The 60,948-nt window shown below is 39.6% G+C and overlaps 2 protein-coding genes and 1 long non-coding RNA gene across 6 annotated transcripts; 1 reads left to right on the plus strand and 2 right to left on the minus strand.

Moving 5' to 3' along the window:
• The first annotated feature begins 16,445 nt into the window (after window positions 1-16,445).
• On the plus strand, window positions 16,446-43,640 carry LOC127420175 (beta-1,4 N-acetylgalactosaminyltransferase 1-like). Of its 3 annotated transcripts, XM_051662228.1 has the most exons (12): window positions 16,448-16,559; window positions 17,424-17,555; window positions 22,647-22,864; window positions 23,534-23,710; window positions 24,165-24,271; window positions 25,014-25,054; window positions 25,296-25,476; window positions 28,959-29,051; window positions 29,177-29,364; window positions 32,009-32,149; window positions 42,249-42,486; window positions 42,760-43,640. In XM_051662228.1, exons 3-12 carry the CDS (start codon window positions 22,653-22,655, stop codon window positions 42,975-42,977), a joined length of 1,596 nt encoding a protein of 531 aa, XP_051518188.1. In that variant the 5' UTR covers window positions 16,448-16,559; window positions 17,424-17,555; window positions 22,647-22,652; the 3' UTR covers window positions 42,978-43,640. The 3 variants fall into 3 exon arrangements, with proteins under 3 accessions (XP_051518189.1, XP_051518188.1, XP_051518190.1); XM_051662229.1 differs by lacking the exon at window positions 17,424-17,555 and having other exon boundaries at window positions 16,446-16,559; XM_051662230.1 differs by lacking the exon at window positions 23,534-23,710.
• LOC127420176 (uncharacterized) lies at window positions 21,542-23,501 on the minus strand. The gene is made up of 3 exons (XR_007893775.1): window positions 22,842-23,501; window positions 22,702-22,760; window positions 21,542-22,449 (listed from the first exon to the last, which is right to left on the minus strand). It is a non-coding gene; the product is annotated as an uncharacterized LOC127420176 (long non-coding RNA).
• A 580-nt stretch (window positions 43,641-44,220) lies between the features above and the next one.
• On the minus strand, window positions 44,221-59,240 carry LOC127420174 (solute carrier family 26 member 10-like). Of its 2 annotated transcripts, none has more exons than XM_051662227.1 (18): window positions 58,481-59,240; window positions 57,674-57,784; window positions 55,750-55,907; window positions 55,286-55,450; window positions 54,971-55,123; window positions 54,689-54,771; window positions 54,378-54,525; window positions 54,144-54,257; window positions 50,912-50,989; window positions 48,842-48,937; window positions 48,628-48,734; window positions 47,571-47,640; window positions 46,471-46,650; window positions 45,973-46,027; window positions 45,760-45,848; window positions 45,621-45,675; window positions 45,390-45,492; window positions 44,221-45,228 (listed from the first exon to the last, which is right to left on the minus strand). In XM_051662227.1, exons 1-18 carry the CDS (start codon window positions 58,743-58,745, stop codon window positions 45,186-45,188), a joined length of 2,073 nt encoding a protein of 690 aa, XP_051518187.1. In that variant the 5' UTR covers window positions 58,746-59,240; the 3' UTR covers window positions 44,221-45,185. The 2 variants fall into 2 exon arrangements, with proteins under 2 accessions (XP_051518187.1, XP_051518185.1); XM_051662225.1 differs by having other exon boundaries at window positions 45,386-45,492; window positions 58,481-59,237.
• Window positions 59,241-60,948: the final 1,708 nt, after the last annotated feature.

A 60,948-nucleotide genomic window follows, 5' to 3' on the forward strand; every position in this document is an offset into this window, starting at 1 on the left:
AGTCAGATTGGTAACTTTTTATGTGTTTCATGCTAAAATCTGAACGTTTTTTCCTGTAAAATCGCCTTTTTGGAGATACATGGTTTTTCATCCGACAGCGACGATATTTGAATATATATAAATAGTATTCACTAGTAATCTTTTTGCTGTTGCAAATATATATGTTCACCAGCCGCCATTTAGCCACCCATTGGGTAACTTATTGGATTTGATTGTCAGTATATTAGTGTGATACGATATCAACTGCACTGATAAAACATATGTACACACACTGATAACTGGCAGATCAAACAGGTATATAGATATATATAGATGTAACTTACCTTCATGAAGGTCACGATCCAGGGATAACTGGGGTGAAATGGTGAAAAGACCGGGACAGGCAGAGAAAAATCTGACGTCATTTCCACCTCGAAACGATTTCACTTCCCGAAATTTGTATGTAAACCAATCTCACACATTTTAACCAGTTAAATCTTGCTTGTTTCAGAGCTAACCATATTTAAAACAAGTTCATAAATTTTAACTGATTACATTTAATAGATTTCTGAATTATTAGTTTTATGTTGATTCTAAGGAATTATAATAAATACATTTTGAAAATAGTATTATTTAAATAAAATCAAATAGATGCAAATACTTCATAACCAGCTATGCCATGGTTAATTTCTGTGAGTGATCTGTGAAGTCCTGAAGGGGTTTGAGAGCCTTCTGGACCGCCTCTAGGACTTCTATATCCTGCCAGGTAAGGACTAGATGCCTGGATTTCTTGTCAGAGGACAAAACTTTGGCAAGGGCGCCCTGCTGCTCCAGAACCCTCTCAATCATTTGCTGCCTTGTTCCCCATCTCGTAGTGGACTCCGTTATAAGCTGGTGAGTGGGTGAGCTTCAGCCAATGCTCTCCTTCTCTTCCAGCTATAGGAAAAGCTGTTCACTATTTTCTTGTACAAGGAAATAGCCCGAGAGATGCGGTCATCTTCCATGCCTTGTCCTATGATACAAAATTTAGAAGAATCTTTTGAATATGTTTTTATTTTTCTAACTTTATTACATTTTTATTTATTTAACAGATAACAAAAACTTTAATATGTTCTGACATCACTTAAACCAATTTTATATTTCTATTATTTTATATATAATATTTATATATTTTAAAACTGTTATGCAGTCAACTCCTTCAGCATACTCACCAATTGCAAGATGAAGCCGGTGACCAAAGCACTGCATCCTCAGCCACTTAGTCAGTTGCACCGCTTTAACAACGTTGGTCCCTTTGTCAGTTGTTATTGCAACCAGTCTCCTTTCGTCAAGTTTCCAGCTTGTAAGGGCATCCTGCAAGGCTTCAGCCATATGCTCTCTGGTGTGGTCTTGGGGAAAGTAGCTTGTTTGGAGACACGCACTTTTCAACTCCCAATCTTCAATAAAATGTACAGTCAAGCTCATATATGGCTCGCATGTTCTGCTCGACCATATATCTGTTGGACAGATTTTGTCTGAGTTCACAGTACATTCTTGGTAGTGCTTCTCTTGTAAAGTAGTGACGGCTGGGCAAACCGTATCCTTGATCCATTTTTTTTCAGCAGCTTTTTAAAGCCAGCTTGTTCAACTGTTGCAACAGGGACCATATCTTTAGCAATGTGGTAGGCTACCGCCTTTGTTATAACTTGCCACTTGGCACTTTTCTTTTCATAGGGCACACCCTGAGTAAATTAAATTTGTAAAGAGGTTTGTTTTGGGGCAGAAGGCTTTCCAGTCTGGCTTGCAACAGCATGACCTCCACGAAGTTTAATACATTATTCGTACTGTAGTTTATGTCACTGCTGTAAATGATGAAAGAGGTTTGTAGTGCTTCAAACACGTGTTGCGACATGTTTATTGCACTCTCTGCATATTACCTTGCTCTGTTGCTCATCCGACCTTTTAAACCTGAACCATCTCCAAATGAGTGAGCCATTGTTTTTCTTCTTACAAACCAGCTCATTGTTGCTATCTTGCCTTGTGGCTGTGTCATTCTCTATGTTGTGCCAGAAAACGGAAGCGAGTGGGTGGGGACGGGGTTACGTGCCGAGTGTGAGAGTGGAGAGACGCAAAAACTACAGAGTTAAATAAGCTTAAATACGTTTTAATGCAACATCCATCTATCCATCTATCTATCTATATCTCAATGTTAACAATATTGTCTCATCCTCTATCGCTTTTGAAAATATATTGATTTATCGCCAAAACTCGATACATCGCCCAGTCCTATTAGTGTACATTCTGCTGCTCTTAGGGAAGGAGTATTCTATAGGTTCATATCAATGTGTTATTATTAGTGTACATTCTGCTGCTTTCAGGGCAGGAGTATTTTATAGGTTCATGTCAATGTTATTATTAGTGTACATTCTGCTGCTCTTAGGGCAGGAGTATTCTATAGGTTCATATCAATGTGTAATTATTAGTGTACATTCTGCTGCTATTAGGGCAGGGGTATTATATAGGTTCATATCAATGTGTAATTATTAGTGTACATTCTGCTGCTCTCAGGGCAGGAGTATTCTATGGGTTCATATTAATGTGTAATTATTAGTGTACATTCTGCTGCTCTTAGGTCAGAAGTATTTTATAGGTTCATATCAATGTGTTATTATTAGTGTACATTCTGCTGCTCTTAGGGCAGAAGTATTCTATAGGTTCATATCAATGTGTTATTATTACTGTTCATCTGCTGCTCTTTGGGCAGGAGTATTCTATAGGTTCATATCAATGTGTTATTATTAGTGTACATTCTGCTGCTCTTAGGGCAGGAGTATTCTATAGGTTCATGTCAATGTTATTATTAGTGTACATTCTGCTGCTCTTAGGGCAGGAGTATTCTATAGGTTCATGTCAATGTTATTATTAGTGTACATTCTGCTGCTCTTGGGGCAGGAGTATTCTATAGGTTCATGTCAATGTGTAATTATTAGTGTACATTCTGCTGCTCTTAGGGCAGGAGTATTCTATAGGTTTATATCAATGTTATTATTAGTGTACATTCTGCTGCTCTTAGGGCAGGAGTATTCTATAGGTTCATGTCAATGTTATTATTAGTGTACATTCTGCTGCTCTTGGGGCAGGAGTATTCTATAGGTTCATGTCAATGTGTAATTATTAGTGTACATTCTGCTGCTCTTAGGGCAGGAGTATTCTATAGGTTTATATCAATGTTATTATTAGTGTACATTCTGCTGCTCTTGGGGCAGATGTATTCTATAGGTTCATGTCAATGTGTAATTATTAGTGTACATTCTGCTGCTCTTAGGGCAGGAGTATTATATAGGTTCATGTCAATGTGTAATTATTAGTGTACATTCTGCTGCTCTTAGGGCAGGAGTATTATATAGGTTCATATCAATGTGTAATTATTAGTGTACATTCTGCTGCTCTTAGGGCAGGAGTAATATAGGTTCATATCAATGTGTTATTATTAGTGTACATTCTGCTGCTCTTAGGGCAGAAGTATTCTATAGGTTCATATCGATGTGTTATTATTACTGTACATCTGCTGCTCTTATGGCAGGAGTATTCTATAGGTTAATAGCAATGTGTAATTATTAGTGTACATTCTGCTGCTCTTAGGGCAGGAGTATTCTATAGGTTCATATCAGTGTGTAATTGTTTGTGTACATTCTCCTGCTCTTAGGGCAGAAGTATTCTATAGGTTCATATCAATGTGATATTATTACTGTACATCTGCTGCTCTTAGGGCAGGAGTATTCTATAGATTCATATCAATGTGTTAATATTACTGTAAATTCTGCTGCTCTTAGGGTGGGAGTATTCTATAGGTTTTTATTAATGTTTTATTATTAGTGTACATTCTGCTGCTGTAACCCTGTGTTCCCACAAAAACAACAATTTAAACAAATTTATAGCTCAAATACTTCACAAGGTTTAACGGAAGAATTCATGTAAATGCTTTTTTACATTTATAAGCTTCACATTTCTGCCTTTAAACCCTCCAGAAAATGGCCCCATTCACTTCCATTATAAGTGCCTCAACTGTAAATTTGTGTTTTTATTTAAAAAACAAAAAACAAATTAAATAATAATAATAAAAAATGGTTAATCAACATTTTGCCACAAATGCTGTCAATTGAAACAACTTGTATTAAACCCAGAATATTCCTTTAACATAACTTTACAATGTTGTGATTTTTGCTTACAGGAAGAAGAGTTTAACAATATGTCATCTAGGATGTGCAAATAGCTGGATACTAGTCTTGGTAGTTCACACATATCTACCTACTTGAAAAATCAGTGTATTTGTTTTGGAGAGTTGTGGTCCAATTTTGCCAGGTCATTCTATCATCATAACAGTGAAACCAACAACAAGGCAGAGAGGTGAACTACTTTTAGGATTACTGTTAAAATGATTATAACACCATGCCTTCTGGCAGCATTTAAAAATGTAGTGTAAATAACAAGATCACCATAACAAATGTTTATTTAAGATGTGCCAAAGTCTTATCTTTTCTACACAGTTTTTTTTTCCTTACAATGAATTACCAGTTTCTGAAGGGTAACACAAATAGCAGGATTGATGGTGGTGATTGAGGAGATTCCCCTATACTATGTAAAGTCCTAGAAAATCACTATATAAATGTAAGGAATTATTATTATTATCAGCTTCTTCGCTTTCTGTGTGGTGATGTCCAGAAATATTACTGGTAAATATGTGTTTATTGTATTACTGTTGTCTTTAACAATGACAGATTGTGGGGGCCTGGATAGCTCAGCGAGTATTGCCTCCCCTGGAGTCGTGAGTTCAAATCCAGGGTGTGCTGAGTGACTCCAGCCAGGTCTCCTAAGTAAACAAATTGGCCCGGTTGCTAGGGAGGGTAGAATCACATGGGGTAACCTCCTCATGGTTGTGATTAGGGGTTCTTGCTCTCAATGGGGTGCGTGGTAAGTTGTATGTGGATCGCGGAGAGTAGCATGAGTCTCCATGTGCTGTGAGTCTCCATGGTGTCATGCACAGCGAGCCACGTGATAAGATGTGCAGACTGATGGTCTCAGAAGTGGAGGCAACTGAGACTTGTCCTCTGCCACCTGGATTGAGGTGAGTAGCTGTGCCACCACGAGGACCTACAAAGTAGTGGGAATTGGGCATTCCAAATTGGCAGAAAAATGGGATAAAAAATTTTTTTAAAAAACAATGCCAAATTGTAATTACCAATTACAGAAATCGGTAGCACTTTAGTTAACATGAACTAACAATGAACAATACTTTTACGGCATTTATGAATCTTAGTTCATTTTAATTTCAACATATACTAATACATTTTTAAAATCAAAAGTTGTATTAGTTAACATTAGTTAATGCTCTTATGAACTAACAATGAACAATTGTATTTTTATTGACTAACAGTAACAAAGATTAATAAATGCTGTAAAAAACATTATACTGTGCATTGTTAATACCTCATCCTCTAACATTAGTTCATGTACTAATGTTAATAAACTGAACCTTACTGTAAAGTGTTACCCAGAAATCATGTGACCAAGTTTTGGTATTGTCTGATTATATGCAGCATGGAAACTACCTCTGGCAATTTAATCTTGCCATTATCAACTTGTTCTGTTACAATAACTCTGGAATAAACATTAACTATTCTCTGTAATATCACTGAATATTTTTGAGTTGATAGAGAGGTATTGAGAAATGGTGAGATAGTCAAGAGGGGTACTGATCAACAAAGGGGTAGAGATTTTCAGTCATGTTCTGTTAAGCAGAGTTAAAAGCCCCATAGAAATACTTTAATGTCTATTGTATTATTTTCCTTTTTATGTTTTATTGGCTACTGATTGTTAATTTACTTTAACAACACAATCATCAAAACAATATAATTAAAAAATGTCTGACAGCTGCTAGGGAATCTTGATCATTTGATGGGACAGTGGGACAACTCACTTTTGTTTTACAGCACAGTATACAAAATAGTGGGGGTTTGAATTTATTTAATTTTAATCTTCATTTACCTGGATGACCACACAGTCTCACAGGGTTAACTTAATAATGTACAAATGTGATTGCAAAAGATCTCAATGTGGGTCTATGTGCAAACACATCATGTTCTCAAGGACAGTTGCAGAAAGACAAGGACTTGAAATTAAAGACCTGACAGTTGCAGCAAGAAAAATTGTTCACAGTGGATCATAAATAACAGATGATGAAAACATCACCATCTGTCACTTTGATGGGAGTGTAGGAATTGTGAGTCATAAAGGAACATTTTGCACATGCATTGGAAACAGCTTTAGTGAGATATGTGTATGCATTTTAGTTTGCAACATTCTCTACACAACATCTTGTGTATATCTCTAATGAGTCTGGTCTGAGGATTCAAACTGAGTCTGGTGAGAAATACCAAAAACAAAAATACACCGCAAGGTATGCTCACAGATCTTTTTGAGTGGAGTCTTTTTTCAGACCAATTTCATGAGATTTAGTACAGAGAGCACACAAATTAATTTTTTCACAATTTTGCAAAATGTCAAGAAAAAGTAAAAATAACTGCACTTCATAATTATCACCAAAGGGTCAAATCAAAAGATTCAGTCACTGTAAATTTATCAAAAAAAAAAAAAAAAAAAAAAGGAAAACTAAAACCCTGGGTATACTTCCATTTTGACACAGTCGAACTAAGTATGTCAAAGTATACTCCATATAACTCTGAGCCCATTCACAGCAATTTGGGGCATGTGCACTAGGACTGCTATGAGACATCAGACTTATAGAAACATCATTAGAAATGTTTCACCATTATCAAATGCTTTATTTTTTGCCTAGCCAAAATGGTTTGTTTTTCCCCTGTCATGTTTATGTGTTTTGTTCTTGTTTTCATGTCTTTTATTTTCAAGTTTAGTTCCTGTTCCTGTCATGTCATGTGATTTCCTGTTCCCTCATGTGATCTTGTCATGTGTTTTCCCTGTTCAAATGTCTTGTTTTCATTAGTTCATTGTTTGATTACTTTGTTATTAGTCTTGTCTTTTCATTGGTTAAAGTTCATTTAGTCTTGTTATCTTGTTTATAGTTTAGTCTTGTGATTGGTTGTCTTGTTCACCTGTTACCCATGTCCTTGTATTTAAGCCCTCATGTTTGCCATTGTCTGTTGTCAGGTACTGTGTATGTAACTTTTTTGTATCTTGAAGTCAAGCCAAGTTAAGTTTAAGTTCAGTCAAGTCTAGTCTAGTCATTCATGTTTATGTTTTGTTTTGTTCACGTTAGTAGTCAGGGTTTTTGGATCTCATGTTTGGAAATAAACTGCACATGGGTTCATCACTTCACCATCGTATCTTCGTCTGCTTATTTCCAGCATCGTTACAGAATACCTGACCGCCCATAATGAACCCAGTAGTTCAGCTCCTTCGTCTACGCCAGGGGAGTCATCCCCTGGAGGAATATGTGGAGCAATTCTGCGCTCTGGCCTGCAGGGTGGATTTTAATGAGGTGGCCCTCAAGGACTGTTTCCATTTCGAGCTTAATGAGCCGATTTCCTCTTTAAAGCCTGACGGTCAGTGTGCTGATGGCTTTGCTCAGTATATCGACCTTGCCTTACTGATGGGTAGTTCACCATTCACCGTAGGGGAGACGGACAACAATCCAACGCCCATGCCTGCCACGGCCAACGAGCCAGTGCCCATGCCTGCCACTTCCAATGAGCCAACACCCATGCCCACCACGGCCAATGAGCTAGAAGCTTCGTCCATCTCAGAGCCTGCGTTGCCAACTTCGGCCTCCCAGAGGAGGAGGAGAAAGGCTTCCATTTCCAAGTCTCTGCCCATGTACATGACCACGGAGGTCGTTTCCAAGTCTCTGCCCATGTACACGACCATGGAGCTTGTTTCCAAGTCTCTGTCCATGTACACGACCACAGAGGTCGTACCCGAGTCTCTGTCTACACCCACGACCACAAAGGTCGTTCCCGAGTCTCAGTCCATGCCCACGACCACAGAGGTCATTCCCGAGACTCAGTCCATGCCCACTACCACAGAGGTTGCTCCCAAGACTCTGTTCATGTTCACGACCACCGAAGTCTTTTCCCAGTCATCCAGGACTCTTAGTCTCGAGCCTACCACGGCTCTGCCTTCTACAACTTCGCTACTCAAGCCTACCACGGCTCTGCCTTCTACAACTTTGCTCCTCGAGCCTACCACGGCTCTACCTTCTACAACTTTGCTCCTCAAGCCTACCACGGCTCCGCCCGTTACGGCTTTGTCCCTTGAGCCTCCCATGGCTCCACCTTCCACGACTTTGCTCCACGTCATGGCCACCAAGCCCGAGTTACACGTCATGGCCACCAAGCCAGAGTCAGCTGCAGGCCATGTCATAGCCGCACCAGAGTCAGCTGCAGGCCATGTCACAGCCGCACCAGAGTCAGCTACAGGCCATGTCACAGCCATGCCAGAGTCAGCTCCAGGCCTGGTCACAGCCACGCCAGAGTCAGCTCCAGGCCATGTCACAGCCACGCCAGAGTCAGCTCCAGGCCATGTCACAGCCGCGCCTGAGTCAGCTCCAGGCCATGTCACAGCCGGTCCAGAGTCAGCTCCAGGCCATGTCACAGCCAGGCCAGAGTCAGCTCCAGGCCATGTCACAGCCACGCCAGAGTCAGCTCCAGCCCTTGTCACAGCCACGCCAGAGTCAGCTCCAGGCCTTGTCACAGCCGCGCCAGAGTCAGCTCCAGGCCTTGTCACAGCCACGCCAGAGTCTGCTCCAGGCCATGTCACAGCCGAACCTCAGTCTGCTCCATGCCATGTCACAGCCGAACCTCAGTCTGCTCCAGGCCATGTCAAAGCCAAGCTTCAGTCTGCTCCATGTCACAAGCAAGCCTCTGCTCCACGGTCCAGGCCCACCTCTGCCCCACTGGGGACCTCCATCCCTGCGGCTCCGCCTTGGTCCTCATCCCCATCGGCTCCGCCCCTCGAGCCTCTCAGGTCCCAACTTTCCATTGGCTTTGCCCTGTTCCCACGCCCCACGCCCTGTCTCGCTAGGCCACGGCCCTCTCCCTGTCCCACCAGGCCACGTCTCAAGGACCACTTTAGTTGAGTAAACTTGGCTGCCAGGAACATTACATCACTGACCAGCTCACTGCATTCATCTGAAATGTAGCAATGTACACAAACAGAATTATTAGAAAGTCATAAAACCTTGGCTTCAAATCACATTTACCGTATATAATCTATCAAAATTTAGGGCAGAATTTGTTTGTGACAAATTATATAAGAAAATATAATTAAAAGGTTACAGTTTTATTGCTACCTCCTTTCCACTATTACCTTCAAAAGTTTAGAGCACAGTGAAGTCAATTTTGTGCACTAGAAGGGCTGCACTCCCAATTTAGTCAGCTTTTTTTCTGTTTTTGTTTTCTGTGCCTTTGCAAATAAGCAACAACAGTGTTGCAGGAATAACACTCTGGTGGTGAGCATCGCCTCTGCAATTCACTTGCACTGACCAGATGAATGTAATAGCAAATTAGAAGAGTCTTAAGTGCTTTGTAACAAAAAAACTAAAAACTAAAAAAACTTTGATGTCAAAAGCAGAGAATAATCATATGATTTCAAGTCTCATGTAGAAGCAGGTTTCTTTTATTATCATTTGAATAAGCTGATTTTTTATCAATATCAGTGTATTGGCATGCATGTAAATGCACTCACAGTTTTTAATCATGTTACATAATGTTATTATTTGGAGTGACTTTGATGAACTGAAAGTAGCAAGCAACATACTGATGTTTCATGTTTAAACTATTTTCACCTAATCTGATTAATAGTCAATTTAATCTATATTATGCAAATTAACAACTGTACAATGTTGCACAGTCAGAAAAAAAAAAGTTACATTGTAACTAATGTTCTATCACAGTGGTCGGCAACATTTATATACGGAGTGCCATTTTTCATTTTCCTGGTCAATGGCTGTTCCTGTGGTTTTTTTCTGCTGCCCTCCTTGTTCTGGGAGTTTGTCCAGAACAGAAACATACTGCTAAAATTAACAGATTAGTCTATAGTCTATAAGTCAATAAAACTAATAATAATAACACATCAGTATTAACCTATAAAATACTTCAGGAAGTACAGTAATAACAACACATAGATGTGAACCTATAGAATACTCCTGCCCTAAGAGCAGCAGAATGTACACTAATAATTATACATCGATATGAACCTACAGAATACTCCTGCCCTAAGAGCAGCAGATGTACAGTAATAACACATTGATATGAACCTATAGAATACTCCTGCCCAAAGCAGCTAAATGTACACTAATAATAACATCAACAAATCAGTGTTCCCTATCGGTCACTCACTGGATATTGTGTCAATGTAGTGTCAAAGGGGTTTAACTTGGGAGCCCCAATCACCTCTGATATTTGAGAAAAGGCCAGTGAGATTTGGCGATTGGAATTTGCATGCCACTCCCCCGGACATACGTGTATAAAAGGAGACATCTTGCATCCACTCATTCAGATTTGTTCTTCGGAGCTGATCAGTGTTGAAAGTGAATCCACTGGCGTTCCATTCACCTCTACGAGTGTTTAAATGGCTGTTGGATATACGGTGCATTTACAGCGGATTCTCCCTTCTCGCACAGATAAATGCAGAGAACGCACCTGGGCGCTTCAGCAGCCACACTAAAAGAGTTTATTTTCTCTAAAAGAGTAAGCACTGACCGAAAGCGTCTTTTTAAAGATGACTTTCAGTTTATGTGCAGTTCCTGGGTGCGGTCGTTATCTCTCTTCTTCCGATGGCCACGATTGCTGTCTCACGTGTATGGGTTGTAGTCACGCTGAGACAGCGTTCGTGGATGGCTCATGTTCTCACTGCAAGAACATGACCAAGGTGACGTTGCAATCACAGCTTTCTTTGTTTCATTGAGGGAAAGCCACTCCAGCCACTCCCCACCCTGGTACTTCTGCTTACATGCACAAGGCCGCAGCGGCTAGCGCTGGGGGCGATTTGGGGGCTTCAATGGGAGCATTTCTGCCGGGTGAATCCCAACGGACCTCCCATTCCCCAGCATGCTCGTTACCACTGGTCGAGTTCATGGATGAGTCAGGTGGCTCGCCCCAGGGCAGGCTTAATGTCTCATTCAGGGCTCAAGATGAGGATGAGGTATCGATCACAGCATCGGAGAGCGGGCTTTTGCAGTCTGACGCTGGGGACTCGACCAGGCTCCCAACATCTGGTGCGATCACCCAGTCAGAGGCCGATGTGGAGCTGATGGCCATGCTTGCCTGGGCTGCCGCGAGCATCGGGCTGGAGTGGAACCCTCCACCCTGCCCTGAGCATTTGCGGCTGGACGATTGATTGCTGGGCTCAGAGCGCCGCACACAGCCACACTCTGTCCCAGTTCCTTTCTTTCCAGAGGTGCATGAGTAACTAAGGAAGTCGTGATGGGCACCTTTTATTGCTCGGTCCTGTTTTGTGAGTTCCTCCGTTCTCACTACTCTCGATGGCGGGGCGACCAGGGGGTACAAGGAGGTTCCTTGGGTGGAGCAGGCGATTGCGGTGCACCTGTGCCCACAATGCCGCCACCTGGAGGAACCGTCCTAGGCTCCCGTCCAAGGCCTGTAAGTTCACGTCATCCTTGACGGCCATGGCTTACAGTGCTGGTGGACAGGCCGCCTCCGCCTTGCATGCCATGGCCCTTCTGCAGGTCCACCAGGCCAAGGCACTGAAAGAGCTGCACGAGGGTAGTCCTGACCCGGGAATGATGCAGGAGCTGTGCTCGGTGACCGACCTCGCCCTGCGGGGGGCGCTTTCTTGATGCCCCATCTCTCAAGGTGGCCTGTTCAGCGACACTGTTGAGGACTTTGCCCAGCAGTTCTCGGCAGTCAAGAAGCAGATGGAGGCCATCCAGCACATCCTACCCCAGCGTGATTCCTCCACCACCTACAGGTCACCGAGATCCCATACCCTGTCTGCTCATCGCTGAGGGCATCCACCTGTGGCAGCAACACGGCTCAGCCTCAGCGTAGAGCCTCCTGCAGGAAGTTGACGCCCTCCGTCCCTCGGTCTGGCGCCAAAAACCCCAGGAGGGCTTCAAAGTGCCCCTGAGATGGGCAACCCAGGGGTAAGGAGACCTGCTGTCAACAAGGAGGTGGTACACAGACCACTCCATCCCCTGGTGGAGGGCCAGGAGGAGAATCTTTCGTTCTCTTTTTATATGAGGCAGCTGTATGCCCAAGGGGCACCGGCACTTTCATTTTCAAAAAGAGAGCAGTTTCCTCATTCTCTGGGTCACACACTCAGTGTCTACATTGAACACTCGCAGCAGGGGCACCGCAGATGTGAGTCCTCCGCCTTCACACACCCAGCTGTAACACACAATCAGGCGTATGTGACGCACCACGAGGATGCCCAGCCTCCTCTCCTGTCGCAGACCGGTCCTATGGTGGTTATGTAGAGTGAGGTAAGTGCTCTAACATCTCTCTCATCACAGCCATGAGTTCGGTACGCGAGGCCTCTTGACATGGCAGCTCCTGCTTCGCCCCATCCGCAAGTATGTCAAAGACGATTGTCCCTCTGGTGCCCCTTGCACGGAGTCTGGAGGCATGGTTAGTGCTCTCCAACCTGTCGTGCTGGCTTGTCAGGATGATCCGACTCGGCTATGCGATTCAGTTCGCCAGGCACCCGCCCAGGTTCAATGGCGTCCGTTTTACCTCGGTAGCTGGCAAGGGTGCCACTGTTCTGGGTACAGAAATCGCAGTCCATCTGGAGAAGAACGTGATAGAGCCTGTCCCTCCAGCCGAGATGGTGTTTTACAGCCCCTACTTCATCATACCAAAAAAAGGTGGTAGGTTGCGGCCAATTCAAAGACCTGCGAGCTTTGAATCGGGCCATGTACAAGCTCCCGCTCAAAATGCTGACACAGAAGCGCATTTTGTCGTGCGTCCAGCATCAAGATTGGTTAGCAGCAGTAGACCTGAAGGACGCATACTTTCATGTCTCGATTTTGCCTTGACACAAACAGTTTTTTCGGTTTGCCTTCGAGGGTCAGGCATACCAGTACAAGGTCCTCCCCTTCAGTCTGTCCCTGTCACCTCGCGTCTTTACGAAAGTCGCAGAGGCAGCCCTTGCCCCGCTAAGGGAAGTGTGTGTCCACATCCTAAATTATATTGATGACTGGCTGATTCACTCACTCTCGAGATTTATTGTGCACACAGGGACCTGGTGCTCAGACACCTCAGCCAATTGGGGCTTCAGGTCAACTGGGAAAAGAGCAAGCGCTCCCCTGTGCAGAGCATCTCTTTTCTCGGGATGGAGTTGGACTCCGTCACTATGATGGCGCGCCTCATGAGCGAACGTGCTCTGTCAGTGCTGAATTGCCTGAAGTCATTCAGGGGAAGAACAGCGGTCCCACTGAAACAATTTCAGAGGCTCCTGGGGCATATGGCGTCCTCAGTGGCGGTTACGCCACTCAGGTTGATGCATATGAGACCGCTTCAGCACTGGCTTCAGACTCAAGTACCGAGATGGGCATGGCACCGCGGTACTCATTGCGTGGCTATCACGGCAATCTGTCGCAGCATGTTCGGCCCTTGGATGGACCTTGCATTTCTACGGGCAGGGGTTCCCCTAGAACAAGTGTCCAGGCATGTCGTTGTCACAACAGACACATCCAAGTCAGGCTGGGGTGCCGTTTGCAAATGGCACGCAGCCTCAGGCTCCTGGACAGGACCTCGACTGCATTGGAATATCAACTGCCTCGAGTTGCTGGCGGTATTGCTGGCTCTGCTGAGGTTTCGGCCGTTGATACAGGGCAAGCACGTGTTAGTCCGGATGGACAACACGGCGACGGTAGCATATATAAATCACCAAGGCGGTTTACACTCACGTCGCATGTCGCAACTTGCCCGCCCTCTCCTCCTTTGGAGTCAGCAGCGACTGAAGTCATTGCAGGCCACTCGCATCCCAGGCGAACCACCAGGTGGAACCACCAGGTGGTCAGCGAAGCGCAAGTAGACCTGTTTGCTTCCCAGGAATCCTCCCACTACCCGCCATGGTACTCCCTGTCCGAGGCCCCGCTCGGCACGGATGCGTTGGCACACCTAACCCTCTTATGTTAACCTCCCTTCGGGCAGGATGTGGTCTCCATGGTGTCCTTTCTCCGTGGGGGAAAAGAACACCTTCCCCAGCACAAATATATCTTGGTCCCAGCTAAGTGAATTTTCATTTTCAAAAGAGGATAAAAGAGAAAAGTTCAAAACAGCTGATGCAACCTATTCCCATTGAAAGTACGTCTTTGGCTCCCAAGTTCGACCCCTAGTGTCACTACATCGACACAACGTCTCATTCCCTCCATCAGGGAATTGAGGTTACAACAGTAACCAAGACGTTTTGTCCTGCCATATCAGCAGCAGTACTCTGTATGCATACAATAATATTTGGGTAAAATTGTAAATACATGAATACTATAGCTTAATTTTCCTGCCCTAAGAGCAGTATTGTACACTTTACATTAATTACCCATTAAAAAATGTATTGTCGCATTACTGTATTAGGAGAAGAATTAAATGCACATTTTGTATGACAACAGCATCTTTGAAAATGTCTTACACAATGTAACACATACACGAACACGCGAGTGCAGGAGATGTATAAATTTGAATGAAGAAATGCTACCATCCGCAGACTGACTTTTGGTTAGCTTATGTCTGTTTTACAAAGGGTTGTATTACTATATTACTCATATGATCAGCTTTACTGCGGTGGACATATGAAACAATCGTATCAAAAATGCACACCATGGACTATTTAGAGGCTGAATATCAGTTCTGTGCGTTGTTTGTAATAGTTCGTCAATGTATATGCTAGTTAGGTACTCTGTAAACGTTGGCTATCTAATATAACAATCTATTACTCACTAGGCTTTCTAGAGAGTTTAATTGTTGCTGTTCATTAACAAAATATCAAGTAAATGCACTTACCTTTACAGATATGTGTCGATCCACGAATTCGCAATGAGGTATTGCAAATGTTCAAATTTTTCCAATTATTTTCCTTTCTGCCCTCAGAACAAGTTTGAGTAAGGAAAACTCCCACCTGCGTTTAAAATACACTCCTATATATTTAATTTTTTTTTATTTATGCTATTGGCCCATTTATCAGTTATAATAACACTGTACGTTTGAATATCTTCGAGGAAAATGAACGATAGTGTAATTTATACAGGGATGGTGTTGAGTAATAACAGCTCAGCTGCGCTTCTATGCGCGAGCTCGTTAATGTGTCGCAGGTGATTGAGTCATAAGTGTCCCAATGTTCAGTGGATCAGTACACTTACCAGTGCTCGAATTCGTGAGCAAACAAGGTTTGAACATCAGCTGTAACAAGATAAAACTGCAATTCACTGCTTTTTTTAACACTTCTATGTACAAATTTGAAGGCTGTTTATAGGATCAATACAAGTAAACGTCAAATTATACGACTACGCATTACTTCACAGAGAGCTTAGGACCTACTAGTTAAGTCTTGCTTTAAGAACAGGTGGTGCAACCAAGTTAAGCACTGACTAAGTTACAAACTAACTAGTAGTTACTAAGCCCTTAGTGTGAACTTTACGTCCCAACTTACTTGAGACCTTACACTGTTTTCTGTGTGTGTGCAAAGCCTATACGGCTTTCACGTGACAAAAGAACGAACGACTCGGACAAGAAGATTCCAGAGGTGAACTAATCTTTCTGTTTCTCATAATTTGTCCTTGGCTGAATTATATTTTTTTCCTTATTGGGACTATAAACAAAGTTTGCGTAAGTAGACATGTTGGGGGGATTTGGCTATTTAAAATTTAACGTTTTAATTTAATTCTGCTCAAATGAACGAAATGACGAATAAAGATTAGTTCATTTTGCTGAACGAGACTCAAAGATCCAAGGCATGATCCGATCTTCCCATCACTTTTGTGTAATTAGTCGTTCCTTTTTGTACCTGCGTTCCCGCCCTCCTGCACAGAGAGAACACTCGAGATGCGATTCATTCAAATAAAGCGCCGTTGGTGAAGCATCGCATCTGAGTTGTTCCTTCTCTCATTATTCTCCTTTTTCAGGAGTACTACAATTGTACTGCACAAAAGTAGGATAACTGACTAGTGTAAAAAAAAAAAAAAAAACATATATATATATATATATATATATATATATATATATATATATATATATATATATTATTTGATTTGGCATAACTCCTCTGTACTACATTTTTACTCCTTGTTTTCATTTTATAACCTGTTATACTCCTGTATATATGTATTGTAACCTATTGTTGTGCTGTTTGCTGTTTTTCTAAATGCAATTAAAGATCAACTTGTAGAAAAATTAAAGTATTTTTGTACATATGGAATGGAATGTAGCTACTCTACAACAAAGAGCACATGAACATTGCATCCGTATTTTATTGCAGCATGTGCGCAGTTGCTGACATGCTATGGTCTGATAAAGCCAGCTGACAAGCAGTTCCCTATTCGTTCTCTACTAGCCTACGTCTTTTCACTTAATCTATATGAACTGGAATTTGGACTTTCGCAACTTTTTAGGGTAAGACAAATGTTTTTATTCCATGAATGTCTGATTTATTAAGATATCATGAAGCCGTTAAAAATGTGCATGTTTGACATGCCAAACCGATTGTAAGAAGCGATAGATGAATTTTTTTTTTTGAAACTTTAAAGTTCCTTTTAAAATAAAATCAAAAAAGTTGTAGCCTACTTTCGTAGCCTGTTATATGATCAAAAACTTGTGAATTAGCTAGTGTCTGAGATCAGAAAAACAAATTAAAAAGGGCATTGTAGGAAGGTTTAGAAACGTATAAATTATTAAGTTGCTACAGACGACTGTTTTCATTTATATAGTACCGAAACTCATATGTTTGTCTTGTTTTAACTTGTCTTTAAGCACCACATGGCCGCTGTTTCCTACCTGTCTCACTGTCCACTCCTCTGCAGCAAAAAAAAAAAAAAAAAAAAAAAAAAAAACCCTATAGGGTGATATAGCCTAAAGCTATTTACAAATCATACAACCTGTTCGTTCTTTGTTTTATTTTTTGTCTTTTAATAATGTATGCCAAATTTCTGGATGTCTATACTATTTATTGATAAAACAAGGCAGCTGTCAAGCTATACGGGCTACGAAACTTATGTTCTACTCTTTTGCTGAAGCAATTTCCATTACTCACCATGTGTGTTTGTGTGTTGCTTTTTGCATCAAAGCTTGTCGTTAAACCTAATTCTTTGACTGATAGCCTGTATGAAGTGGTTTCAGTTTGGAATAGATTTCTGTCTTGTGCTTCTCAGAAATTCACAGGTCAGGGCTTGCCTGTGGGTTGGTCATGGGGAAATCCTGGGCAAATGCTGTCTGAATCTGTGTCCTAATTTGGTAACTCATTCACTATTTCCCATATAGTGGGTGTCTGTCAGTGCACTAGACCAGGCACGGAGTGCACGAAGTGAATTAGTGAATTCCGACGCTGAGGTTTACACGAAGTGAGAGTGAGAGAGCGCTGGAGATGACAAAGAAAAATCTTAGTCACATACAGTATGTACTTTTATCTTACATGTAGGATAATAATTATAACAACAATAATACTTGCTATTCTTTTCAAATTGTATATATACAAAAATCTTCATTCTGTTTGTCGTGTTTAAAAACTGCCAACATGGAGGGGCCTTGGTAACGGGCAAAGATGCTGACTACCACCCCTAGAGCCGAGTTCGAATCCAGGGCGTGCTGAGGGACTCCAGACAGGTCTCCTAAGCAACCAAATTGGCCCGGTTGCTTGGGAGGGTAGAATCACATTATGTTCCCTATAATGTGGTTCTCGTTCTGGGTGGGGCGCGTGGTGAGTTTTGCGTGGATGCCGCGGAGAATAGCCTGATATGTGCTATGTCACTTATCCGCGTGATAAAATGCGCGAATTGACGGTCTGAATGTGGAGGCAACTGAAATTCGTCCTCCGCCACCCAGATTGAGGCAAATCACTACGCCACCATGAGGACTTGGAGCGCATTGGGAATTGGGCATGCCAAATTGGGGAGAAAAGTGGAGGAAAAAAAATAAAAAATAAAATAAAAAATACACTGGCAACATGAATTAAAACATTTGCAGTATATATATTTATTTATTTTAGCATCTTGACACTCTCCCATCCAAACTGGGTAGCATTCCTGAGCTACAAGAAGAGCTGAAGTGCGCATAGCGCTCTCATGAGACTGTAATACAACATCAAAGTTATTTCTAACAACAGACTAATATGTACATGTTATATAACCGAATATTTGTATTATTTTCACTGTGCGCAGTCACCTCAGTGAGTTAGTGAAGAATGAAATCACTAAGCATTAATGGCAAAATTTTAAAAGACTAATAACTAATATCAAATAAATTTTAATCTGTATAAAAAAATTAAATTGTTCAATTTATCTGTATGATATTGGATTGCTATTTATTTATTTATTTATTATTATTATTTTTATTTTGAATCAAGTATTGATATGGCAAATGTAAAACAATACAGCCAGCGAGAAATAAAACATTGCAGGAATGAAGGAAGCTGTAAACTATCTCTCTCTCTCTCTCTCTCTCTCTCTCTCTCTCTCTCTCTCTCTCTCTCTCTCTCTCTCTCTCGCTCTCTCACTCACCCACTCATGCTCTCTCTCCCTGCACGTCAGTCCTCCCCGCCTTGGATTATGGGCAAGATAGCGTCGGCGAGTGTACATCGGCTGTACGCTCGAAATCAGAGTGCATTGTGGGTGCAGAACATTGTAGTATTCTGTTTCTTTATGGTCTCTGATTCTATCAGAGTAAGTTCATAAACATGCCCTCTGTGCATGTGCGAGGTCTTAAAAGTTTTGAAGTTACCACATGTGCCCATACAAGTGCAGCATCGTCATAAGTAAAGATTTATTTTCTTTAAAAGAACTCCTGTCTTACCGCACGTCATTCAACAGTGGGTAAGAATGAGTGAATAAATGTAGGGAACGAATTCAGACACCACAAAAAAATTAACGACACCCAAAATAGTGCACAATATACAGGGTTGAGGAGTAATGGAATACATGTGACGGTTCCACTACAGTTACAATTAATTCAGTAAATCACTGGTGATTAGAATACCGTTACATTCAGAAATATTTTGATTACTGAAGAGATTACTTTGCATTTTATTGTCATTTGTTTCATTTAATATTTAGTCCTTTCAGATGGAAAACATTTATACATATAAATGATGTGATCCAGAGTATTTAGAATACGTTGCTGACTTTGAGTAATCTAATGGAATACGTTACAAATTACAGTTTACAGCATGTATTCTGTAATCTGTAGTGGAATACATTTCAAAAGTAACCCTCCCAACCCTGACTATATAGTGGATAGGGGGCAATTTCAGACACAGTTTGAGACTATTTGAACTTCACTCATAGGCGGGGTTACAATTTCCGATGCCATAAGTGTCCAGCCAAAGACCCACTACTGGGGGAAATTACATAAGTGATTTTACATCATTATTTTAAAATCAGCCATTTTAAACAGCCATTGTAGCAAAGAACATTCAAAATGTTAAATGAAATAAAAATCTAGATAAAGATAATGAATGCATGTTTTCCAGAGCTTTTCCATTAACACCAGGAAGAATGGTATTTAAAGGTACACTCAGTAATTTGTTCCTCATTAAAAAAGTTTATCTCCTAAAGATTAAGACCACTCACATTAAAATGAAGAATCCAGTCACATCTGTAACCTTATAAAAGCTGTGTTATTCTACATGGGTCACCACATGGGGACTGCCATGTTACAATCACATGACCAGCTGAAAACTACTGGCTTAGTTTCAGTAACTGTCCTGTAATTTGACACTTTCACTCATTGATTAAAGTAATCATGGCTGACTGTGAATACAAAATTTCCCTCAATGGCATCTGAAACTGAAAACTATTGACTTGTTTCAGTGTCATCACTTTTTTGCCATCACCATCAGCGGGAGAAAACAATGGCAGTGAATGGAAAAACACCCATAAAACGATCTCAAGAAAAACATCAAAACGTTTTTTTGATCCATGCAAAGTCCCAGGAAAGGTATATACAGGTCTGAAGTCAGCACAAATATTGCCAAATATGACTTTTGCTGACATTTTAATATATTTTATACACAAATTATCTCTGTATGCCAGCAAGTCTGATGTGTGCCTGGCAAGGGCACACGCCTACCGGTACATCCCTGTAAACATCTCTCATTCAAAAGTTACACATGTTTGTGTTATTTTCTGCTCTGATTTGGTCACAATATTACAGAACGTCTGTGATCCCATCAGTATGAATGCAAAGCGTTGCTTTTAACTCATGAAGAATACACTGAATGCAACCGATGCATATTAATGCCCAAACATACTCTACGCAAGTATGTGAACGCAGACGGATATTCTTCTATCAATCAACAACTGTCAATGCAGACTCGGGCAGCAATTTAAGTTGAATCTTTTCTAAAAATATATATGACTTTTTGTCCCCAGTCCATTCAAACAAACTTGTTTTTTCTCTGTGTATCTTCCCCACTCCTCAACTATGGACTCTACCACATCAGGGTTGCATCCGAAAACGTAGGCAGCTGACTTGCTGCCTATTAAGCAGTGCCTAATCAGTTAATGGCTTAAATGAGAGCTGTTTTGAATGAATGGAACTCTTAAGGAAACAGTTTGAAAAGCACCTTATTTTCATCCTGCCGCCGTAGACAGCCTACGAAGGTAGCATTACCTACATATATTTTTAGAAAACATTTTGTAAATGAATTGTGTGTGCAAAAACTACACTTACATTTTGGAACCCAGATTAATATTATTTTATAATGTTCAGTCAAGATTATTATTACAATAATATGAATTATTGTTCATATTGTTTTTTTTTTTTTTTTTTAGAAAATAGTAATATATTCTGTCATATTTACTTTCCCTTCACCTGGAGCTTTTATTTTGATGGAACAACAATAGCGCACTACAGTGTCGGTATGTAGTTATGTGATACTGCATTGCATTTTAAGATTTGTATAATAGCTTAAAGTGGGTTCAGATGTCTGCAATTGCTTGAGTGGGTGAACCTGCAGCACTTTGCCATCAAAATGCACATGAACTGCTCCGAGATGGCTGAAATCAGCGTCACAGCGTTTGAACATAAAACAATGCGTCACTTGAGCGCTTTGCTCAGTTTTCCTATCGGGGCCCCCCAAACGTCACCTAAATAATATTCATCTGGGTTCCAAAATATTAGTACATTTTTATTTTTTGCGCACCCTATTCATTTACAAAAAATATATGAAGGGAATTATTGCTTTTTTATTGCTGTATTGGTGCATATAACTTATATTTACTATATTAGAAATAAAATACCATTCTTCCTTGTGTTCATTTAGTGGAAAAACTAAGGAAAACAGGCATTCATTATCTTTATCTAGATTTTTATTTCATCAAACTTCTTTTTGGTGGCTACAATGGCTCTTAGAAATGATTTTACAATGACGATATAAAGCCACTTTTATGTTATTTCCCCCATTTGTATGCCGAAAGGGGGCCCACGGGCTGGACTCATCGGGCCTCAGAAATCGTAATTGCGTAGTTTGCATGGTGGTTAACACCGCTATTGAATGCACTGGTTGAACCACTTTAAATATGATTTAAAACTTCATTTATAACTCCACAACATTTGCATCTTGTAGTTTGAATTGTAACAGCCATTAGACAGATCATTTGGGAAGTCTGTTATGTTGCAGCAGCATACTTTTCCAGTTCTACAATCCCATGCAGGAAAATTCAAATTTAAAACTTGATCTCCGACAGTTTTCAAGCTAGTATTACCATCATTATTTTTAGCCAATCAATACTTCAAACAGAGCTATGGTTTTGCTCGCAGTCAAATCCATATAGTTCATAAGTCTTGAAGAAATATAGCATCACTTCATATTAAGCTTTTGACATTAAGCCACATCAGGGACATTGTATATTGGCAGTCAGATACTGTAAGGAACTCAACTTTGCTTACACTGTGCAGAAACAGAATGTGTGAGAAGTGAAATCTGCTCACACTTCACAGAAAATAACATCAGTGTTGCCGACCTGCTGATGTTCCAGACTGTTTCTGTTGCACATCCACAATCACATTTTAATGTTTAAAAGTAAGGGGTTGTTTTTTGTGTGTTGTGTAAAATAATGGCAAAAGCAGTTTTTAGGCAAATCCCTTATTTGGTAAAGCTGAATGTTAAACATGACAAAGCTCAACAAAAACAACTTTTTGCCAGATGTGTTCTTGACCTACCAGTTCCATGCCTTTCCAGAGATGCCATATTCAAATGTAAGGAAATGAGCCAGGTCCATATTTTGCATTTTTGCTCACACTGCTGTTGGATGGGTGAATTTTATTTTCTGATTTTGAGACAGGTAGAATTCTGTACAGAAGAGAACATATGGTGAATGCAAAACAGGGACCAGATTGAGTTCTTGTGTAACTGTCACTATCTTAAAAAGTGTGCTAATGATTCTGAAGATGATTTGTATCATCCTTTCAATGGTCTGCAGCTCCAAATATAGTCTTTAGAAGTTTTGTTAGCCAGTGTAACCCACCACCTTTCTATCTGTACCCTAGCTAATTATGCGTGTTATACAAAAGAAAACACTGGGAATTTTTCTGGTGGTCTTACCACTCATGGTTATACTCAAGTTCCACTGGACCTCATCGACCATCGCAACAACTGATGTGCTACAACGACAAGATTCTTTAAAAGAGCTACTAGAGATAAGGATACAACAAATGGAACATGGAAATGACAACATTCCTTACCACATCAAAGACAGCGTCTCAAGGCAAGTAAAGATTGGTCAACATACACTCAGATTTCCAGTATAGTTCTGAATAGCTACATAAAAATGACTGGCTGGTCAGAACGTCTTGTACTATGCCACCACAAAAGATCCTCAAACTCTAACTTCCATGAACCAAAGGTCTGGCTCAGTGGTCTGTTTGCATAAAAGGTTGATTGTTGTCAGTATAAATGTTTTTGTTGAAATGGTAAACACTACAAGCTCCCACATTAGGCTATTTGACTTTCAAACAGGGACCTTAAACTGCCTTATAAATCTATGTTTCATAGTGGCACTTCTGACACTTTACACATCTTTTTAAAGGGATAGTTACAGTCTCATGTTGTTCCAAATCTGTGTGGTTTTCTTCCGTGGAACACAAAACAAGTTTTTTTGGACTGATTGACTTCAGTAACCATTCTGTTTCAGTGCATCTTTGTTTTTTCCATACAATGAAAGTGAATGGTGACTGATATGGAACATTCTGCCAAATCTCCTTTTCTGTTCAATAGAAGATTTGAAAGGCATACAGGTTTGAAACAACACGAGAGTGAGTAAATTATGACAAAAATTTCATTTTGGGTGAACTGTCCCTTTAAAAATGATATGTCACTTGAATAAATGACATGATGCATGGTTGGATTTTCTAATATACCTTTTACGTCTAACCAGGAGCCTTGCCATTAACGGATGTGTTTGTGAAGGTGATAAACTAGGCATACATTTCCCATTTGCTCATTTACTGTTCCCTCAAGTATCGGCTACCCAGCTACGCAGTACCGTTCAAGACTCAGACCTGGAAAGGGCACAGAAATATAATAAAAAAGAGTACCACAGCTTCCGTAAGAGGTAGTACAGCATTTCACAACTCTTCAAAATTGCCATTTTCCAAAATGGGATCACTTTCTATGTAATTGACATTTAAATGTTGAATTGTGACACTGTAAAGACTTACAAACAGTTTGTCAGTAGATAAGATTGTTACAGTATATGTGTTATACAGATGTATGTCAGATTTTGTCATCACTCACCTTGTTGTTTCATGTCCATATGACTTTCTTTCTTCTGTGGAACACAAAAGGAGATGTTAAACCGAATGTACAGGCTGACAGTCTCAGTCTCCATTCACTCTCATTGTATTGATAAAAGAGCAGCATCAACATTCTTCGAAATGTCTCCTCGTGCTCCAGAGAACAAATTAAGTCAATGGAACAATATGAGGGGTATAAGTGGGGTTAACTCTCCCTTTAAGAAGTTGATTACCTTATCTGTTAATTTAATATGTTCAGTCTGTTCATTTAAGGACTTATACAGCTGCAGACTTACTTATCCTAGCAGAGGCCAACAGCCCTCTTCAGTACCCTACCCAGGGTGTGGAGGTCAGACCAAAAAGGACAATTCTAATCCCTGGTAAAAACTAAATCAATATGTTTTTTTTATATTTTTTTTTTATGACATTTTAGAGAGAGAAACTGTTTAGAGTTGCGCTGCCGGCTTTCTGGAACAATGGGAGTGAAGCACAAATAGCAATGTTTCCAATGAAATAAGTTAGTTTTCCATTTGTGGAGTTGAATTTGCAGATGACACTGTTCATAAGTGAATGATAACACTGTGTATGTTTTTGACATAATGAGGCAGAAGAGACATAGTTGTTTCTCTTCATAACCATGTTGTATAATCAAGTGGTTGTCAGTTTATAAAAGCTTTTAACAGTCTTTAATTGCTATCTACACAACCTCCCCAGCACTTGCCTGGGGTGCGTTGAAACTGTGAAATGGATTGACTGGTATTTTACTGTTACTAGAATAGTTGTGCAGGATTGCCTAATTGTCAGACTTGTTGCATAGCAAGTCCAGGATTTTGTAGACATTGATGTATCATTCAGAATCAGAGTTGTGTATTTGAGTCAGATTTGAGTCACAATTTTCTGGACTTGAGCTGAATAAGACCATCCAAACATTACAACCATTAAACACTAAGATGTCATTATTTCTACATGTGTGATAAATATGCATCGTCAAATATTATTATCAATTTAACTGCAAAAACATTTGCAAAGTGTACAGGTCATATCTTCATGAGTTTATTTTTTTAAAACAAAAACATTAGCAAGGTCACACAATAAGTCCATGTTTTTGTGTTCTTAATCAAGGTTTGAGTCTGAAGGACAATTCCAAGAAGAGCTCTTATTTGGTAAGTCTACCATTATTCTTTGTACTCGATAATTGGTAACTGATCCTGGGGACCCACAGCACTGCACCTTTTGGTCTACCTCATCTAATATAATAAGTAGTATCGGTATGTAACTGGTATGAAAGATTATAATTCTTCATCATTGCACAAGGATTTCCATGTACAATAGTATATAAACATGGTTCCTTTTGGCCCTCATCTGGCTCAGAAACCTGTGATCATCATACAGTATCAATTGCAGGTAAATCTTAATGCTACAATGGGAACATTCGATACAGCTGCATTGGTGGATGGAGTGCAAATAAAAGGGGACGGAGAGATGCAAATTAGTTTTGTGAGCAGATCACTGGCCGCACTGAACAGACAGCTACAGTTTGTTACCTACACAAACACACAGTTCCACCCCAACACAGCAGATGTAGGTGAGAACCCAAAACACCACAGCAGCGCTAACTTTTTGCAACGAATGGCTGTTTTTAAGCTTTTTAACCAGTTTGGACATGTATTCCAAACTTCATTATAAGATACTGCTTTCTGTTAAAACTTTCCCAAATAAAAGCAGGACATTCTAAAGCCCTAATTAGGTGTGATGACTGATGGGTGTTTGTTTTATCCAGAATTCTGACCAGTATTGCTTTTCATTGGCAGTCTAAAAATCAAATAGTGTTTGGGGCCAAAACAACACACCTAGCCCATATACAATTATGACTAACCCCAGCAATGACTGTAATACTCTTTATTAAATTAGCACTGCACAGAGAATGGTTTAGGGGGACAAGTCAAATATCCATTGTCTTGCCAACATATGTTCTCAGTCATGTCTGAAGTCTTGTAGAACAGGTTCCAGTGATAATGATGCTGTAATAAATCAGACCCTAACACAGAAAATAATTTAACAGTAGAATAAGGATGCTACTGTAAAACTTGATGTCATAATCAGGTCACACAATCCAAAGTGCACAATTCAATGGATAAGGCAAGATAACCAAAATATAATGTAATCAGATTACAGTACAATAGAACCTCATGGAATTGCAGAAACACTGTCAAGACTGTAGAGGTTGCAGCAGGGGTCTTACTTTTTTGTCATGAAGTATATTATACTGGCCTATCATGCCATATTTTATTTATACATAAGCATTTGAGTGAAATGTTTCATTGTTTCAATTTGAAACGTTTCATTGTTTCTTGTTTCACTTAAATATTTATTATTCATGTTATGTCATAATTAGAGCTGTCAGAATTAATGCGTTAACGCATTCGATTAATTAAAGTTTCACAAATTAATTTTTCTTAATCACGTTTAACACATTTACTGTTAATACAGCAAAAACCAGCATAAATACTGGTTGGAAGGGCAGAACATTTGTAATGTGTATTTCCGGAGTCAGTGATAAAATGATGGAGAAAGGACCTCTTAACGCTATTTGATGTATAAAACAAGCATGTGAAGTCTTAATTATCACAAACACAGAATGAGACATTTTTGTCTTTTCATGTGGAGTTCAAAGTAACGCATGACACTGGCATTGACGCCATGACACGAATCATGAATGCGACTTTACGATTGCTGTTGCTAAGCCGATAGCTACAGTCTACTGGCAGATTAATATTGTGGATGAGAGTTTAAGAGATTTAATGCCCATTGCAATGAAAATGCAACCATGTGGGAGACTAGTTCTTTCAATTAGCCAACCTCCCAATTAGACTTTGGGAAACGTTTAATGTTAATTGAATTGGTGCTATTTTAGTGCTTTTCTATCTTTATATTGTGGAAGGCTTTGTTTGGAAAATGTTAATGTTTTCTTTCCTAAAATTGAAATAAATGGATTTTGACAGGTAAAAAGGAATATATATTGTCAAATTTCAGCACTTTCAAAATCTATGATTAATCACGATTAAAAAAATTATCAACTGACAGCACTAGTCATATTTCTCTTTTACATTTTTTAATAACATTTGTATATTTTCAGTTTAAACTGGATTTTGAATCAAAATGGACCCCACTTTGGGCTATAAGGGTGCATGTGTGCTTGCGTGCGTGCGTGCGTGCGTGCGTTCATGCATTCTTTCAACATGATCACACATGTTGTAAATTGAAATGTTGCTTTCGAATGTACATGTACGCTGAAATTGACCTCATTCTGCCAAATTACTGACAAGCGGCATCCCCCATCAGACATTTTGCATTAATTCAAACATGTTTACTTTCCCTGTGGCACTACTGATAGCATGTCACATGATCAATCTCCAAGACATGGGTCTGGGTCCTGTGAAAAACAGGAAGTATTTTGCATTCACTCTGGGACATGGGCTAAGTTTGAAATGGCATCCTACCATACTACTCTTGCTATTACTAGCATGCATACTGTAGATATGGGAGAAGTAAGATGAGTAAGAGTATGGGTAGTATGGCATTCTGAACTCAGGCTTAGTTAGGTAACGAGGATTTAACCACATTAACAGTGTTGAGCATGATTCTACGGTTACAGTTTTGCTTTTAAATGACATTTTTACTGACAGTTAGGATTAGGGTTGGGATTTGATTTAGGGGGTAGTGTTTATAAAATATGCAATCCTGATCACTGTATTTCGGTAAAGCAAAGACCAGTTTAAGCAGCAGAACTCTTTATCTCTTGTTATGAAATTTCCATTGTGATCAGTTTGGTTCTTTTTCCTTAATTTTGTAGTTTTGGGACAGTTATTGAAGTTTGTTGGTAGAATGTTAAGAACTTTGTATGCCAATTTGAAAATGTATTTTGACAGGTGAAATGAATGATTACTGAAAACAGTTCTAATACTCCAGACAAGGGGAGCTCTTTTGGTGACAAGGAGTTGTTGCAGACATTTCAGGGAATTGTCCATTATTATTAATATTTATTATTTATCTATTGCTTTTGGGGAACAGTTTTCTTAACCTCTTAATAATACCAAAAGTGCTCTTCACACTGTTCTGCAGCTTTACAAACATGTTTTAACTCTGTTCGATATGTAAACAAAAAGTTTTTTGTATTCTATTAACCAATACATATTTACACCAGTCAGCCACAACATTAAAACCACCTGCCTAATATTGTGTAGGTCTCCCTCGTGCTGTCTAAACAGCCCCAACCCACATCTCAGAATAGCAGTCTGAGATGATATTCTCAACACAGTTGTACAGAGCGGTTATATGAGTTACCGTAGACTTTGTCAGTTCAAACCAGTCTGGCCATTCTCTGTTGACCTCTCCCATCAACAAGGTGTTTCCATCCACAGAACTGCCCCTCCCCTCAATCTGAGGAGGTCAGCAGTTACAGAAATACTCAAATCAGCCCATCTGGCACCAATAATTATGCCACACACCAAATCACTGAGATCACATTTTTTCCCCCATTCTGATGGTTGATGTGAACATTAACTGAAGCTCCTGACCCATATCTGCATGATTTTATGTACTGCACTGCTGTCACACGATTGGCTGATTAGATAATCGCATGGATGATTGTTGGTGCCAGATGGGCTGGTTTGAGTATTTCTGTAACCGCTGATCTCCTGGGATTTTAACACAACAGTCTCTAGTATTTACTCAGAATGGTGCCAAAAACATCCAGTGAGGGGCAGTTCTGCGGACGGAAATGTCTTGTTGATGAGAGAGGTCAACAGAGAATGGCCAGAGTGGTTCAAACTGACAAAGTCTACGGTAACTTAGATAACCGCTCTGTACAATTGTGGTGAGAAGAATAGCATCTCAGAATGCTATTCTGAGGTGGGGGTTGGTGCTGTTTTGGTGGCACGAGGGGGACCTACACAATATTAGGCAGGTGGTTTTAATGTTGTGGCTGATCAGTGTATATACAGCCTATTTCTTTGCCTTTCATTTTATTTATGTTCTAATATGAAATTATTCCTTTGTCTTTAACAGTACAACTGAATACTGTCGGATTTCAGGCATCCTTCACCATTAGAATCAGACATCCACCAATGCCTAAGTTCTATAATCCTGGACCCCAAAAGGGTATTACAGATAAAATTTATAATAAATTGATCATTTAAAATTCTTGATTTATTTTTTATTTTATTTTTTTTTTTTTTAATAGAAATGTCACAATGGGTAACTCACTGTTATTATTGTTCTCACAGAATACAATGTAAACACTCTGGTCACCATAGCCACAAAGACATTTTTACGCTATGATAAAGTTCAAGATTTAATCAACAGCATTCGACAGTTCTACCCAACTATAACTATAGTGATAGCAGATGACACCAAAGACCCTAAACCTGTGACCGGACCCTACATCGAACATTATATCATGCCCTTTGGCAAGGTATGGATCATACTGTATAAGTATACTATATTATACTGTATTATATTGTATAAAGTGCATTAATATAAACAGTGACTTCCAAAGTAATCAGTGGTAATACACTTAACAATGACAATTATAAGTAAGGGTTTTCTTCACTTAAGGGGTTTCTTGCAACTGGGCCCAGGCCTCAAATTGTCTTGTATGGTAATTATAGTTGTAGTGGAAAGCAGACCTTTTGATCATTATATAGTTTTTCCTATTTTATTGCTGTTTGGCCATAGCTCTTTATTGCTGCTAAATAAGGCCAGTAACCTAGAATTTCTGCTTATATTCTTACATATTAACTCCATATTGGCTTTGTGTGAGCTACACTACATGGCAAAAAGTATGTGGACTCCTATTATAGGTTTGGCTATTCCAGTTACACACATTACAATCAGGTGCATAAAATCAAGCATGCAATCATGCAATTTCCTTAGGCAAACATTTAATAGAATGGGGCATACCTTTTTTTAATTTAACCACATGACAATGCTCCTTTGCACAAAGCGAGGTCCAAAAGCAAATGGTTTGCTTAGTCTGATGTGGAAGAACTTGACTGACCTGCACAAAACCCAGACCTAAACCCCACTGAACACCGGGTTGCTCCCGGCGTGTGGCTTGAGTTTTTGTTTGTAGCCTGATAGCTTGCTAAGCCTTCAATAGTTTTTATTTCCATTAAAATAATAACTACACTTTCTATTGTTATTTGTTGAGATTTTTCTCCATGCATCCGCTTTTTGCATTTTCCACACGTTAATTTTTATTGGGATTTTTTTGCGATTTTACTGTGTGCATTAATTCCACCCCCCATTACAATTGTATTTACACAGATCACTCCATCGATGTCAAACACCTGCTGATTAGGAACTACAAAAAGCTCTATAACAAACAACTGCGTTAAGTCATGGCATCAACATTGGTTATAGTCACCTTGCACAGAATGCCACATGTTTAAAATAGCTACATCCATCAGCAATGAAGGTTTTACATGCAACAAATATGTGGAATTAGCCAGGCTGACGGAGAAGATAAATGAGTTAGAGACACGAATCTGAATGCTAGTGGAGGTCAGTGAGAAAGAGAAGCCATGAGGTACTGTTTTGAATGTGGCCAGCACAGCAGGCTATACATACATTCCGGTTCTGACAGTAGGGCACCCGCAGCAGGGCAAATGGGTAACGATTCAGGTGGCATTGGCGCAAGGCAACGCCACACCACTCTCCCATTCCTTTTAGAGTTTTCAACAAGTTCTCCCCCTCAGTGACTCACCTAATGAGAATCCTGTTGAAAGCGCACTGACTGTAGGGTATTCTAGACTTCTGCCACTTTAGTCAAATGTCTCCTGGGGGCCAGGGTGCCTGACATAAGATCAAATTTAAAAGTGCTGGCTAATGCAAAATTTAGGTTTTCTAAGATTGTAATTCACATTGGCACTTATGATGTCCGACTTTGCCAGTCACTAAAGATAACATTTAAAGAGGTGTGTGAACTTGCAACTATGATGTCAGATGCTGTAATATGCTCTGGCCCCCTCCCTGCTTATCAAGGTGATGAGAAAAATAGTAAATTATCGTCACTGAATGGCTGGATGTCTGAGTGTCCAGAGAATAGCATACGATTTATAGACAATTGGATTTGTTCTGGTGATAGACCTGACCTGCTAAGGAGAGACGGTCTCCATCCCTCTAGGGAAGTTGCCGCTTTCCTCTCTAGTAATTTGGCTCATAGTATTAATAATGTTAGTGTTTGATTAACCATGGCACAAGTCAGGAAGCAGACAGACTGGCTAAACCGACTCTCTGTTAGCTGCCTTGAGATGTGACACAGGTCACATAAACTACAACACATAGATACTGTATCACCTAGATGTCATATAGAGATTGTGTCTGTTCCCCGAACTACCAAACACAAAACCTTTATAGAGCTCTATTTTAAGAGCACTAGCGCTAAGCGCAGCGCTTTGCCACAAGTCATACACGCAAAGTTAGTGAGCATGGCCATGAAGTTTTGGTATTTTTGTGCATGCACTAAGTCTATGCGCAAGTGGGTTTGGCGAACCCGTGCGTGCAAAGCACTAATGGGCTGGGTCAAGCACAATTTAATTCTGAAAATCTTCTCCAGATATTGAATGGCTGCGTTCTATTATACATTTAATTTCCTGTTAAACGCCAGCGTTACAAACAAAGACATCACATTCATAAGAAGTTGGTAGTGTGAAGGGACTGTATGCAATGAATTGGAAGAATAGAAAAATGGACTTACTTTCTTTAGTGCATTAATTTCATCCTTGTTGAATGTCAGGCATTTTTTATATGAATCAATCCTTTTATACGCATGGAAAATGTGGTTGTTGTCAGAATTTGAATATACGGTCCGATGTGGATTTTGCATACACCCCCAAAAATGGGTAGTTGTGCCCCTGGTGGTTCTTAACATCTAGTGGTTATCCTTCTCAGGAGAATGGAAGCTGGTATTACTGTTAAGGGAGGACCAAATCCCTATTAAATGTCCAACAAGCACATTTGGGTGTGGTGTTCAGGTGTCCAAATACTTGTCATGTAGATTGCTGTGTTCCTCTCAGGACAAATTGATAATCTAAATTGCTGTCTACTCATTACAGGGCTGGTTTGCTGGCCGCAACCTGGCAGTCTCTCAGGTGACAACCAAATATGTGCTTTGGGTGGACGATGACTTCATTTTTACCTCAAACACAAAGCTGGAAAAAATGGTGGATATTTTGGAGAGAACTACTTTGGACCTGGTAAAAGAAACTTGTGGCTTATTTATCATTTACATATGCAAATTTATGTTAATGACTTATTGTAGTTTTTGCAGTTTTCCAATCTTACTCAGCTCAGATTGAAAATTGTTACATTACATTTTTAGCCTTTTAGCCACTTTTATTGATAGAGACCTGGAAATGATGGTGAGCCAGACAGACTCTAGTTTCGTGTAGCCAGACCTTTGACTAAAAAGCAACTGGGCTTGAGTATACTGCAGCTTATTCTGGCCAAGAACCACACACTTAGACAGGAAGAGCTGTCTGACTGACATAAAACAGCCCATTTTTTAATGTCAGTCACAATAACGTGGCAGTCTCCTTGAACGATTGAACAGGAAACATGCAAAAACCCAGACTGATCTCACAGTTATCACTTTTCATGGTGTGCATAAAACATATTTACACATTTGTGTCATTCCGTTCTGACAGATTTGTTAAAAGGTGTATTACAGGATGAAGAGGTTTTGGTATATTGTGGCTTCATATACAGAAGTGAGAAGCAGAATTCAGTTATTATTATGTTATGTCCCCTTTAAGAGAATGAGATTAAAAGCAGAATGCACAATACTTGTTGACACCTCTTCAAACATAGCGCTTATGGTTGTGACCACAAAGCTCTATTTTGGTTTTGTCACCACAGAAGTGAGAAGCTGAATTCACAGTTATTATTCTGTTATGTCCCCTTTAAGAGGATGAGATAAAAAGCAGAGTGTTCCTGTGTTTTGGTAAGAGAAATAAAGTTTTGGATTTCATGGTTTAACTAACCTAACATTTGCTTGATCACACAAACACTACAAGGTGACGGCTTCTTATTTGTTTGCTGTCATGTCATTGACTTTAGGATTTTACTCAGATTTAGCCAGCTGCAACAAATGTTGTCCAGTTAAGGAACACACCATTATTACACAAACATATTAGCCTTTTTGTAAGTAAATATTTGTTTCTTAATTAAAATAAATAGCATGGCAGAACTTATTGAAATATTGTTCACAATTTTTTACTTTTATTAAACAGTGCTTTTATTAAATTCATGCTAGCTAGAAAAGGACCAAGAAGGAACTTGCATTTGAATAGCTTACTTAAATTTCACACAAGGGGGGAAAAAAAAACATATGGCAACACAAAGCTTTTGTATCTGGTGGGATGTGCCAAAATAATTAGATTTCACGGTTTTATGTGACTAACACAAACAGAAATCCTTTAAAATGCAAATTAAAGACACGATAAAATATGACCAAAGGAAAAACACTATAAACAAAACACAACTACCTATACTAAAAACCTTTTATAATTATAAATATACTGTATACACACACATACTGTATACTTACATATATGTACTGTATATACAGTTGTGCTCAAAAGTTTGCATACCCTGGCAGAAATTGTGGTATTGATTTGGAAAATATGATTAATCATGTGGTTGTTTCAAGGAGCACAATACTTGTTGACCCCTCTCCAAACATAGCGCTTATGGTTGTGACACTCCAAATTACAGTGTGCCAGAAGCTGTGAGGCGTGTCAAGGTGATGTCGGGCATATTGTAACCGGGCTTTTTTGTGGCATTTGCTTCTTTCTGGCAACTCGACCATGCAGCTCATGTTTGTTCAAGTATTGTCATATTGTGCTCCTTGAAACAACCACACCATCTTTTTCCAGAGCAGCCTGTATTTCTCCTGATGTTACCTGTGGGTTTTTCTTTGTATCCTGAACAATTCTTCTGGCAGTTGTGGCTGAAATCTTTCTTGGTCTACCTGACCTTGACTTGGTATCAAGAGATCCTCAAAATTTCCACTTCTTAATAAGTGATTTAACAGTACTGACTGGCATTTTCAAGGCTTTGGATATATTTTTATATCCTTTTCCATCTTTATAAACTTCCATTACATTGTTACACAGGTCTTTTGACAGTTCTTTTCTGCTCCCCATGGCTCAGTATCTAGCCTGCTCAGTGCATCCACGTGAGAGATAACAAACTCATTGACTATTTATACACAGACACTAATTGCAATTTAAAAAGCCACAGTTGTGGGAAATTAACCTTTAATTGCCATTTAAACCTGTGTGTGTCACCTTGTGTGTCTGTAACAAGGCCAAACATTCAAGGGTATGTAAACTTTTGATCAGGACCATTTGGGTGATTTCTGTTACCATTATTATTTAAAAAGGAGCCAAACAACTATGTGATAATAAATGGCTTCATATGATCACTATCCTTAAATAAAAGACAGTTTTATTGTATGATCAGTCCTATTTTCAAAATCAATGCCAAAATTTCACAATTTCTGCCAGGGTATGCTAACTTTTGAGCAAAACTGTATGTAGGGAGATGGTGATAATTGATCGTTCAAGTATTCTGTTTTAAGAATTAAATATGACTGAATTATTCTAACTATAAACTAGTTTAGTCAAGTGATGTATTTTCCGTATAATGTGTGAGGGAACCCAGGTAAATCCCAACCTAATATACATTTTTAATAAACCAAGCAAAATTGCAATGGAGCTTGAGCACCATGCACTTTCACAGTATGGAAAGGGTGGATTAGACATTTAGCACAAACTAATTTTTGTACTAAATAACTCTTACATTTTCTACATGAGAGAATCTGTGGGAGCACATTCAGTTTGAATGAACATGACACCTTGGTAGTAAGTAGGGGTTTAAAAATCCTTAAACCCCAGTAAGCCTGTGTGTTAATGTGACCCTGATTATGATAATATTGCTTTTGTATCTCCATAAAATGTGTTATTTGTCCATAAAACCATTTAAACACAAATAGCTTAAACCCAGCTTAAATAAATATGACTGTTGGGCAGACATGTGGCTGTGAATGAGTTCATTCATTCTCTTTATGGTGAATGCTACAGAATATAGGGAACAGGGAACAATTTTAGATGGTTCTGAAGGGAACCAACCAGTTAACTAAATGTTTGTTGATTACAGCCACCTGTGATTGGTCAATGACACGCGGCAGCCGCGAAAATCTAATTTTATTTATCTTTAATAAAATGTGTGTGTGTCTCCATTTAGCCACCTGGCGACACTCTTCCTATGGCAAAATGAATAGGGAACTCACGATTACCACATTATGTGTGTACAGCTGCCTTTACATGCTACTAATAGATAGTTCCCTATCTGTCACTCACTCGACGTTGTGTCGATGTAGTGACACTAGGGGTCACTCTTGGGAGCCCGAGACACCTCTGGTCTTTGATGAAAGGCCAGTGAAAATTGGCGAGTGGTATTTGCATGCCACTCCCCCGGACATACAGGTATAAAAGGAGCTGGTATGCAACCATTCATTCAGATTTTCTCTTCGGAGCCGAACGGTCATGCTCACTGAGCTGAATTCCCACGACTGTTCATTCACCTTTGCTGGATCTGATGGTGTATTTCAGCGGCTTCTCCCTCCTTTGCACTGGTGCACTGCAGAGAATGCCCCTGGGCACTTCGGCAGAAATAAGAGTATATTTCTCTAAAAGAGCGGCACACACGGAACGTCTTTTTAAAGACGTGTCTTTTTAAAGATGCCTTTCCGATTGTGTGTTATTCCTGGTTGTACTCGTTATCTCTCGCCTTCTGACGGCCTTCTATCACTGTCTTTCATGTCTGGGCACTGCTCACACAGAGACAGCATTCGTGGATGGTCATGTTCTCATTGCAAGGACATGTCCATGGCAATGATGTGGTCGCGGCTCGCCTTCGTAAGAAAGCCAGCCACCCCAGAGGCTCCCCGCCTCAGTCCTTTTACCCACGGGTATGAGGCCAGCGTGGATAGCACTGGGGGTGATTTGGGGACCCCAATGGGACCACCTCCGCCGGGTATCCCCCCACGGACCTCCCATTCCCCAGCATGCTCGTCTGCCCCGATCGGGCTTCCGGATGAGTTTGCCGGCTCGTCTCATGGCGAGTTCGACCTCTTATTCAGAGCCACGAAGGTGATGAGCTCTCGAGCACAGCATCGGAGAGCGGGCTCATCCAGTCGGACGCAGAAGCCTCAGCTGGGCTCCTCCCTTCGGGGACGATTGCCCAGTCACAGGCTGTCGCAGAGATGATGACATGCTTTCCTGGGCAGCCGCGAGCGTCGGCAAGAGTGGAACCCTCCGCACTTCCCTGAACCCTCGCGGCTCGATGATTGGTTCCTGGACTCGCGGTGCCCCTCAAAGCCATGCCCCGCCCCCGTTCCTTTCTTCCCGGAAGTGCATGAAGAGCTGACAAGGTCATGTGAGGCACTTTTTACTGCCCGGTCCCTATCTTTTCAGCTTCCCCGCCCCCGGCGCGGTCTCTCGGGCGGACAGTGTCCACATTAGTGGTCCATGAGTGCCACCTTTGGCTCAACCTGGTCGAGATGGGTAAGGCCGAAAGGACACGATTCCTTGCTGCCCCCATATCCCAGGCTGGCCTATTTGGCGACACCGTCAAGGACTTTTCCCAGCAGTTCTCGACGGTGGAGCAGTAGACGGAGGCTATCCGGCATATCCTGCCCCGGCGAGGCTCAAGATCCCGCACCCCGTCTACTCATCGCCAAGGGCATCCCCCTGTGGTGACTGCACCGGCTCCGCCGCAGCCTGCCCCTTCAGCCCGGCCCTGGCGTGGAGCCCACTGCAGGAAGCAGATGCCACCCATAAGGGCAGGTGTTCCCCTAGAACTGGTCTCCAGGAGCGTCGTGGTCACGACGGACGCCTCCAAAACGGGCTGGGGCACTATTTGCAACGGACACGCAGCCGCCGGCTTGTGGACAGGCCCACGACTGCATTGGCACATCAGCTGCCTCGAGTTGTTGGCAATTCTGCTCACCCTGCGGAGGTTTCGGCCATTGATCCAGGGCAAGCATGTGTTAAGTCAGACAGACAACACAGCAACGGTAGCATATGTCAACCACCAAGGCGGTCTGCACTCATGTATGTCACAACTCGCCCGCCGTCTCCTCCTCTGGAGTCAGCAGCACTTCAAGTCGCTGCGAGCCACTCACATCCCGGGCAACCTCAACACTACAGTGGACGTGCTGTCACAACAGGTTACCCTCAGGGGAGAGTGGAGACTCCACCATCAGGTGGTACAGCTGATTTGGAGTCAATTCGGACAGGCACAGGTGCACCTGTTCGCCTCCCAAGAATCCTCCCCACTGCCCGCTCTGGTACGCCCTGACCAAGGCCCCCCTTGGCATAAACGCGCTGGCACACAGCTAGCCCCCTGGCATGCACAAATATGCATTTCCCCCAGTGAGCTTACTTGCACAGACCCTGTGCAAGGTCAGGGAGGACAAGGAGCAGGTCATCCTGGTAGCACCCTACTGGCCCACCCAGATGTGGTTCTTGGACCTCACGCTCCTCGCGACAGCCCTCCCCCCCGGCGAATTCCCCTGAGGAAGGACCTTCTTTCTCAGAGACGGGGCACCACCTGGCACCCATGACCAGACCTCTGGAATCTCCATGTCTGGCCCCTGGACGGGACATGGAAGGTAGACACGATCACTCAGGCTAGGGCCCCCTCTACGAGGTGCCTGAATGCCTTTTAAGTGCCATCTGTTCGCTAGGTGGTTTTTCCCAATGGGAAGACCCCAGAGATGCGCAGTCAGATCAGTGCTTTTCTTCCTGCAGGATAGGTTTGAAGGGAGGCTGTCCCCTTCCACCTTGAAGGTGTACATTGCCGCCATAGCAGCACACCATGACGCAGAAGTCCTTAGGGAAGCACGACCTGATCATTAGGTTCCTAAGAGGCGCCAGGAGGCTGAATCCCCTCCAGACCATGCCTCGTTCCCTCATCTGACCTCTCTGTAGTTCTTCATGGTCTACAGAGAGCCCCCTTTGAGCCTTTGCAGTCAGCCGAGCTTAAGGCACTCTCCTTGAAGACAGCCCTCCTGACTGCACTTTTAATCTGTCAGCGAAACGTGCCTAGAGTTCGGTCCGGGCTACTCTCACGTGATCCTGAGACCCTGACCGGGCTATGTGCCCAAGGTTCCCACGACCCCTTTTAGGGACCAGATGGTGAACCTGCAAGCGCTGCCCCAGGAGGAGGCAGACCTAGCCCTGTCATTGCTGTGTCCGGTGCGAGCTTTACGCATCTATTTGGATCGCAAGCAGAGCTTTAGGATCTCTGAGCAGCTCTTTGTCTGCTTTGGTGCACAGCGGAAAGGAAGCGCTGTCTCCAAGCAGAGGATCACCCACTGGCTCATTGACGCCATAATTATGGCATATCACGCCCAGGACATGCCGCCCCCGGTAGGGCTACGAGCCCATTCTACCAGGGGTGTAGTGGCCTCCTGGGCCCTGGACAGGGGTGCCTCTCTAACAGATATTTGCAGAGCAGCAGGCTGGGAAACACCCAACACCTTTGCAGGGTTCTACAATCTCCAGGTGGAACCGGTTTCATCCCAGGTAGTGGCACGCAATACAAGCGGATAAGCCCGGGATAGCCGGCCGGGTGTATCCCTTACACATAGCGCCTTCCACCTCGTTTTGAGCTGAAGACGTGCGGCATTAATTCCCAGTAGTGTTCACAAACTTTGTTCCCTGATCGACTTCCTCCGAGCCCTGTGGCAGTTGAGTTTTCGGATAGACTCGCTGCCGGCCCAGTACACGTGCTAACTAAGAGTCCTGTTCTGAGGTAGGTGCTCCGCATGTGGCGGTTCCCTGTAAGGCTAATTATCTTCAGTGAAATATATCTTCTACTAATTTGTTTCCCTGTTGGCAAACTGCGTCTTCCTTGGGCAGAGCCCCTCTGCCCCAGTCTCCATGTTTGTAGTAACTCCTCCCCCATTGGGTAGGATCTACCTTGAAGACTCTCCACATGGTTGGAAAGACCATGTGACGTATTTTTCAACTTAAATATCCCCCCCTCTCTTTAAACTTGTCCCCAAAGGGCCTATGTTTATAACTCATAACTATGATGGGGGAGGTTACATGTTGACCTGGTGTGCTGGCTATGAGGCACACAGAAGTCTGCCCACCACACACCGTCAGTTCACGTAACACAGTTCAGCCAATTGTGGCGTTTCATATAGGGACCCCTAGTGTCACTACATCGACACAACGTCGAGTGAGCGACAGATAGGGAACATCATTGTTACTTGTGGAATGTCATGGTTACTTGTATAACCTCCGTTCCCTGATGGAGGGAACGAGACGTTGTGTCCCTCCTGCCACAACGCTGAACTACCCGCTGAAATGGCCGGACCTTATATTAGCTCCTTTTATACCCGTATGTCCGGGGGAGTGGCTTGCAAATACCACTCTCCAATTTTCATTGGCCTTTTATCAAAGACCAGAGGTGTCTCGAGCTCCCAAGTGTGACCCCTAGTGTCACTACATTGACACAACGTCTCGTTCCCTCCATCAGGGAACGGAGGTTACACAAGTAACCATGATGTTTTCATTGAATGACCTTGCCAGTTTAAAGATGGTTTAAAGTTTGTGTGTGGTATGCATCAAGTCATTATGTTGCATCAGACATTGTTATTCTTTATTCATATCGGATATCTATTATGCATGTATTGTATCAATATGCACCATATTATGTCTATATTATATATATATATATATATATATATATATATATATATATATATATATATATATATATATATATATATGCGCCCACACATATAAGCCAATTCTCCTTGGTCATAAACGCATCTGTGACTGTAGTGCTCAAGTCTGGTGCATTTGTGTGCTGTCTAAATTAGAAACATTCAGTTAAAACATTTAATCTTTTTTGGCATACTTTTGAAAATAATTAAAAATTGTTCCAAAAAAATCTAATCGAATTGAATAATGACCAAATTTAAGATTTCACGATGCATCGTAATCTTTAGATGAAGAATCATAATCTTATCGAATCTTTGTCAGAGCAAATCATTACACCCCTAGTAGTAAGTACAGGACAGTAATGTACTACATGAGACCACATAAACAAGTGTTTCCACATTTCCCACATATGACTTTTAACCATAAATGTAAATACCATACTGTGTGAGATCAGATATCTTGCAAGATTGGATTCACTTTGTGTCATTATGTCATGACTTTAAGGCGGAAGTTTGTAACATTTGTGGTGTTAAAAAACTTTCTCCTATTCCATCTTAACATGCAGAGGCAATTATAAGCAAGCCATTCCTGTTTGTTTTAAGCGACCAGTCCAGGCTGACACAACAACATTGACTCAACCAATGGCGTGAGCGGGACTATCTGTTAGCAGATTGGAGGCATATTCAGAAAGCTGTTTGAAAACTTTTTTTATTTTTGCAATTTCTTTTGGTGATGCTAGTGGTGCAGAAATTACACATTTTAAATCTGATTAGGTTGTAGGTTTTTGCCTCTATGGGGAATTGTAGGATGAACAGGGAAAGAGCAGGAGGGAGGGCAAATAAAGTGGGCACATTTATGGTATGAGAATGCATTGGGAGGTACGTGTAAGTTTTTAGAATTGTGTAAATGTAGTGGATCAGGGAAATAGAAAAGAGCCTTAACTAGAATTACAACATTGTAAACAAAGAACGTTATTGACTACCCCACTCTACCCTGGGGATATACTCAGATGTGGAATTAAATCAACCACATGAGTGCTTAAAAATGACATGCTGATAAAAACCACCCCAGATACAGATCAGGATCTCTGTGCCTCAAGCATCCAGCTCCAACAGCAAATAATAAAAAAAAACAATGTTTACAGTCCAGTACAGCTAAGTTAGATGGCAAATAGACACGGTAATGGGTTGTAAAATTTTTATAACTGGGCCAGACACAAATCAAAGTCCAGCATACCAGCACAATTTAACACAAATGTATGTGTATATTGATGTATATAGTCATGCATATAAATCCATTCATTGGATACAAAAAAAATGCATAGATTAAAGTTGGTCAACAACACAGTCCTAAACTGGGTTACCCAAAGTAGCCTTAAAGAGGAAAATCATAAACAAAACAAAATATTACACACCAAGAAACACCCTTAGAAAAACAAATTTACCTGATTCGACAAGCAAATCTGAGTCCAGGAGAATAGCAGCGATTAATTTGGAGTACATTTCCGAGGTGGAAACACCATCCCAAAGGGGAAAAAAACACACTGGTGTCGCACATGAGCAAAGACAAAACTGAGCAAAGATAATGATGTAATTACATCAATTCAGAAAAGTTTCAAATAATGACCAATTTAGCTGATTTCTATCAATTCTGCTCCTTCAAAACCAAATTTCATGGTGTGTAAAGAATGAAAAATAATTTCTTCTCATATAGATTCTCATATTTGATCTCATATGGTTTGATGTCATGAAAAGAATATAAACACTAAAAATACACACACACACACACACACACACACACACACACACAAAAGTACCGTTTAAGGTACAAAGCAGTCACTGTGATGGTACCCTTGTTTTTGGGTGCATATTTTTTACCCTTTAGGAGACAAAAAGGTACATATTTGGTAATTAGGGTACAATTATGTACCCAAAATATGTTTTTAGATGTACAAAAAAATGTCCCCTTATTTCACCCAAAAATGAAAATTCTCATTTATTCAACCTCATGCCATCCCAGATGTGTCTGTTTTTCTGCTGAACACAAAGATTTTTAGAAAAAAACATCTCCAATCTGTGGGTCCCTACTGTGTAAGTGAAAGGTGGCCAGAACTTTGAAGGTCCAAAAAGCACATACAAGTAATCCATAAGACTCCAGTGTTTAAATCCATATCTTCAGAAGCAATATGATAGGTGCGGGTGAGAAACAGATCAATATTTAAGTCCTTTTTTACTATAAATCTCCACTTTCACTTTCACATTCTTTTGTTTCTGGCGATTCACATTTGTTGTGCATATCGCCAGCTACTGAGCAGGGAGGAGAATTTATAATGGAAAAATTATTTAAATATTGATCTGTTTCTCACCCACACCTGTCAGATCACTTCTGAAGATATGGATATAACCACTGTTAATTACTTTTGAGTTGTGTGAATTATTTTTTTGCTGCATTTTCTTTATTTTTTTTTTTTTTTCACATTTACTGTACATTCAATCTGTGACTAAAGCTGTTTTCTGGGTTTGTATGCGTGTGTTTGTGCGTTTGCACTAAGGTGGGAGGTGCAGTCAGGGAAGTGACAGGATACTCTGCCACCTATCGACATACCATCTCCACGGACGCAGGTGACGAGGAGGGAGATTGCTTACACATAAGGACGGGATACCACCATGTTATCGAGGGATTTCCCAATTGTGTGGTTGCAGATGGTGTCATTAATTTCTTTATGGCTCGCACAGAGAAGATAAGACAAGTTGGCTTCGACCCACGTCTGGCTCGGGTTGGCCATTTAGGTGAGAAAAGTAATGCAGAATTAATAATACTTGTGTGGGAGTAACTACGGAGCTAGCTGTTTCACAGGAAAGTTGCCACAAGGGCTGTATCTCAGTAACTAATAACAAGAGCTATATCCCCTGTACATTGTGACATGTTCTTTTGCAAATAAAAAGAGTTAAGATTGCTTATAGAATTTATTTTAGTGATTATCTGTAATATTGATATGTACATATTAAATATATACAGTTTTGAGTTATAATGACATTTTCATATTAATGTTTTCTCTTTAGCATTTTTCATAGATGGGCTTGACTCTCTGTATGTGGGCTCCTGTGATGATGTTATTATTGATCATGCATCGAAGATCAAAGCCATGTTGCCATGGGGACAGTCTGAGATTGACAAAGCCTATTCCAAGTTCCGTTATCCCTCCACACAAGAGACTATTGTGAATGAATATGATCTTTTCTATCGCAAGAACCATTTTAAATGTGTCACTAGCGACTAAATGTGGAATGTCACAACCTCTGTAAAGCACATTTCTTCTGTGCTTTACAGAGGTTGTGCTTCTCAATTTTTTTTTATTTATTCATTTTTTTTTTTTTTGGTCATGGCCCAGGTGTGCCAGGCAAACATACAATCAAAGCTTAAGGAGAAAAAGAGGTGGAAAGGAAAAGTGTGTGTGTGTGTGTTCTTATAACTAAGAAAGAACACACAAAAAGCAATACACAATGTCATTTTTATGAGACACAAAGGGGTGATATTTGATGCAAAATGTTTATTTGCCACAATATTAACAGCTATTAACATGAATGTTGTCACTACATTGTCAAGGTAACACTCTCATTCAAAATAAGCTGGCAGTGATGTACCTATGTCTTTGTAGGAATGCCCTGCACCCTTCAGAGGTCTTACTTGTTCTGCCCTCCAGAGATATTAGGGCATGCCAACTTTCAAATGCAATTTCAATTTTGTTTAGTAATTTTATTATTTTAATCTTTTAAATAATAGCTCCCTAGTTACACATTTGTGTCACTAACCAAATATATTCACTCATATGGAAGCCCCTTGTAAATGAATTAAATTTAGTAAAAAATAAATAAATAAAATTAATAATAATAATAATAATTATATATATATATATATATATATATATATATATATATATATATATATATATATATATATATATATATATATATATATATATATATATTGAGCCACAAGGTGGCAGCAGCTCACCAATGGACCGTTGGACTAAAGTGTGACGTTGTATTTTATATATTATTAATATTGTATTTTAGGATTTTATAGTATTTGTAAACATTATTTTGGGCATACTGTACCGTGTAATTAAGCAATGTAATAAAGTCTATTGCCACAACATGCCTTGTTTGTTAAACAAACTTTCATTTTTCATTATGCACTAGTTTTGCCAAAATGAGCTCAACTAGCATCAATTACTAGCCTGTCAATATGATTAAATATGGTCAAGAAAAAACAACAAGGATTTGAATAGAATAGAATTATCACGATATTAAATTTAGTTGTATAACAACCAAAAATGACAGAGTAGATGTCAATAGTGTCAACTGGTGAGTCTAGTGCACCAATAATGGGCTGCATTCCATCCAATTAGTAAAGTATTTCTTGATCTTTTAAGAGAAAACTGATGCTCTCCTGAGAGTGTTTTTTGAAATACAATAGGAAAATGCAGGCATTAAACAGAAAAATTATTTGAAATTGTACAGTTTGTTTTTTTTTTTTTTTTTTTTTTTTTTTTACATTAATTTTATTAGGCTAAACTAACGGGCTTTAATTAGGTAGTCAGTCAGCAATAGTTTATTGGCAATGTGTAATTTCAACAGTTAGACTTGACCAAACCTCATTATTGCATGCCATTCCACAGCAAAGACCTTTAACTAATCCAGATCTCTGTAAATTAAAGGAATATAGGATATATTAAACTAAAATGTATCTCAATGAATCTTATTTTATGATTTATTCAGTTTTGTCCTTTGACCTGGCTTTGGAAAAAATACACACTCCAATGGAACAGAAACAAATAGTAGTCTTTTAACATGACAGTGTAACGACTGCCAATTAGTTCAACAAGGATGTGAATATTGCATAATTAATATAAATAGCTTATGGATCTAGACTTTAATATCACATACAGCAATTATGTATTCTCTAAAATGGTGTAAAAGATGGCAACTATGTAAGCTCAGGACATTTATGTTAATTAAGATACCATTTGGCCACTCAGTGCATTCTCACTCTCACTCAGAAAACATAGAACAAAATGTTTAATTTGTAAACTAAAACAAGACCTTCTGATAGACTGAAAAGATTCCCCATTGTTCAGAAATACCAAATCAATAAAATTACAGTATTTTCATCAGTTTTGTTGTTTTCATTTTCTACACAGGAACTAAACAACAGCCAATGTCGTATGAGAATAGAGCGCAATGTTCTGAATACTAAGTCTAAATGTGAAGCACTACCATTTCATGGGTGCTGATTCATGGGCCCTAACATACTGTACACCCTAAAAACACTACAAATAGTATGATGAGCCTAAATAAGTATACAGTGGTTGAGTTTAGGAATTATTTTGGGAGTCCCTCTGAGACCCTTGTAGTCTTCCACTGGTTCATGGTGTCCTACTGTTTCCAGACAATTAATTTCAATTACTTTGAAAGTGTCCATATGTTTAATCACACCCATACTGTTGTGCTGTTCTCTGAAGGTTTCTCCTGTCAAACAAAATGATGAAATGTCAGTAGACAGCCAAGTACACCACAACGTGGTAATGTTAAGCATTTAAGCTTACTTTAAACATACAAAAAAGTTGCTTTTAAGTTTAGAAAATAAGACATGTGATTTGAAGTATAAGAAGCTCCTGCATCGCACCCACTGTTGTTGTATGTAGACCACAGCATCATGGATTGTTACAAAAATATGTTGAGGATTCACATAGTTCATCAGCCCACTGGATGTGAGAATCTTCAGTACACTCACTATGGAAACATTTTTATTGATTTTGTCAGAGGACTGACAGTAAGGGCATAGAAGCAATTTATGAAACCAGGAAATTGTTGTCCAAGTAACTTTTGGTATATTAGTTGTGAAATATGTGAAAACTCACCATTGCAATTAGCCAGGTAGATCTGTACCCCAATCTTCTGGCACTCCATGCACATCTGTGAGACGGTAGAATAATTGTGAGAATATCACTTGAATCATAGCAATGCTGATGAATACAAAACCTATACTGCCCGGCTCACCTGTACAAATAGCCGAGCTCCAGCTACATCCACAAAAATGACACTGCTGCAGTCAATCAACACAGCCTGAACCTCACCCTCAGCCATCTCTGCAGTATTGTAAACCATTCAGATTAATATCTCCTACTAGTTTGATACATCTGTGTTAAAATTATCTCTCTTTACTGTCATTTAAGGTATAAGGATATGTTACCAGAACAATTGGGAACTCACCTGATCTGAATAAGTCATTCTTTGAAGAAAATGAACTGTCTGCAACTCCTTGTTCCTTAGAATAAATACAGTTATTTAATCGGATATGCTGACTATATTTGTTGATGTTTAAAACCAATGCAAAGTAAATGTATATTTTAGCATCTTTATTAAGGACTGACTACTGTTATTAACTGTAAATAAATAATAGGCAAAAAGTCAAAGCGTAAATACTTCAAGGAGGATTTTCAAACTTGAAGTGCATATTGAATATGCAATATTCCACTATCCCCAAGCATTGATGCAGGGGATCCCAAACATTAAGTGCTTGTGAAATATTTATATTGTTATTTTTTTATTTACTTACATTTTAATGAACCTTTTTACATTAATTATAAATTATTTTGCTTTATGCAACACTGGAATTTCTGTCACAATCTCACAAACCCCTTGCAAATCCTAGGTGGTCACAAACCCTGTTTGGAAAACCCTGTATTTATGGATTGATCAACATCTTACTACAGTGCTGATGGCCTCACTCTCTCTCTTCTCTATTGCCTTCATGGCTTTCTCTCGGCTCCGTATCCTCTCAGGGGTGAGGCCCAGAAGTTGAGTTATATCTGCCTTGAAAAAGCTACGGTTCCCATAGTAAATAGGCCCATTGTAAGTCAGGATCTTCACTCCAGGGATCTCATAGCACTGAAATACACAGACACAACTGAAATATGACAGCTCTTACAACTATATAGATGTTAAAAACCAATGCAGATCAGCAAAGGTTAAAGCTAATACGTGTAATTTTTTTTCAATGTTTAATATTTTTCTATACCATCTTAAAGAGTTGGTTCTCCCATAAATGAAAAATCCTCTCATCATTTACTCAACCTCATGCCATCTAATATGTGTACGACTTTTTTCTGCAGAACACAAATAATCTGTACATCTCCAGCAGTCTCCTTGGCAATCATGATTTCAAGCTCGATTACACTTCCTATAGCACCATCTAGCACTCTGCGCATGCGTCAAGCACTCAGAAGTGTAATCAAGCTTGAAATCATGATCTGCTGACTGCAGTGGCAAGATGTACAGTGAAAAAGGAGTTATATTTTGGCCTGTTCTCACCCAAAACCAACTGAATGGCTTCAGAAGACATTGATTAAACCACTGGAGTCATATGGATTAGTTTTATGCTGACTTAATCTCCTTTTTGGAGCTTCAAAAGCCTGATCACCATTCATTTGCATTATATAGACCTACAGAGCTGAGATATTCTTCTTAAAATCTTCCTTTGTGTTCAGCAGAAGAAAAAAAGTCATACACATCTGGGATGGCATGAGGGTGAGTAAATGATGAGAGAATTTTCATTTTTGGCTGAACTATCCTTTTAATATTCAGAAACAACTATAAGTAATCAATTACTGTTTGTTTGAGCATACTGACCGCTCAACACGGCAACACTGACTGGCACATTAGTGGCGCTAGTGGTAAAATTACTTACTTTAGCTTTAATCAAAAACATTTAAACAGGCAAAGGCCCCAATCCTAGTCATATAAAATCAAATTTTGTTTGATAATTGAAAAGAACATTGGAAAAGAACATATGATGGCTGTTGACTCACTTTATTGTGATTGTCGATGGATCTGTAGATCTCTGTGTTGGCAGCTCTCCCTAACACTGAGCAGCTGGCCCTAAAATGAGAAAGTTTACTATGAGTTCAGGGACTTCTTTTTGTCTCAACTTCATCTCCCCTTTCCTTAAATGTGAAATACATATCCGCCAGGAGAGGAGGGTTGTTTTGGAACATGAGGGTCTGTGAGGGATACTAGTTTGCTGTTTTTATACAGCCCCTGAGCTTTGGAATACATAATTAAAGGATGTAGTAAACATAATTATTAAAGCAGATAAATACACAAATCTAATTAGGTATTTTCAATCTCTCTTATATTATGCACTAAATATCTTGTTTCACTGGGGCTGCTCCAGTTGGATTGCTAATATTATATAATATAACATTTCTATATAGTCAGAATGATGGACTCGCTCTAATTCAGTGGTTCTCAATTGATCTCAGGACCCATATTTTACATTGGAAATGAAGTGTTGACCCAACAAAGTACAAAAGTGTCCTCAAAACCAAACACTGAAATGCATTAATATTACCATGAACCGCAAGAGTCTAACAATATACATGGACTAATTATTATCATGACATAGGCTAAAATAGGAAAATGTATAATGTTGTAAAATGCATAAAAAACAGAAGTGATATTTACTAGCCTAACACATGGACAAAACACTGGGTCAAAATTTTAATAGCATTAGCCATATTACCAAGTGACAGATAAATTAGCCCCAAACTATAGTAGAGTTTGAATGGATGCACAGCCTTCGACGTGAACATCAAAATATTGAAGTATTTTCCCCTCCCTATAGTTTATAAGCCTATTTATTTTGCTATCCTAACTATGCACAATTATACTGTTAATTACATTTTATTATTTGTATTCAGCATAGCTTTTCCCTGCTGCCCACTTTTGAGTCACAACCAGTTGAGAACTACTGTTCTGATGTATCCAATATATCTCTGTGAGGGCTCATGTGGCCATTTATGAGTTATCCAGTAAACAGAACTACTTTTATTAGTAACAATATCATAGAACATGTCATAATGATACCTCTGTGTGCGACAGATAACAGTCATCATGGAGAACACCACTCCAATGGCCAGACCCAAATCTACATTTAGCACAACTACTGACAGCCAGGTCACCAGCCACACCATCTGCTCAAACATATGTAAAATAATTTAAATTACCTAGCTGGACACAATATGATTTAGAAATGATAGAAATTGAGATATTATGGAAAATAGAGATGTAAGAAACATACAAAATCAATTTTGCTAATTCTCCAAAGGTCTGGGAGGTCCTGAAACAGCAGGAACATCTGTCTCAGACTGGTCACGTTTATACAAGCAAGCACTGCCTGGATGGAGGAGAAGAGAGAGAAATAGTAATACCATTAATCATATTGAAAATGTCTCCTTTTGTGTTCCACGGAAGAAAGAAAATCATACAGGCTTGGAACAAAATGAGGGTGAGTGAATGATTACAGAATTTGCAGTTTTTTGGTGAACTATCCCTTTAATGAATGCCCCTGATCTTATACACATAATTCATCAGAATAATTTGCACAATTATTCTAAAGAAGATCATTTTTTGTTGCCATAATTGTTCATTAAAATGTAATAACATTCTCTGCATTGGAAACAACCTTTCTTTTCTGATGACATAACAAAGGCCACACGGGCAGGGACAAATAATATAAACCAATAATATCATTGCCCACTTTTCACAATCTAATCAAATCCCAACGGATGACATGAAGTATCACTACCTTCTTTTCCACAATGACTTGTCACAACTAATCATGCACTTGAACATTTTTAAACTGTTCTTTCACTGTTGTTTCATTGTATCTAACTTTTTATTCTGTTTCACGTCACTTTGTTTAATGCATTACAAATGCTGTTTTATGTCGTCTTTAATCCTTCTTTGTACCAGGAGTGAGGCCACATAAGGGCCAGTATGGCACTGGTCCACCCAGATTGACGACTGGTCCACCCTATCAAACAAGCCACAGAATGATTGTTTGGGGAAAGGAGGGGTAAAAATACTGACAGGCACAAATAATAATTGCTCAAATACACAAATTTAGGCAGAAACCACCCTAAGTGCCGACAGCACAAGTACTACTTCTCAGTTGATGACCAGGAGCCCACAATGCCATCTTTTCTCCTGATTTCATTCACATCATTTCAGCCTGAGTCCTTCCTCAAGAAAAGTAACCCACAGGCTCATTCATCCACACTTGATGAGCCACTGGCTCAGACTCATTTACGAGAGCTTCCTCGCAGTCCAGACATTTTGCTTCTAAGTGTTGCAAAAAGTTTACTTTTCTACAGCACAGCATAAAAACTATGCAAAACTACTTTAAGATGTGTCCTCATTTTAATGACACTACTGTATGTCTGAGGGAGTGTTTAGTACAGAGTTATACCAAGACTGGAAACACATCAGGCAGGCCCAGTGATGGACTGGCCATTTATAGCACCGGGACTTTTCCCAGTGGGCCCGTCGAGTATTGGACCAGTCAATCGCCCCACATTTATTATGCAATGCCATTTACTGCTGTGCATGGAAAACACCAAATACTCCAAAAGTATGACGAAACACAGCTACCAATTTAACTGCACATCGCGAGAGCAAACCGGGACTGGGTGACCGGCCCTCCTGCGCAACGCATCCACTGGACACAGTGCGAGAGCTGATCGTGACCGGCCCTCCCGTGCAGCACTGACAAACCTGCTCTGCGCTCGCACTGCGCAGTCCCATGGTAAAAACAGCGTGAAATATGAAAACCTTAAAGACTCTGTGCAAAGCTCTTCATAACCAGATTAAACAGCCCTGACATTCTAAACAGCAGTTATGAGGTAAACAGGAAAACAATGTGTCACAATGGTAATTACATTCTTTTCAATCCACACATCACCATTCTGCATTTCAGTTAGTAACACTAACTATGGTGTTTTGGCAGAAATATTGTAGATATTTGAGATATTGTAATGTCACTATAACTATAATTATACTAAATATTGTATATTAGGGGAATATAAGTCACTTTCATTGCAGTTGTTTTTTATAGTCACAACATGGATATTGTTTTTCATAATTTACCTGTGATCACCATGTTCTTATCAATATTATACTATATTTGCTGTGTTTTATTATTTTTTATCCCATTCACAAGGCATTGTAAAAAAAATATTTCAATAGTCTGGGGAAAAGTAATACTCTTCATAATATTAATTATGTAATTTGAGAGTGGCAACAGAGGTCCACACTATTTCACCAAGGTCCATTCACTTAAAAATTTCTAGCCGGTTAGAGGGATTCTTACCTTGGGTAAAAAGTAGAACAGAGGGCCTATCAGCAGAAGTACAATCAGAACAACCAGACTTGTGAACAGTCCTGCAAGCTGAAGTACAAATAAAAAAATGGAATCAATACAATATTTTAATATTTTAGTGATTATATTTTAATAAATCAAAACAAAAGTGTCATCAAAAACATACAAAATTTTCCCCACAGTTTACATATACACTCACTGAGCACTTTATTAGGAGCACTATGGCCCTATTAAAGTGCCCGTTGTGGTCGTCTGCTGTTGAAGCCCATCTGCCTCAAGGTTTGATACGTTGTGCATTCTGAGATGCTATTCTACTCACTACAATTGTACAGAGTGGTTATCTGAGTTACCGTAGCTTTTCTGTCAGATCAAACCATTCTGGCCATTCTCCGTTGACCTCTCTCATCAACAAGGCATTTTTTGTCTGCAGAACTGCTGCTCACTTGATGTTTTTTGTTTTTTTGGCACCATTCTGAGTAAACTTTAGAGCAGGGGTCGGGAATCTTTTTTCACTAAGGAGCCAATTTTTTAATTTTTGGTTGATGCCTTTATTCGAAAGAGCCATAGCACAAACTAATAATTTACTATTTTCAAAAAACAAAGTTTTTCAATAAAATAAAATATTTATTATGCCCATAGACTACTCAAAAACACAAAAAGAGGGGGACCTGGGTAGCTCAGCAAGTAAAGATGCTGACTACCACCCCTGGAGTCACAAGTTCGAATCCAGGGCATGCTGAGTGACTCCAGCCAGGTCTCCTAAGCAACCAAATTGGCCCGGTTGCTAGGAAGAGTAGAGTCACGTGGGGTAACCTCCTTGTGGTCGCTATAATGTGGTTCTCGCTCTCAGTGGGGTGCATGGTGAGTTGTGCGTGGATGACGCGGAGATTAGCGTGAAGCCTCCACGTGCGCTACGCCTCCACGGTAACACACTCAACAAGCCACGTGAAAAGATGCGCAGATTGACGGTCTCAGAAGCAACTGACATTCGTCTTCCACCACCCGGATTGAGGCGAGTCACTACACCACCACGAGGACCTAGAGCGCATTGGGAATTGGGCATTCCAAATTGGGGAGAAAAAGGGGAGAAAAAACAAAAAACAAAACAGAAAACAAATATGCAACAATTAATAGGTAACATGTTGCAATATGGAATTGAGTACACATGTTTGTGCGGGTCTCCATAAAATAACTTCATTTTACAATTGTTCATGAAAAAGTTCACTTCCCTTTTGGGCTGGGCGATATGTAATAAAATATTTGAAAGATAATCACCGTAAAAATATTGCGATATCCGATTATATCGTCAACCCCCCGCCGAGGGTCAGTGAATATTTTTGCTTTATTGATTTTGCTTTAAAAATTAATTTATTGAAACATGAAAAACTTAAACAAAATACATTTCTAAATTCAAATTGCACTTTAAATGAATTGAAAAAGCAATTAAAATAACAAAGTGATCAAGAAATCTTATATATAACCACCTCCAGACAAATCCAGACATTTACCGTCTCCAACGGCCCCATTTGCCATCACGCAAGTATCAGTCAGTGACAACAGGTGAAAAATTACTAATAGCCTACAAATTAAGAACTAAAGACAATTGTAAATGTAAAGATAATAATAATAATATTAATCATAATAAATAAGCCTAATAAATTCCCATGTGTTCCCAAAAAAATGCTGCCAAATGTGTGTTCTTTTTGAATGTGTTTGTACTGCGTTTTGGTAATACAGTTAATGCTGCCTAAAGAAAAGAAAATAGAACTCAATTTTAGGTTCAAGGTGTCTTATATTATTTTATGATTATTTTATTATTTTATGAGTTGCGTTCACAATGTGGAAATAAAGCGAAACTCACAGCACCTTCTGAGATAATCAGAGATCATTTGCAGCATTCTCATAGATGACATTATTCTTACAAAAAGTTTTCAGATGAATGAAACAGAGAAAAAGGAGTGATAACTCTTTACATGTGCTTGTTCCACAAGACAGGGTCCCGCTGCACTCCTCAGAAATAGCAAATCAGACATGAGCAATGACGGCTTTTCTTTTGTCTGTTTTTATATAATAAAAACATCATAAAGTTTCTTCAAATGTGTGTCTTTGTGGCTAACAGCATTTCTTGTCATGTGTCACTCCAAGATGTCTTACAGGTCACCCACCTGTTGCGGGTAGATGAGCAAAATTACTCGCACATGAAACACCTGCATTTGAACAAGGAGCTCGCGTACTGGATTGAGCCTCGTCGTATTTGGCGGGTGCTATTTCACACCCTGGGTGCACATAAAAAATAACAAAGGTTCCTAAAATCACTAGCGGCTCTTAACCGCTAAGATCAATAGCTATTGGCAAACAAGGCCCAGAACCCTATGCATGTGCGTGTCTTGGAGAAGCGCTTTCATTGCACTCGTGAACAGCAAAGCTCACTAAGCACATACACCAAATCAGACGCGCATCGGCGGCTTTTCTTTTGTCTGTTCTTCAAAATATAATCACACGTTTCGTCATACTCTCGTCTTTGTTTCTAATTTCTTGTCATACAGTATATCATTCCGAGAACTCTTCCAGGTCGCCCTCCACAGTGGCTGGTACATCAGCAAAATTACCCATCAATGTGCATGAAAAATCCGCATTTGGCAGGTGTTAATTTCAAACCTTGTTCACCAGGATTAGGCTGTACGACAAATTCGGGAGAAAGGAAATCAAAACAGTGTCTATGATTCAAGCTTTGCAATCACACCCACACTTTCTGCAGGAAAATTATCTCTAGAAAGTTTTAAACGATCATGTGTTGGTGAATGGTGAGACACCCTGCGAGCCACTTGATTTTTAACAAAGAGCCACTTGTGGCTCGCGAGCCATAGGTTCCCAACCCCTGGTCTAGAGACTCAAACCAGCCATCTGGCACCAACAACCATGCCACAGTTGAAATCACTGAGATCACATTTTTACCTCATTCTGATGATTGATATGAACATTAACTGAAGCTCCTGACCCGTGTCTGCATGATTTTATGCATTGCACTGCTGCCACATGATTGGCTGATTGGATAATCACATGAATATGTAGGTGATCAAGTGTTCCTAATAAAGTGCTCAGTGAGTGTACATGATATGTAAAATAGTCTATCACCAAAAACCACAGCATGACTTTTGCTTAATATTACATAGTTTTCTAACAGAGAAAAGTGGTTGCAAGAGCATTGGAGACAAATCAGTACCTGTGTGTAACCCCCGGCACTTTCTAGAATGTTGGTGGTGGCCAGTGTAGCTGAACTGGGGAAGCAGGTGAAGAGAGATGACACAGTGTTGGAAATCCCATGTGCTAGAAGCTCCTAAAACAAAACAAATGTAGAGGAAACGTTACCTTAAAATGATTCATACTTTCCATGTAAAATTTCACTATTAATTATTAACAATTTAATGACCAAATAACTTTGCATGCTTATATACACCTGATTTGGATCAATGGAGTAGCCATGTTTATCGGCATAAATCATGGCTAGAGATACAGATACGGCGTAGCCAACAAGAGTGATGGCAACTGTGTCACCAGCAATCTCTGGAACCATCTCCAATGCAGGCAGCCCTGGCTCTGGGAAGCTGAAAATCAAAACTCAGCCTTAAACTATAGCTTTACTGCATAGTATATGTGGTTAATAACTCACAAAGGACAGCATGTTAAATATGTTGCATACATTAACATAGCCAAAGCCAGATAATTGCCATCATTACTACTGCTATGGTGAACTTGGCACTCATTTACCCTGCTGGAATATGTCCTACTATCTGTATGTCGTATTTGGAATCCAGAGAGGATGCATATGTAACTCCCGTTGCAATTATTACCTGCAGGAGCCACAAGACAAACAGAACAGTTCATTCCAACTGTGGATAATTTTAGAAAAAATGATTTATGAAACTCTCTTTAGTACTACTCGACTGGTGAATGGCAATATTTGAAAAAAGTAGTATTTATGTACAGTACGTTACAAAGCATCACAGAAACTGGGGAGAAAATAAGCAAAAAGTGATGTGATGATCTCACAGTGATGATCTCCACAGGGATGGGAGTCCGGAGTCGCTCTCGGAAGCGTGAGTTGACCTCTTTTACTGGTACCAGGACAGCCAGGCAGAGCAGTGAGATCACCAGCTCAGCCAAATTAGTGTGGGGCAGATTCTCCATCACCGAACCCAGAGTCTGTGGGAATTTCCTTTGTATTCAATTTTGTTCAGTGTTATTACTAGCATTGAAACAGTTAAATAAATACTATAATATACTTTAAGACTATACTTCAAGAATGTCTGGTTCTAGTGTTGTGTCATACAAAGTACAGTCTGTCTGAATGATGGAATTTCTGACCTTAAAAAGAGAGAAGGCACCAGTGAATCGAGGTAGCCGCAATCCCAGCATGCTCTGAAGTTGTGAGACAGTCACATGGAAAGCAGCTGCACTGATGAATGCCTTTACAATCGGTTCTGAGAGGTATGTGGAGAGGAAACCCAACTGGAGCCCACACATGCAGAGCTGGGGACAGAAGACATGAAAATAAACAATACACTTCCATAATTCTGATTCCTATAGTTTTCATCTCATAGACAACACAATTGCTTGGATTAAAACACACAGATGCTACCCTGCATATACGTCTCTCAGTTGCCTAATTGATGTGTGTGTTTTCTTCTGAAAAAAAATCTGCTATACGTTTCTAAAATGCTAAGATTTATATCAGATGCTTTCCAGATAATGCACTCTTTAACAGATGTGTTGGAGATGTGTATGTATGCTTACTGGGTATGTGATTTAATGCAGTGGGTGTCTCTTACCATCATTATGCCTGAGAGGAACGCTACGGCTGATGCCACCCCAATCCTCTGGGCCTCAAACTCTGCAGCCTCTGGGCTACTGGTGTTTAGAGCAAGTGGGGTGGGAACCAGTTGCTCCACCACTGAGCCAGTCATAAGACTCAACACAGCAAAGGTACCTGCAAAAGTCAAGCCCTTGGTTAATGCCACTTCATTATGTACAGGGTTGGGCAGAATATTGTAAAAAAGTATTCTGGGCTGAATACTAAATACTTGCTCTTAAATGTATTCAGTGATGCATTTTGATACACTATTAAGAATACTTTTAGAATACATATTTATAAAGGCAAGGCACAATTGGAAGAATTATGTGTGATATGTCATTATTATCTTATCTGAACCGCTACATCTCCACTATTAATGTCTAAGTGAGTTTAAACAGCCAGCTAGCTATTTGTCAGCAAATCTCATGAACTTAGCACTACCTTTAAATTAGATGTGGAGTCAGACGCTGATAAGGCAGTTTGCGGTCAACTACATTATCTCATCCACTTTCCAACAAGGAAAATGTTGCCTGTAACTCCAAGACCCAAAATCCCCTAACTGTAACATTGTAGCTACCAAGCAGGGTTGTTTGTGAATGGCATTTTTAATGTTTTTAACTACTGTTTTGTATTTGACTATTCTTCTTAATCCATTATTTGATTGGACTGACCAATATTAATACATTTTGACACAAAATTGGATATGAAATGCAAATTAACCATTTTTTTTTAGATAACTGGATGCCATTTGCAGAAATTAAACATGCAACATAGTGATGTCCTGTGACAACTATGTAGTATATGAATAATTTTAACTAGGCTCGCTTCCATATTTAGAACTATTTATTCTTTGTATTTTCTACTTCTTTCGTTATAAAAACATTTATTTTCTGGGTGCTTTAAATTCTTTTACTCCTTTGATTTTAATAGTTAATTTTAGATTTTTTCTTTTTTTTTTTTTTTTTTTTTTTTTTGTGAATCACATCGTATGATATGTTAAATTAATGTATTTACACATCAGTTACAATTGTGAGAAACAATGTATCATGCGCTCAAATGTAATATTTGTAAAAAAATTAAAAATAAAAAATGTGGCTGTATTGATTCTGGTGCACAGCTGACAGTGCGCTGATTAAGACAACAACATTCTGGTGCGGTTGCCAGATATTCAATCCCGGAATCATTATGTATGACTAAGACGTTACATTTTAATTATCTAGTGTTTACCATCAAACCTGGCACTGCAGTCCATTTTTAAAGCATTCCAAAAACCATAAATTAAACCTGTGATTGTGTTTTCAAATTAGCCCAATTTGACATGAAACCCTGGCAAAACTGCTCACATGCTGCAGCTGCTCTAGGGGATAGAGAGCGAGAGGACATGTGTGCAGGGATTGTTCAGAAAAACAATCACGTTTCTCACTTGATTAACAAGAATTTTTTCTTTCTGCCTTATTTTGTGGTCATTATGAAGAAGTATTCTAAAAGTATTCAAACAAAATTTTATACAGCAACTGTATTCTGAATGCAGGTGCTTGAAAACATAACGGGGGCTGAACAGTTACTTCATTTTTATATTCTGAATACGTAAAGCCGTTACATGTATTCCGTTACAGATCAACCCTGATTATGTACAACCAAGGATGGCTTCCATGGGCACCAATTAAACCTGGTTCTAGATTAAATAGCACTGCAAATGAACAGGCATGACTGAGAATAACATTGTCCAAAAGTGACAGGCCTTTGGATTTGTAAATGGGCATTCAAGCAATATGCTGATTGAACAATTAATTTGAATTTCTTTTTAAGAAAAAAGGATCAGTTCTAAATCCTTTATATGCCTTCACTCCTCTGTAATGTTTTTCCATAATATTGGACTCTGGTAAATGTAAGTGTTTTACCTGTGGAAACGTGGTGACCAGTGCCAAAGAGCATATAAAGAACCACAGGGAAGAAGGATGTGTAAAGGCCATAGACAGGAGCCACTGATGTCAACAAAGCAAAGGCCATGCCTAGCAAAGACAGAGAATCAATCAAAATACAGAGTTGTATGACCAAGAACTGAAAAGAAGAAGAAAAAACAACAAAAATAAAAAATAAAAAAAACATTTAGAGTAATACAATGGAGTTGCAGTATACTTTGATCTGCATAAATGAAACTGAATATTTCTATTTAGTGTTTCAACAAATATGTGCATAAACATTTGTTTTATAATTTACTGTTCATCTTGTATATTGTATGTTATGATAAAAATTATATATATATATATATATATATATATATATATATATATATATATATATATAGTTATTTATATATAACATCAAAGTAGCCTAATAATAGTGTTTAAATAATTTACATAATAGTGTTTAAAACTAATACAAAATAACAATCAACTGTGTGTGTGTGTGTGTGTGTGTGTGTGTGTGTGTACACTGAATTATGCTGAAATTATTTGGACTGAGTTCGATTTGCTATCATTAGAAAATACTTGAAAAGTTTCTCTAATCAGTTCTGAGTTGTTTTTTTTTTTTTTTTTACGTTAATTTCAATGAGTTTGTACAATTTTGAATAACGTAATCTCATTACTACAGGGTTAACGTAATCAATAAACCTTAACATTGTGCTTTTAAACAATACCATAGTTTTGACACGCGACTGATTGGCTCACCACGACGCAAACATTTTTAAAAACTTTTGACTTTACCTTGGGGAATATGTACTATTCCAACCGTCAGTCCGGCCACAATATCTCCTAAAATCCATTTTCTGAGCTTGTATTTTGGCAGCCAGTTGCAGATGGGCACTCTCTTCTTGAGCAGGTGAACGCACTTCACCTGAGAACAGCTGCATCTTTGCGCGAGTCTGTCGCGGAGCCGCTCTCTGCCTCGAGACTGGTCTTCTGTACCATAAGCTTGTCTGAACCGGTCCTCAGTGTATATATTTCTATACACAGCCACTGATGCGCTCATCGTGTAGTTAAATGTACTTTTCTTCAGAGAAAATGGTCAATAATCTTCAGAGTTACACTGCTCCAAAGCAGAGAAGTGCCCAACCCCTCATTTATAGGAGTCACTGGAACTTGACATCAGGAACAATTGTATTATCCTGTCAAGTGCTAGGAGCCAACTGAAGAGTAGTTTAACTTTTTCTTTTTTTTTTTTTTTTTTTTTTTTCAAAAGTCAAAGACAAACAGCAAAAACATCCTACTTTTAAACAGACTCCATAGGCCTATAGGTGTACTTGATAAACCTTGGTGTTGAACAGGTGATGCTAGTTCTCTGGGTGCTACTGCTAAAAGCTATTTAGTCTTACAAAACAAACAATGATGCGAACAGCCATACTTTCCCCTCATCTTTAAAACTTACACCAGCACTCATACTCCTCCTTATCATGACCCGTAACTCTTCAAAGAACAATGTACTGCTCTGTGTGACATCTGCATGAGGATCCAAGTCCTTTTGTTTACAGAGTGAAGGTGAAACCTCAAACCATGACTATAACTGATTATTAGAGATGGTCATTTCCGAGGGGGGTCGATTTCTCCATGCTTTTTTGGTCTTCATATTCTTTGTGGAACCAAAGCTGCCTTGTGAAGTGTAATCATATATGTTCTCTTTGCACCGCTGATCAAACTGCAACTTGACTCTCTTAAAGGTGCATTCAGTATTTGTTTTTTCTAATTAAAGAAAAAAAAAACTGTCATTATTTACTTCACAATTTACTTTCATTGTAAAGTAAGTTTTTTTCATATTTTGGGGGAGCTGTCCCTTAAAGACTCATGATCTTCAGTGATTCATGGTTATGAGAAAGCACAGATTTTGAATGTTGGTAAATTTGAATTTCATCATCATTGAATCTGATCATCATTCATTGATTAATAGCAATGGAGTATGGTCTTATGAACATTCAAACAAGATAATTTGTCAAATCATATGTATTTATTTGTATACCAGTTGCATGTTCTTTGTTTACTTTAGTGAAGTATTTTCTATTATTTGAACTTACGTAGATGAAATTTAATGAAAGATGGGTGAGCCTTTTAGTTTTAGTGTGAACGTGGTGGAGATCATTCCAGTGCTGGCTCAGCCAACAAAACCATTGCCATTTATACCTCTAATGTTATGGGTGCTTGAGATCACAATCTCAGAAAGCGTCCAACCCATTAAACAAAGAGTGATACAATATCAGTGGAGGATTTGTTTTGGTAATAGCCTGATGTTAAGTCGCATGAATGAACCTCTTCCTGGCCACGTTGTTTGTTGGTTCGTGCAGAGTACCACGCACCTGCGCTGGGTCACACTGGGCAGGTCACTGTCTCATTTAAAACTCTTGTGATCCTTGGTTGAGGAGGTACATAATTTTTATGTACATGCCTCTGTTTATGGCTTCATTGACTGATATTTATCAGATACTTAAAGTTTGACAGAGAATACACTGTAAATGTTTTTTTATTTTTTTTTATTTTACATCGCTTCAAACTAAAAACTAAAATTAAACATTTTAAAGGATAGTTCACCAAACATTTTTAAATTCTGTCATCATTTACTCACCTTGTTCCAGTTTGGTTCCAAGCCCATATGACGTTCTGAGTGAATGATGAAAAAAAAAAATTGGGTAAACTATATATTTTAAATGTCATTGCTTCCTTAAACCTTTAGTAAGATTAAACGGTTGCAATCGCAGATTTTTAGAGTGCTGAAATTTGACTCTAAATATACTTTTTCTCTGTCAAAATGCATTTATTTCCTTCTAAGTAAAGAAAACAAAACAATATTTAAAAATATAATGCTTTATTAATATTTTTCAAACAAAGCCTTCCACAGTATAAAGATCTTAGACCAAAGTCTAAGTGGGAGCTTGACTAATTGAAAGAACTAGTCCCCACATAGTTTGCACATTCATTGCAATGAGCATTAAATCTCTTAAACTCTCATACTCCACAATATTAATCAGGCAACTGTGGCTATCCACTTTATAACAGCAATCATGAAGCCGCATTCATGATTCGCATCAGGGCACCAGCGCCACTTTGAACTCCACACGAAAAGCGCATGCAGACAATAACGTCTCCTTCTGCGTTTTGGTGATAGTTACGATTTAGCGTGCTTCTGTGGTAATTCAAATGTGCCTTACATAGGCTGAAAATTACTTGATTTCTGTCACAGTCCCATC

This window comes from Myxocyprinus asiaticus, chromosome 29, assembly GCF_019703515.2.
Source record: "Myxocyprinus asiaticus isolate MX2 ecotype Aquarium Trade chromosome 29, UBuf_Myxa_2, whole genome shotgun sequence".
Taxonomy (NCBI): Eukaryota; Metazoa; Chordata; class Actinopteri; order Cypriniformes; family Catostomidae; genus Myxocyprinus; species Myxocyprinus asiaticus.

Excerpts from the sequence above, each read along its gene's own strand:
- LOC127420175 (XM_051662229.1), top strand. The coding sequence starts at position 22,653 with ATGCGTGTTATACAAAAGAAAACACTGGGAATTTTTCTGGTGGTCTTA. Across the intron at positions 25,055-25,295 it reads CCAAGAAGAGCTCTTATTTG|GTAAATCTTAATGCTACAAT; the intron begins GTAAGTCTACCA and ends TATCAATTGCAG. Across the intron at positions 29,052-29,176 it reads TAATCCTGGACCCCAAAAGG|AATACAATGTAAACACTCTG; the intron begins GTATTACAGATA and ends TTGTTCTCACAG.
- LOC127420174 (XM_051662227.1), bottom strand. The coding sequence starts at position 58,745 with ATGAGCGCATCAGTGGCTGTGTATAGAAATATATACACTGAGGACCGG. Across the intron at positions 57,785-58,480 it reads AATAGTACATATTCCCCAAG|GCATGGCCTTTGCTTTGTTG; the intron begins GTAAAGTCAAAA and ends TGTCTTTGCTAG. Across the intron at positions 54,258-54,377 it reads ACTCCATTGATCCAAATCAG|GAGCTTCTAGCACATGGGAT; the intron begins GTGTATATAAGC and ends GTTTTGTTTTAG.